This window comes from Urtica dioica, chromosome 8 (genome assembly GCF_054948205.1).
Source record: "Urtica dioica subsp. dioica isolate 48M chromosome 8, U.dioica_male_clone48M_v1_H2, whole genome shotgun sequence".
Classification (NCBI taxonomy): domain Eukaryota; kingdom Viridiplantae; phylum Streptophyta; class Magnoliopsida; order Rosales; family Urticaceae; genus Urtica; species Urtica dioica.
In genome coordinates, this window is record NC_142763.1 from 6,397,658 (window position 1) to 6,458,605 (window position 60,948).

Here is a 60,948-nt window from a genome sequence, read left to right on the forward strand (position 1 = left end):
CGGGTCTCAAGCTCCGGAACCATTCAAAGCCCGACCCCGTGAGGGTTAGGCTGAAGGCTTGGCATAGGGTCGCGTCCGGCTGCCCTTGCATCGTCATCCACGTCTCGTAGTGTTGGATGTGGAAGTTCGGGTCAGTCCGCCCATCATAGGGAGGGATGGACGACAATTTGAAGTTCCCCACGCAAGGCTGTGCGAGGATTTACGCGACGAATGGGAGAGTACGATTCCTCGATCCTTCCCTACGGCCTCTGCCTCCCCGACTCCCTCATCTCGATGATTTGGTTTTGGAGGCTCTGGATCATCGTGACCATGTCAAGCCTGTTAGCAGGGCTGACCGCCGGGGCCACGGGAGTTGCCGGCTGGCGCTCGTTGGACGCTTGGTCCACGATATTGGCCTGAGGTTGGCAGAGAGTTGCGACTGGGAGCGCGTCCCTCCGAGAGTTGAGCCTTTGGCGGAGATCCTCCCCTCGGGCGTTTCTCTGCGCCGTCAAGCGCTCTCTAAGGTCTGCGCTCGGCGCGTGGTGGGGCGAGTTCGCCCTTGGTCGGGCCGCGCGGCGAGCGCTTCGGCTATCGGCCCCATCATTGCCCAGAGTCGCTCTCTCCTCGGTGAGGGGCCGTGTCCGGCCTCCTCTCGAAACCGAAGGGGCGAGTCCCTGGGAATGTGACCGTGCCTGTCGTCGCGCCGGACGCGGCGGACCGGCCAAAGCACCACTGGGCCTCTCGGACCGCGAGTGGGCGAGGCTAGGAGTCGCCTCGTTGGTCCTTGACTCCCCCACATAGTCGGGATCGGAGTCGTTACGGGCGGATCGATCCTCGACATCGTAGCCGAGGAGATCGGCAATGAGGGAGCCGTCGACGCCGGGACGGTCCAGAAGCTCTGCGAGCCGCCGAGCCGTGTCCTCTCGGAGCGCGGCCTCGGGGTCGTTCGTCGGGTCTTGGGGCTGGCTCTCGTTATCACGAGGTTGCCCTTCAAGATGGTGAGCAAGGCTCCGGAGACCGTACCTTGAGCTTGTCGCTCGAGTGTCGGCGGAGGTCGCCGGAATGTGGCTCATCTCTTGAGAGTCGCAAGAGTAGTGAGAGTGCGGAATGGACGGGAGAGTGTGCTAAGGTCGGTGGTCCCTTCCTTCTAGCGTCAAAATGTTGTCGCCGTTTTTCGTACAACGATTTAGTAGCCACTGTTGGGGGATCGAGCGCGCATCGGACACGAACGATCGCTCCGACGCGCCTCTTATAATATGATTCCACCATATAACCATATTAATGCGGAAAAATAATTAATTACGCTGATCATAAGCTAATTAAATTATGGTTATAATTAACAAGATCTAGTTATGTTTAATTAATTTAATTCACGAGAGAATATAAGTCAAGCAACCGATATAGAGCGAAAACGAATACTTACAGTTTTTGGCTCACGAACTGAAAGCTTTCACAATCCGTCTTCGTCTTGAGTCGTCTTGATGAAGGACTCGAGGATGGCACCTTAGTCTTCCGAAACGTAATCTCCGAGGCGAATAAGAAAGATGAGTGGGCACAGTCTTTATCTCACTAGATCACGAAACTAGGTGTTTCGAGATCTCGCTCTTATTTAACTAAGAATGGAAACGAATTTTCCGAGGGGAAGAGAAGTGAAGTGCTCGGCCAAGGTAGGCTAGTGAGCACGAAATTTTCACCAAAAATTGCTTCAAATAATTGCTTATTTTTGCCTTCTCATGAACCCTTATTTATAGTAGTAAAAGGAGATATTCATGGAATCTTCCATAATATTTTATTTCCTTTTATTGTGTTCACACTAGAGGATTTAATCTAGGCCCTTGGATCTCAACAAGTGAATCCTACTTTTTCTCTCATCCATCAGATCAATATCTATGGGATATTTAAATAGAGAATAATTTATTTAGTGAGATAATAAAGGAGAATATATTATTCTCCTAAATTTTCTCCTAAATATTCTCCTAAATATTCTCCTAAATACTCTCCTTTAAATAAGGAGAAAATATAGGAAAATATCTTATATTATTCGCTCTCCTTTATTTAAACAACTAAAGAGAAAATATTGGTAAATACCAATATTATAAAAATCGGTTTTTAGGCACACGGCCAAGGGGATTTGCGCAAACCCTAGTGCCAAAACCCTAAATCCGACTTTCATATTTTGTGCAAGGCCCAATTGCTTAAAACCCAATTAATTATTTATTTACTTGGTCCAACAATAAACAAATAATTAATAATTGTTTATTTACTTGATCAAACAATAAATAAACAATTCTACCATAAATATTTATTTAATTCTGCGAATACCCGTTTTCCAGAATTAATGCTGTCAATCACAATTACAGCAAGTGAGATTAATAATGATAAACATTATTATAAGAAAGTTCTTATCCGCCTTTATCAGAGCCGAATCGGGGACTATGGACCTAGTAATAGGAGCTTAACAATTCAGATGAAAAAGACGAAATAGTCCTTTCTCTTTTGTCCATCGATTCGTCTAATCTTGGTCAAATACTTTACCTTGTAAGCCAAGACTGAACTCTCCTTTATACTAGAATTATATTTACTCATCGTGACGAGTGTCCACTGATATAGTCAGTTCGTGATCAAGATCCTCCAGGTTCAACCCGTGTCAAGAGAAGTCAATTTTTCCGTTATACTTCTCTTGATACATATTAACCCTAAGCATTGTTGCTTCCCCAGCGAAAGATTCTTTCGAACGTTACTTACTTCGAAAGTGCTAGCAATCTATCGGTTCTAGAATCAACCCTTAGGTGAGTGAACATTAACCTTCTTTCAGGAAGGCTGGATTCCATATCTGTAAATCACTTCCTACTCGAATCATGCTCTGAGAAAACTCCCAAGACATAAGCTGTGATTAGCATGAATAGCCTTTTAGCGAATGAGTCAAAGAGCCCAGTAACATAACCCAGTGTCCATGATCACTTCAGGATTTAGATCAAGTCTCATTGTGACCATCATAGTGACCTCGGTTAGGTGTCGTAACGGTCCTTAAACGACACATCTACACCAAGACATGTCCTTGGTTATTTATAGTTCATCCTTGTTTGTCGTGTTCATATTCAATATATACACAGGACTTTAAGGATTTACTATATTTAAATAACTAAGTATCTCACTATTTCCATAAATTACAGTGTTTACAACACATGTAGTTATTCTCGGAAATACGACATTGTCTAAGGTCTAATTATTAGTCCTTTTAAAGACAATGTCAATAGCCTCAACATTGAGCTCATACTTTATCTCAATAAGTATGTTTGAGACATAATGGAATGAGCATGTCGTTTCTAAATTTAATTTTAGAAACAGTTAGCTCAGTCAATTTACTTGTGTCATACTAAGGTCTAGAACTATAATAGTAATGACTTTATTCATGACACTTGTTTAGGAGCTATACTTATCGATCATTCTCAAAATATCGATTATAACAAACATCCATATACAATCATAACTAGTTTGTTAAGTACTTAGGATCTACCTTTCATATTTCAAAAGGTTTAGTAGTATAACTACTTCGATCCATGTCTTTATGTTATTGGAACTTCATCCTCAAAGGACAGTCCATCTTCAATTTTGAAGATCCCTAATGAAGTGGTTCGTGGTATCAGAAAGAAGAGTATCATTGATGATAATGTCTCTCCTTAAGGGCTCAATCCCTTACCTTATAGCTTATAAAGCTTAAACCATTTCATTAATCCTTTTATAGATCTCTCTATTCCTTTAAGCTAATAGCTTAACAGGTAGATCTATTAAACATGGGCTAATAACTTTCAGACAAGTTAGTATGATCGAGAGTGATATCTCAAGATCATGTCTTTCCAATTTAAGGAAAGTTAATTGTTGATGAGAGTGACAAGGATCCATTCTAGGATGCTCCCACTAGGTTATTGATTTTAACGACAAGATAATTCAAAATTATCATTCCTTTCAATTCATTGATTTATGTGGCAAGGTAATCATTGATTACTCTTCCACTTTAATTATTGAATAATAGCATATTCATTCCGGTTAAGGATGCCATCTTCAATGATGGGTTTAATCCTGTGAAGGATGTTGCTATTTATCGAACAACAAGTGGCTAGATTTCATTAAAGAAAGCTCCCACTCTTTTATTGAACAATAGTGACTAGAATCCAATGAAGGATGCTCCCACTCAATAATATTGGTTATTTAGTGGCTAGGTTCCATTTATGGATGCTCTCACTATGTCAATGAATAAGAGTAGCTAGGTTCCAGCTAAGGATGCTTCTACTCGATTATTGAATTATAGACTGACTAGGTTCCAATTAAGGATGCTCCCACTCAATCAATAAATCTAGAGTGACTAGGTTCCATTCAAGGATGCTCCCACTCAATCAATACGAATATTAGTGACCAGGTTCCAATTAAGGAAGCTCCCACTAATTTAATTCATCATCAACACTAACTCTTAGTTGTGTCTCCTTTATTACTTATTATTTGCACCAGTCATTGTCGAATAATGGTAATAATTATTAGACGCTTTCAAAGCTCTAAATAGTTCTTAAACAATAAAACATATTCATCATAAGAATTTAATGAAGCAATAAAAGCTAATTAAATTCTAACAGAGATAATAACTTAGAAAATATTTATATTTATTGTGCTTCTATATAGCATATGAACGGAAAAACGTGACCTTCATATTCTATATCTTTTTCATAAGGACATAAGCATTCATGCATATTCAAATATCATAAAAGCAATCAAGGCATTCAATAGAAGGAAATATTTAAAGACACAACCATGTGTTCATAAATAATGTAATAAAACATAAAGAAAGAAAGATTCATCCTTTCTGGAATAACCATAAAGGCTACAGTCCAGAAAATCTCGGATTATTAAATGACACATCCCATGTTCAAAAATAAATCCAAAAATGAAAGTAATGAAACTAGCGGGAAATTAGATCTTCAAACGGAGCATGAGCTTCTCTACAATTCGGGCTTGAATCCGACATTGTTCAGCAAGCTCGTCTACACACGTGTGCTCCATTAGATCTGCTCTGCAACAAGAAAAGAAGTATGCTCATGAATAATTATCCTCAAAACATGTTTAGGATATCTTTATTCATGAATTTTAAGGTACAATACCAGCATTCTTCTTATTTTTCTCAAGCTCGGCCAAGTACAAAGGACAATGCCTCTTCCAATGGCCTTCAGTGTTGCAGTGGTTGCATTTACCAATGCTTTCTCGCTTCTTTTCTTTTCATTTTCCACTTCTCTTGAAGTTCTTCCTTTCCTTCTTAGCGGGACCTTTCCCCTTTGAAGTATTCGGACGTGCCTTAGATGACTCAGCACCAGAAGTCAACTTCTTCTTGGTTTTAGGCGAAGAACTCTTGTCAGCATAGAGAGCTGACCCTTTGTTCTTCTCATGTCGAGTGATAGACTCGAAAGTCTGTAGTTCATTCAACAGCTGAGACAGTCCATACGTCAACTTGTTCATGATGTAGTTGGACGTAAACTGTATGAAGTCACTCGAAAGGGAATTCAGGATTATTCCCACCTGAGTAACCTCATCCATCTGTGCCCCATGGAGTTTAGCTTCGGTGAAGTAGTTAGTCATCTTCATGACATGATCCCTCACCGGAGTTCCCGCAGTCATCCTAGTGCTAGTGCACTTACGGGTGAGCTCAATGCGGGCTTGCTCGCTTTGCATCCTAAACATTTGTTGCAACGAGTCAAGGATCTCCACAGCGGTCTCCTTCCCTTCCATCTTAGTTCGCAACGCATCAGATATGCTTGCGAGCATGTAGGCCACCGCCTTGTTATTGGCAGTAGTCCACTTGTCATAGTCCTCCCTCAAGTTCTTGGAGGCACCATGAGCAGGAAGAAGAGGTCTGTCTTCAGTGAGGATAAAGCGAATGCTTTCACTCACAAGCACAATGTTGAGATTCGACTTCCACTTAGGGAAGTTATCTCCAGTCAGGACGTCTTTCGACAACAGGGCCATAATAGGGTTCGACATGATTACTAAAAACATAAAAAGCACATTTATTGGCAATATGAAAAGAAACAACCATCAATATAATTTAGGAAATAAAAACTATAATGCAAACATGCACGGGATAAAATACTAAACAAAAGAACCCAGTTTTTATATTCCAAGGTAATTCGACTAATAGCCACAGTCCGTTTCACTCTGGTGACGTAACGGAGTGCACCTAGTGAAAATGAGAACCATCTCAGATTAGTGAGCAATCATAGTACATGCACCTTCATAACTATGCTCACTAACTACCAATTTTATAGGAATCTTTGGCCACATGAGCAACCACCGGTTGGTTCATGCATGAGTCAACCCAACATTTCACTGAAAGAAATCTAGCTCATACGCACTAGCGTAACTAGTACACGCAGAGATCAACCCTCCCACCTATCGTCAGAGACACAACCTTGGTATTGGAATCAGAAAAGCCCTTCCGAATGGAACTGACCACCATGTTTAGAAAACCGCCGGTCACGAGGGGATCTTTCATCCTCACGGTGTTGTGTCAATGTTGGAGACCTACGACTCAATATACTTTCAGTATTTTAATTTTCCTAGCATTAACTTTAATCTAGGTGATCCACTCGAGTTAACTAAGTCATATTAAAAACTCGAGTGTTTCTAAGCTACCCTTAAAAACAGATGTTTCGATATAGCTTAGTGATTAGGAATTCGTGACATCTAGTCTTGATTATCCTAAAAGTATTCCATCACGGAAAAGCTCCCAGTAGAGAAGGTGAGACACTAGGTCTTCTTAAGTACCTCTCAGCTTAGCCTCTTATCGGCTTGGTGACAGAGCTCTCCGATCCGGTCAACTCATTCATTAATTAACTATCATAATCCAATTAGACAATTTTAATGAATGAAAGCCCATGACAACCATTAACATACGATACATGATCTAAGTTATAGCATACAAGCATGGCATAGTAATTAAATAAACAAGCAAGAGCATGCAAGAATGGTTTGATTCGGATTGATCGTTTCCTATTTGATTCTATAAAGTAAATCAAGATGAGCCCAATCATATTTTCCCATGGATTCAATTGGGCCCATTCTTATGTCCCTTAGAAAAATAAATCAATATCAAATTATTTAATTTTTCTAATTTTTTATCGACAAAATTAATTAAGTAAGAGCACATTCCAATGTCCCATTTAAAATAAATCGATATCATAATCATTTATTTTGTAATGTTTTAAATAAAAAATCATTAGGGCTCAGCCCATACAATTATTTGAATAAAACATTTAAAAAACTTAAATTTTTTTTTTTCGGTAAATTTTTTTTTTTTTAATGAGTGGGCCCGTGGGCCCACTAGGGTTTCCGGGCTGAGGCCCGGACGAATCCTCTAATCTTGACCTAGGTCAAGATTAGACTTGAGGCTGCACCGGACCGCCGCCGCCACGAGGGCGCGGCCCGGCACGAAGAGGACGGCCGAAACTTGTCACAAAATTTTGTGACAAGTTTTCTTGTGGCGTAGTCGTGGAGGCTTTCTTCGTCCGTCATGCTTCTTCGTTGTGTGTCCGTCTCTCGCCGATCGTCGTGATCAAGAACGTCGCACCATCGGATTACAACAATAATAATAATAATTACATAAAACCTATACCCTTTGAATTTCGGGTTTACAAATAATCTAGAAAAGCGAGAATCAAATATTTTACGATCAAATCACGAATCACAATCCACATATCATATATTGAATTGCACGAAATTCACATCCACATATAATTTCATTCAAACCATATTTAAATTAATTACAAGAATGAATCGATTAATTAATCATAACAACTAGCTCTGATACCACTTGTTGGGGGATCGAGCGCGCATCGGACACGAACGATCGCTCCGACGCGCCTCTTATAATATGATTCCACCATATAACCATATTAATGCGGAAAAATAATTAATTACGCTGATCATAAGCTAATTAAATTATGGTTATAATTAACAAGATCTAGTTATGTTTAATTAATTTAATTCACGAGAGCATACAAGTCAAGCAACCGATATAGAGCGAAAACGAATACTTACAGTTTTTGGCTCACGAACTGAAAGCTTTCACAATCCGTCTTCGTCTTGAGTCGTCTTGATGAAGGACTCGAGGATGGCACCTTAGTCTTCCGAAACGTAATCTCCGAGGCGAATAAGAAAGATGAGTGGGCACAGTCTTTATCTCACTAGATCACGAAACTAGGTGTTTCGAGATCTCGCTCTTATTTAACTAAGAATGGAAACGAATTTTCCGAGGGGAAGAGAAGTGAAGTGCTCGGCCAAGGTAGGCTAGAGAGCACGAAATTTTCACCAAAAATTGCTTCAAATAATTGCTTATTTTTGCCTTCTCATGAACCCCTATTTATAGTAGTAAAAGGAGATATTCATGGAATCTTCCAGAATATTTTATTTCATTTTATTGTGTTCACACTAGAGGATTTAATCTAGGCCCTTGGATCTTAACAAGTGAATCCTACTTTTTCTCTCATCCATCAGATCAATATCTATGGGATATTTAAATAGAGAATAATTTATTTAGTGAGATAATAAAGGAGAATATATTATTCTCCTAAATTTTCTCCTAAATATTCTCCTAAATACTCTCCTTTAAATAAGGAGAAAATATAGGAAAATATCTTATATTATTCTCTCTCCTTTATTTAAACAACTAAAGAGAAAATATTGGTAAATACCAATATTATAAAAATCGGTTTTTAGGCACACGGCCAAGGGGATTTGCGCAGACCCTAGTGCCAAAACCCTAAATCCGACTTTCATATTTTGTGCAAGGCCCAATTGCTTAAAACCCAATTAATTATTTATTTACTTGGTCCAACAATAAACAAATAATTAATAATTGTTTATTTACTTGATCAAACAATAAATAAACAATTCTACCATAAATATTTATTTAATTCTGCGAATACCCGTTTTCCAGAATTAATGATGTCAATCACAATTACAGCAAGTGAGATTAATAATGATAAACATTATTATAAGAAAGTTCTTATCCGCCTTTATCAGAGCCGAATCGGGGACTATGGACCTAGTAATAGGAGCTTAACAAATCCGATGAAAAAGACGAAATAGTCCTTTCTCTTTTGTCCATCGATTCGTCTAATCTTGGTCAAATACTCCACCTTGTAAGCCAAGACTGAACTCTCATTTATACTAGAATTATATTTACTCATCGTGACGAGTGTCCACTGATATAGTCAGTTCGTGATCAAGATCCTCCAGGTTCAACCCGTGTCAAGAGAAGTCAATTTTTCCGTTATACTTCTCTTGATACATATTAGCCCTAAGCATTGTTGCTTCCCCAGCGAAAGATTCTTTCAAACGTTACTTACTTCGAAAGTGCTAGCAATCTATCGGTTCTGGAATCAACCCTTAGGTGAGTGAACATTAACCTTCTTTCAGGAAGGCTGGATTCCATATCTGTAAATCACTTCCTACTCGAATCATGCTCTGAGAAAACTCCCAAGACATAAGTTGTGATTAGCATGAATAGCCTTTTAGCGAATGAGTCAAAGAGCCCAGTAACATAACCCAGTGTCCATGATCACTTCAGGATTTAGATCAAGTCTCACTGTGACCATCATAGTGACCTCGGTTAGTGTGTCGTAACGGTCCTTAAACGACACATCTACACCAAGACCTGTCCAAGTCGTAGACTTACCACAAGTGTAGAATGCTCCCACATAGTGATCAGCCTTCACCTATGTGTTCCACATATATGACTTTAGATATAGCTTTCCAGGCGTATATCAGTCATCGACCATGTTTTAGCACACCGCCCGAACTCAGGTGCCCAGCACGTGACTCAGTTTAATACGGAGGCTATGGAAGATAGTTGTTATTGATTCTAATTATTTAGAACTCAACCCACTAATCATATAATGCTAATAAAGTAATCTTATTATCGAATTTAGTAATCATTTATTCATTATCTTCAAGTGGGCAATATTCCTAACAGCCACAGGCGGTTAGACCCAAGGCCGGACCAAGTGGCCTCGCCTGGGCTTGAGCGTGTCGGACCTGGTTGCCCAGATCTTCCCTTGGCTGTCGATGGTGTCTGAGCTCGCCGGGGTACCTGGAAAGGATGAGAGAACTGTGAGCTAAGAAGGGAAAACAGAGGGGGTGCCCCTGTTTACCTCTCCGACGCTCAACATTAGTGGGATTGAGGTGGAGAATAGAGGGTTTAAGTGTTTAGGGGCCGAGACTTGAGAGAAACGAGCGAGAGGTGAGTTTGGTAGCATTTCAGTCCTCAAGAATGGATTACCTGGAAAAGGTGAGGGGCGCCTGTATTTATAGGCGACTAAGGGGCCATTGGTGGGCCCCTTGGCCGAGGATAACATGGGCTCGGCGTCATTGGCATGTCCCTCGGCAGAGGATAACATAGACTAGGCAGGGGATAGCATAGGAGGGCGTCATTGGCATGTCCCTTAGCAGAGGATAACATAGACTTGGCAGAGGATAGCATAGGATGGCGTCATTGGTGGGCCCCTTGGCCGAGGTCGATCTCGCGAGGCCGAGGTCGAGCTTCTGAGGCCGAGGTCGAGCTCGTGAGGCCGAGGTCGAGCTCGGTCTTGGGCCGAGGCTATTGGGCCGGCCCTTGGCCGAGCCGGCCCATGGGCCGATCAATGGTTGGGGCAAGTTTGATTGCTGCTTTGCCTTTGATTTGCCACGACTGGGGGTCGGGCCGATAACACTTTAGATTATGGAAATTTTCAGAAACGACATTCTACGTGAAATTACCAAAATACCATTGGGTATTAGGGTTTCGGTGAAAAACTAAAACTCTGAGAAAACTTCTGTAAAAATTCCAGTACGTATAAAACATAATTTTGATCACTTTTTGTAAAGGCACCACGGTCAAAATAATTTTTTAACTATTTATTAAAAATAAAAGAAGTGCAAAAATCTAACTTTAAAATTTTTGTAAAAAACTGTCTGCGCACCGTTTTTAAAATAATCAGAAAATATTATGTATTTCATAAAAATATTTTTCGATTAAAGGTTTAGATAGAAGACATTTAAACCTAAATTTTCCATAAAAATTAACGCAAAACCAAAATTTTTGAGTCCACAGTAAGCGTTTAAAGTCTGAAAATCATAAATAAGTCTCAAGTCTGCGCACTGTTTTAAAATAATCGGAAAATATTCTGTATTTCATAAAAATATTTTTCGATTTAAGATTTAGGTAGAATACACTTAAACCTGACTTTTTCAAAAAGAATCAACGCAAAACCATACATTTTGAAACCAGGGCAAGCGTTTTAAGAAATAGTTTTCAAGGGATCCGAACCAGATAGAAAAGAAAGCATACCTATTTAGAGCTACGAATTTTCAAACAAAAAGAGGGATGGGGGAGGGAGAGCAGAGAAGAAGCATGAAAAGAAAAGGATGAAATGTTTATATATGGCTTAATTAAACCCTAAAAGCTCAAACCCTAAAAGCTCATACCCTAATCCTATTTATATTCTTAATATATTAATTACTATTATTATTATTATAATAAAACATACACGCTCATATATATAACTTATATATATATATATAAAAACGTAAAATAACTTATATATATTATGTTATATAAAATAAAGTAATATGTATATATATACGTTAACTTTAATATGTATAAAGTAATATGTATATATACTTTAATATGCATAAAGTAATATGTTATATATATACGTTAACGTTAATATGTATAAAGTAATATGTATATATACTTTAATATTTATAAGATAATATGTTATATATATAGGTTAACTTTAATTTGCTATAATATATATATATATATGTAAAATATGTATATATACACACGTAACTTATTTATAATATATAACTTATATATATTATATAACGTATATATATTATATCCATATTTTGTTATCTAAAAAGTATATTAAATTCAAAAATACCCTAAAGCATACATAAAAGAAAAACTTCAAAAACTACCACATAAAAAAAAATCATTCAATACTACTTTATTAAAAAAACGTCACTCGAACACGAATATTTTAGTCTTTTAATTAAGCTTGAAAATTTGAGATTTCACATTACAAAATTTAGTTTATGACTTAAAAAAATCAATCATATGACAATACCAAACTATTTGAACAAAAATATTATGGGTCTATTAAGTAAATAACCACATTTACAATTTGACATTATTAAAAATAGTCAATGTTTCGTAAATCTTAGGTAAATAGTCACTTTTATATATTTACGTACGTAAATTTTAGGTAAGTAGTCACTTCTATTTATTAAGTCACGTCATCTTTATGGTTATTTATCTAAGATTTATGAAATGTTGGTTATATATCAATTCCAAATATTTTAGTTGGCTATTTAACTATTTTTTGAAATATTATTATGTTCATTTGAAGGACAAAGCCAGGGGGCTAATTTGAAAAAAAAAAAAAAATTCATGGGAGCTAATAATTTGTAAATATTTTGGGTAAAAAAATGTACATTTTCTTTAAAATGAGCTAAAAGTGCTAAAAAAATTGAGGAAGACTTGAGCTTTCCTTTGTTTACTGTAACTCTGTCCCTTTATGCACATATATATAAATATATACATATATATAAATATATATATATATATATATATTAATTTAGTTTTGAAGAATACTCTTCAATTTATGGATCACGCAAAATAAAACATATATAAATTTTGTAAGACAGAAGAAGACAACGTGTTTAATCCTAAATTTTAGAAGATTTAATGAAAGTAAACATAAATTATACGAAAATTTGGGCGGCCAGCTTAATAGTATAGAAAGAGTAAATTTTAACTCCAAAATCATATCTTTTTGGTTGAGATATTGCATCTTATGTTAACAAACAATTGATAGTATAAAATACAAATCCTATCCATACCCTATTAAGATTTTCAGACACCGGTTCTTTTCCGTTATTTTTTTAGAATAGCAATTTTCAATATGATCCTTAAAAGTTATAAATTAAAACAACAAGTGGTCATTATTTACCTACCCTCTTTTTCAAGCCTTTTTATTAGACTGAAAAGCAATAATAATTTGAAAGTGCCTTTCTGATGTAGCGGGGTAGTGGAAAGGATAAACATGTATATCTATCATTAGTACGTATATATTACTAACTACTAATAAAACTAATTTTGATTACAAAATATCTAGGATTTATAATATTAATATTTTCTATTAAAAACTGATAACTAATCTGCATCACTTTCCATCAAATCAAACTTAAAGGAAATTTACACGTTCTCTTAATAAGATCCGGTGGTGTATGGCAAGGATCCATACTCCATAGCTCAAATGAAAAACACTAAACACGTACGAGATTCTAGTGAATCGCAATCTAATCGATTCTGGTTTATCTTTTTCTATTATTGTCGGAGATCCTCTTTGGATTTAGTGTAGCTGGTGGTGGTAGGTAAATCATATTGTAACTTTTTTTCTATTTCAATTAAAGTAACTTTTCTTAATAAAAAATGGTGGTAGGTAAATTATAGATCAGTCTGTTTCTATATTAATACATAAGATCATCTACAACCTAAAATCTAAAAAACACAATTTTTTGTACTCTAAAATGCAGATCACATCAAACATGTATACATTTAATTCAAAATTTAATAAGTAATATCATACAAAAATACAAGATTTTTTTTATCCAGATGTGATTTCATGTTATTCATTTTATAGTTCGTTTGTAATCAATGTAATTATTACTTTTTATCAAATATCAAGATTAATTATTTATATCAAATTAGAATAAACTAAAATAATTATATATGTAATTTTGTGATAAATTCATATAATTACACACAAAATATATAATTATAACTAGTATGATGGTTGATTAAATTATTATTATATTATTAAAATCTCATTTCAAAATGGAATGGAATAAATAGTGAAACTTTATATTTGAAGTTTCACTATTCTCTCATTCTATAATAGAGTAAGAAATGAAAGAGAAAATGCTCAATTTGTCACCGATTTCATAATATTTTCTCACTTTCCACCAAAAGACTAATTTGACCCAAAATGTCACCATCTATGTCAACAATGTTGACATCTATTTTTGTCATTCACTATTAGATGTCAACATTGTTGACATATCGGTGGCATTCTGGGCCAAATTAATCTTTTGGTGGAAAATTGGAAAATGTTATGAAATTGGTGACAAATGGAGCAATTTCTCGAAATGAAATTGCATTGGAACAAAACAATTTCATTTTGTCATTTCTACTCCATTGAAGTGGGTTGAAAATTTCCTATAAAGAGTTTTTTTTTTCAAAAATAATATAAATAGTTAATCAGTGTCTCCATTTTTACGAATGTAATACTTAACCCTTTAATACTACTATCTTGAGTTCCAGCAAAAAAAACAAAAAAAAAATGAGCATTTTGATCTCTGAATTATTGATATTGTAGCATTTGGTCCTCTTTATAGAATTTTTTTTTTCAATGGAACAACTTATATACATTACAAATTAAAATTTCTTTTTAATTTTCTAAGGGAAACTAATTAAATTATATTTTGACCCCCAAAAACTTGTAAATTTGAACAATATTGGGCTTTTGGAAATTATATTTTAAAATTATAAACAAGTAATTATAATTTGTAGGTATGTTTTAAGTTGTTTACGTATAGAATTTTATTGAAATAAATTATTTTTAAAGGACCAATTACTATAAAATTAATAGTTTAGGATCGAAGTGCTCCATAAAAATATGAGAAATTGTCTCATTTGTCATCAATTTAATAACATTTTTTCACTTTTTACCAAAAGACTAATTTAGCCCAAAATACCACCATCTATGTCAACAATGTTGGCATCTATTTTTGTCATTCACTATTAGATGTCAACATTGTTGACATAGATGGTGGCATTTTGAGCCAAATTAGTCTTTTAATGAAAAATGAGAAAATGTTATGAAATTTGTGAAAAATGAGACAATTTCTCTAAAAAAATATTTGATACCAAATAGTTGCACATCCAAAAACTAAATCAATTGTAACGACTTCGTTGAGTCATAAAGGAGCAACTTGCAAGCTCTCTCTCTCTCTCTCTCTATACTGGTCACCAAATGACTTCAAATTAGAGATATGAGTTCACTTTTGATCGCCATCCCGAAGAAAAAGGAGGGAATTTGTAGAAATTTACCGCGAGTTGAGCTTTTTTTTTTTTTAATGTATACTTATTGCATATGGTAAATTTTATTTTATTGAGGACTTACTTTAGTCACCCATTTGAAACAATTTCCTTTTATCATAAGTTGTCAAAATATAAATATTTGAGGCAAATATAAACTTGAACAATTAAAAGCGGACAAAGTCGTCCTAAATTTTAAGGTAAATCGATTGCTTTTCCAACTTTAGAAGTTACTCGCTATTTAAAGAATTTGCTTTTCGAAATCAGTATTCTTGAACTTTAGTATTCACTATTTGGCCTTTGGGTGTTGTTTCGGTTGTGACTTCTGTTTACAACAAAAAGCCTGATTTTCAGGCCCATAATAATTCATAAACCTACGAGTCTACGACTGCTTTTTCGGTGTAATGCTAGTATTGTTGTAATTATCTGGTTTCGTTCTTTTATAGCATTACAAAATTTTGTTAATGACTATGTTTGGTTCAGCTTATTAAGCTTGATTTTTGTTTTTTCTAAAAGTTAAATCATATTTAAGTGTTTGATAAAATTGCTTTTTCTAAAAGCTAAAAAGTGTTTTTGAATATTTTAACTAAAAAAACAAAAGCTACAATTTGTAGCTTTTATACGTAACTTTAGTTTTTTATTTGTAATTTCTCTCTCTTAACTTTTTTTTCTCTTACACTAACTTTTAATTCTAATTATCTTTATATGCTTTTATCAAATAATTTTTTTGACGTCACCAAAATTTATAATTTATTTTTTACATTCTATAGACACCCACTTTGATATATTTTTTATATAACAAAAGATATCTTATTATTATTATTAATTACATTTTATATAAATAATTATCACTTATAAATATTAATATATATTTTACCAAACACTAAAGCAGCTTTTGTTAACAGCTACAACTATTTTACAATAGTTTACCAAACACTCATCTGTTTTTTAAAACAACAGTTTTTTCGTACAGCTATTATAAAATCACTTTTTTAAAAAGCAAAACTATGCCAAACACAGCCAATATTTTTTTAAGAGATTACCACACATATAATCCTTAAAATATCGCTCAAATATTTTGATTCCTTGAATGTTGATTATTGTTTGGCTCTAAATATATAGACATATGAAAACTCATATATGTCATATAGTCAATCTTTTGATAAATTTAAGTAAATAGACACGAAATTTTATTAATAAAATAAAAAATACATTAATAGTCGTAAATATTCGTTAATAATTATAAATAACTATTAGACTCAAATGAAATAAATGAAATGCTAAAAACGTCTAAACAATGCTACATCACTATAATAGCGCTATTTATTTAAAATTTATAAAAGGTCGACTATTTAGCAAATCTCTAAATTTTGGTGGCTTAATTATTCAATTAATTGATTATTCTTTGTATATTCTTTGCGTTTAGGAAATCAGGAATTTATTATTATAAGCTTCAGATTTATAGGATACGGCAGCATCTCTAATCTTACTCCATAATTTATTTTTGGTTATTTTAACTAAAAAAAAACTACTGTAAAGAGTCATATACACTTTCTACTTCAATTAACATTTATTATTTTAAAATTTTATCTATCCATCTTGCCTTTACCACACTCATAATTATAATTAAAGTAATATTAAAAAAAGATTAGCGAGAGCTCTCTATTACAAAAAGAATAGATAACACCCTATATTAGCGAGAGCTCTCAATTTTATTTTCAAGTTTAAAAAAAAAATAATAATAATAACTGCCATTTAAAAGCGTGTGTATTCTATTTTATTTTTAGCAAGTAATTTTTGAAGTGGGAAGTCTTGGAGAAGAAGTTGGAGATTGGCAATATCATCAAAGCCGATATCACGGATACAGCTGTCGATGGATTAAAAAAACGTTGCCTTTAATCTAACGGTCTAAATCTAACGCGATTAGCAGAAATCCCAACGGTATGATTTCTGATGTTATATATACGGACAGTCCGCCCAAACTCACCCGCGTTTCTCAATCTAGGGTTTTGTCATTCTTCATCAATTGTCCCTCTTTTCCCCGTCGCCGGAAACGCCGCCGCAAGGACAATCGTCACCGTCGACGAAGGCTCTGTTCTACACCGCGATTCTTCCATCTATCGGCTTTCTTTGGGGATTTCGGATTAATTCGGTACCCTCTCAGCCAGAGCCGGCCTGGGCTAAGGCGGGCTAGGCCCAGGCCTAGGGCCCCAAATGTGGATGGGCCCCAAAAAATTTACACTTTTTGCTTATTTTTAAGAAAATTTACATTTTTTATCCTAAAAATTTACACTTTTGGCCCATTTTTTAAAAAATTTACATTTTTACCCTGAAAATTTAAATTTTTATTAGTATTATAGGCCCCAAAATATTGAATCGCCTAGCCCCCGGTGAGTTTGGGCCGGCCCTGCTCTCAGCAACCAACTGTATGTTTTTGACTGATAAGGTTCGCATCATGGATACGCAATTGTTTTCTTTCTTGTCTTGTCAACATCGTAGAATAATTATCATACCAAGATCATAACTATTTATTTTCTCGTTCTCACAGCTTTCTCCTCTGGTGTACGGGAACGGCATGGACGGGCGGTCTAGGGTTTGCGACAACATCGATATGTAACCTTTCCTTTTTCTTTGAACATAAAGAATGATCCTTTTGATTTTGGAGCTCAGAGTATCAACAGTGAATTTTTTTTTTTCTTATTCTTATTTTGAAAATTATGGTATGGGCTTCAAAAACCTTTTTTCGCACTAAAACATACGAACGTTCATACACAAAGTAGAATACTACGGGCACAAAGATCGTTACGATGTGTCCCTAGAATTCCATGGTGTGTCTCTTGCTTTGTTGCTGTCCCGACCGCCCTTACGGAATCTATGCACACTGTTATCATCACCGTTGTGGCTATCTATGTATGCTCTTCTACATGTGTTGTGAGCAGAGCTTACGCTGTGGTGGTGATGATGCGGAAGAACATCATTGCAGAGACACCGTAGGGGCGGTCGGGTCTGCGACGCTAGTGACTCATTCTGGAATTGTTGGTTGATCTGTATTTAAGATTTGAGAAACCCCTTTCTTAAGTAAATTGTTCTCTTTTTTAACTAGTGTTGAGCATATTTTTTTCATAACAAGAATACCGAGAAACCAAGAACTGCGCTTGTCATGATCGCCTTAAGGGTCGCTGCACACTGTTATCATCACCATTGCCGTTGTGCTCTTTTACATGTGTTGTGAGGAGAGCAGATCGGAGGCGGTGGAGATGTGGAAGAGCAGAGTTTTGAAGACACCGTGGAGGTGTGATCGGGCAAGCGCAAGAATTTTTCAAAACTTTTTTAATCTTCAAAAACCTCCTTTAAATCTGAAAAAAGCTCTATTTTTTCAACAGTTTTTAAGAGGGCCTTGAACTTTTATCTATCCACCATTATTTTCAATCTTATTTAAAAAAAAATTATGGTCTATGGCTTTTAAAACCCGTCTGAGCCATTATGCATATAGAAACTCGTCTCTTGCAAAACTTGCCTGGTCTTGATCGCCTTGAGGGTCGGTGCACACTATTATCATTACCGTTGAGGCTCTTTTCTACATGTGTTGTGAGGAAAGTGGAAACAGAGGCGGTGATGATGCGGAAGGGCAGCGTTGTAGCGTAGCATAGGGGCGATCGAGCCAGCGCATCGATTTTTTAAAATCTTTTTATCAATAAAAACCTTTTTTAAACCTGAAAATGCTCTGTTAAAAAATTTTGCTCACTATTAATTGCACATTATCTTCAACTTGTTGCCCCCAAAATTAATGGGTTTTACAAAGCAAACTAAAGGTTCTTTTACCACGATCGCTCTCAAAAATTTGTTCATTAAACAATATGTATAATGTTTTCTTTACTTTCTTTAACCCGGTCTAACTTTGCCTATTCTTTTTTACTTTCTTGCTCTCTCTCTGTATAACCACCGCGGCCATGGGCTCATGATGATCTACACAAGTTGGCCAACTCACTTCCAAAGAAGGCTCTGTTCGACATCGTGATTCATCCATTTATCGCCTTCCTTTGGGGTTTTGGATTCATTTTGTACCCACTCAGCAACTATATGCATTTTGAGGCTTTGGCTGGTAAGCTTCGCAACATGAGTATGTAATCGATTTCTTTCTTGTCTTGCTAACTTCAAAGAATAATTATCATTCAATGATCATATGTATTTCCTTTTTCATTCTCACAGCTTTCTCCTGTTGAACCTATTTAGAGGCTTTTCGTTAGTTTTCCATATCTATCAGAATTTCCTTTTCCTTTTTTTCGGATGTGCGCTTTTATTTTAGAAGTTTTGGTCCGTCTGTATAGGGCTTCAAAAAACCTCTCCCTCTAAAGAATTCGAGCCGTTATGCATAAAAGTAACATTGCCACAGCTATAAAGGTCGTCACGATGTGTCCATTAAATCCCCATCAAATTCGCAATGGGTCTCCCGCGTAGCTGACCTGACTGTTTCCATGGTTTAGGGCCATCTCAATTTCAATACTCAAACTTGGTTTGGTGGGGTGTTTTTTTTTTTTTTTTTTTTTTTGGTGATGGATTTATTTGTACGTGTTGTTAATTATACAGATGATAGCAAGAAGCTTACTTCAGTGGCTTAAATATGAGACGGAGGCAAAAAGAGATTAACAGCAATGTTCCGGTGATGACTGCCTGGCTGCGAATCGAGAAGGAGATGGCCAAATGATTTTTGGGTTTTTTTTTATATCGTTTATTCATATAGTTAATGTGCTGTGTTATATTGTAATCTTAACCACTGGTTGATGATATGCAGAAAGGCAACTTCAAATGCACGTACAAGGTAAGAAGAGATTAGCAGCGTTCTGGTTGTGACTGCCCAGCAGCGAGTTGAGAACGAGATGGCCAGGTTTCAGTGTCGGTTTGTGTGTTTTTCTTTTAGTTTCAGTCCTTAGAGTCTGAATATTACGTTTGTGAGCTGCAGAGGTTGAAAACTAATTGCGACTAGTGAGTTTGGTTTATATTTTTTAATCTTTGGTTATACCTATAGTTGCTGTGTTGTCTTGTATTGTACTCGCTGGTCGATGATTGCATTTTTCTTCTCTATCCCGTGTGCATTGGATGCTCGAGATGGGTTCGTGATTTGATACAAAACCCTATAAAGTCAGTATCTAAATTGAACAACGTGGAACGTTCAGTGGTCTTCTGCTGTCCAACTAATTGCTCGGGGTAATCCCTTACCTTTGATACTTTAATCGTGAATACTTTACAGGACTGTTTTATATGCGAATATTGTGTGCGTGTGTTTTCCTTCATTTGCTTTTTTTTTCTTCTTCAGTAAAGGAAATTATTATTCATGGTAAAGGACAAAAGGTTTCTGAAAGAATGAAACATTTGTTTTCTGTTACAATAAAAGAGTTTACTCACAGCGGTCTAACAGGTTGAGAGCCATGCTTTCCGTGGGAGTCGCATCATGGATTGGGTATGTAGCTGTTTTATCTGTTTACTGTGAATTTTCTTCAGTTTCTTCATATTTTTATCTTGCCTTTTCTTGTATTGATGTAATCTCTTCTCTTCCAAATATTCTCCATTATATCATGTAATTGCTCCTATCTTGCTTCTCGAAGCATTTAGGATTTGACCTAAATGGAAATCAAAACTTCACTCTTTTTATGTTGTTTCATGTTATTTAGCTCTACTCCTTAGTTTGACCACGCTCTTGGAATTAGATCAATAGTCGTATACAAAATCTACATCAAATAATGTGAATGTGCATGAAAACAATGGAAATACATCAATATATAATGTGGTGTGCATGAAGGTTTATGTAACAACCTTATTGTTTTAATTGACATAGATTTGCTAGGAAAGTAAGAAGGGTTTTTTATTTGCTGATTTTTTGCAATGTAATTTTGATCTGTGTAGTTTTATTGTTTATTTCAATGGTTTCTTTCCCATTATCTCATAGCTTAACTATCGCTTACATCAAAATGTATGTGCACATGTTATGCTTCCCGTGTTGCTTTTTCATAGATTAATTTCTTGATTTTCAGCCACGTGAGCTCTGGTCTTTTTTCTTTTCTTTCTTTTTCCTTGTCTTCGTGTAACTGCTTTTTTCCTAGTCAATGGGGTTAGCCTTTATGTTCTTCTCTCAGACAATGTCAAGGAGTCCCCTTGTCAACATAAAAATTTATGGTAGGACGGTGTTGATCGCCCTCGCTGAGAGGTTAAGGGAAAAGGAGTTATGCTTCTGGTGATATTTTTCTTCTGGAATTGCTTTTCTGGTCAGGAGTAGATGGATTTTAACGAAGCCTAATTTAGAAAAGAAAAAAAAAAATTATATGAACTTTTTGATACTTTTCCGTTTTCCCCTGCTGATTTTGATACTCTAGAACGCTGATTTTTTTTATCACGAACTTTGTTTTGATTGTCTTTCTGGAGACACAGGACGTCTTTTGAGATATGGTAATTTTAGAATAGATGAGGCAGTGGTTGTAGGAGTACCATAGCTCGGTAGATTCAATCTGGTTTTCTATCTTCTGTTATTTTTCTTTTTCAATATCATGTTAACAGAAAGGTACTATGTTGATATGAGTTTTTTTTCTTTGGATAAATTACACTCATGCCCCCTGAATTCGGAGGTCGGTAACAACTCACCCCCTGAACTCGAAATTTCCACAAAAACTACTCTGATCTTTCAATTTTTTGGAATTGCGCCCCTTCCGTCTATTATTTGCCGTTACCATCCATGGCAAACCCACGTTTTCGACACGTGACCCATCAGCGAGGTCAAATTATGATAATACCCTTCAGTAACCAAATTATATATAGAAATCCCTAACCCTAAAATCAAAATCCCGAACTTGGATCTGATGTGATCTCTGCAAACTCAAATCGATGGCGTCTTCTTCGAAATGTGGAGGTATCGGCTTCGATGAAGGAGAGTCCGTCGATAAACGTCGGATTCCTCGCTGCTACTGTCGTGTATTGTGCGTCGAGCGAACGTCCTGGACATGTGACAACCTAGGAAGGAGGTTTTATGGCTGTTCAAGGTTTGAGGTACGTTGTTCTTTGTTTGTATTCGCTGCTGTTATTCCTCGCTGTTTGTTTGTATAAAGAGCAAATAATGTTGGGGGTTATTTACAGAAGAACAGGGACAGGGGTTGTGGTATGTTAGAGTGGATTGATCCACAAATGTGTAAAAAGGTCTTTGCAAATTATACCTGGATTATTGAAGAAAATTAACAAGCTAGAAGCACGGGAAACAGAAGATGTGTCGGAGACGAACATGAATAATGAAGTTGACATTGAGCTGAAGAAGCTGAGGGAAAAAATAGGGGATGAATCGCGCAAACTGAAGATGTATATGATGGTATTATGTATTGGTGTAGGTTTTATTTTGATGTTCAAATAAATCATGTTTGTACTTAACATTTTGTATGTGTGCAATTTGGACGAGTTTTATCAATGTAATATGTAATGTGGATAAGTTTTATCAATGAAATTTGGTTTGTTGTGGTGTTAGTATCCTTATCAGTGTTACTTAGTTCAAATAGTATTTAAATTGGACAAAATGAATGGCATTTAAACTGACTGTAGTTGTTAGTTTAAATGGACAAAAGTAATTACAATAGAAACATGAATGGACATCAAAACATTGAAATGGACAAAAGACCAACCTGGTCAGTTTTAGATTCCAAAATGGACAAAATATGTTCAGTTTACAACCACAGTTATGCTACCACATACATTTTTTCCTACCAATTTCACCCAAAATAGTACCACATACAGTTTTAGCTACTAATTTAATGCAAAAGAGTTCCACATATTTCATATCAACCACAGTTATACACAAACACATAAGCTAAAATAAATTTCTCGGGCGCAGTACATTCTTTCTTGTTGGAACCTTGTTCAGTCTCGGACTGCGCTGTAATTTCAAACATTACAAATGGTTAGATAAAGTAATGATGGTTGATACCGACTTAAAAAGTTAGCAACTAACCCTCAGTTGTGGTTGTGGATTGACTTGGCGCTGTCTACGTTGAGCCGGTCCCTGTTGAGGGGGAGGTTGTTGAGATTGACCCTGTTGAGTTGGTCCACGTTGAGCTGGAGCCTGTTGAGCTGGAGGTTGCTGTGATGGACCCTGTTGAGTTGGAGGTTGCTGTGATGGACCCTGTTGAGCTGCAGGCTGTTGAGCTGGAGCACGTTGAGTTGGAGCGCCTCTACTAGCCTGTTGTGCATCTCTAGCCGCTCGCTGTTCAGTTCTCTGCACGATTAGTTTAATGGATTAGATAGCAAGATATCATGACTTTAAATTTAGCACATTAAGCTTATCAATGCATCTTGCTGCCTTCTAAAACATGTTTTAAGGTTGTGTCCATGTTTTCCACATCCAGAACATCGTACTATGACGTATTTACGACTCATTCTGGTTCCACCACGTGGAACTACCTCATCATGCTCCACCCTCCTCAACTTTTTAGGTCTCCCTGGCTCGGCTCTATTCGGTGGCATTCTAATCGGTTCTAGCCCTGTTTTTGGCCATTGCTCGATAGGGTTCAGCGGACTGATCATGTATTTGTATGCACTCATGTAAGCGGCCTTCTTGTAGCAATCATCCACATACATTTCCGGTTGCTGATGTTTTTGCCAAATACATGCAATGGCATGAGCACATGGAATCCCTGAAAAGTCATACAAAATTAGACACGCCATACTAAATTATCTGAGTAATGAGTGAATTGAGTACCTGACAAGTCCCAATGATTGCGTGAACATGTTCTTCTATTTAAATCAACCGAGTACATACTCCCATACATGTTCTGGACTTGGAATAGCAATTCCCCACACCAATGAGCAATGTTCTCTCCAGACAGGTCCTTATTCTTTTCAAGAATCTTATAAATGCGCGGACCAATTTCTCCTGGCAATTTTTCTACAGCCACTCGCTGTTTGCTAAACCTCTGCAATAGGTACATTCTAATTCTCTCTAGCATGGATAGAATTGGTCTTTGCCTCGCTAGTAACACTGCCCTAGTACCATTAAAGGACTCACACAAGTTGTTCAGTAAGATGTCACACTTGACGGTTGTTCTGAAGTTGCTCCTAGCCCAGTGTACTGGATTCTTTTCGCACAACCAATTGTAAGCATCTTCATCCTCTGCCTTGATCATATCCATTTCTTGAGAGAATTTTTGTTGAGAATACGTCTTTGCTGCTGACATTACCTTTTGTTTCAAAAATTGTCCCTTGAAAACCTGCTCAGGAGGTTCAAATATAAGTAAGAAATAAGTAACATGGTTTCATTGTTAGACTTTGAGTGAGAGTATTTATAGCTACCGATCTAGAGAATGAAATAAACGACAACAAGTAGAAAGAGACGTAAACGACACGCAACAGATAAGACACGCTATCTATATAACAAAAGTCTCAAGGATTCCTCAGCTCGCTCGCTCCTCAGCTCGCTCGCTCCTCAGCGCAGCTCACTCCTCAGCGCAGCTCGCTCCTCAGCTCGCTCAATACTAACATTCATACATAGTGTGGTATATTATTGTAAGACATTACCTTCGTGAAATTGGATTGCAAGTGCCTTGCACAATGTCGGTGTTCTGCGCCTACAGAACCGGCTTCACACAGTCCATTCAGGGCTTCCTTTAACCCTTTCTGTTTGTCAGTGATAAATGTCCAGTGATGTCCATTGTGTATTTGCACATCGTCTTTCAAATAGTTTAAAAACCACGCCCACGAGGATTTGCATTCTGACTCCACCACTGCAAAAGCGACTGGAAACATGCTGTTATTGGCATCGATGCCAATGGTTGTCAACAGTTGACCTGTGTGATGTCCTTTGATGTGACATCCATCAAGCCCGAGCACAGGTCTACAACCCTCGTTGAAGCCAGATTTACAGCCGGAATAACAAATGTATAGCCTTTTAAATATAGGCCTACCTTGTTCGTCGGCTTCAGTCAGGAATTCGACAGTTGATCCTGGATTAGATCGCTTGATCTCTGCACCATAGTCCCACAAAGACGCATGCTGTTCTTCGTACGTGCCTTCAATCACTTTGGTCGCAAATTTTTTTGCTCTATAAGCCTTCATCTTTGAACAGTCTAATACAAAGTCCTTTTGTACTTTCTGCATGAAGTTGGTGGCTGACCAATTGTCATTGTCTTTGAAAGTATCCATGTACTTGTTAGACAACCATCGTGAAGTGGCGAACCTATTCTTGTTTGTTCTGGCGCAAGTGTGCTCAGGCACATAGGTCTTTATTGCAAATGTGGTCGTCTTACCTAGTTCTGATGCATAACAAAGCCAGTTACAGTTCGCATCTTTGCAAACTGCTCGCACTCTATTCGGGTCGTTGACCTTGAAGCGAACTTCCTTCCCTGATCTGATAGAGTATTCTCGGATGGCATCTTTGAATACACTTCCACTAGGGAATACTAGGCCCAATTTGAGCTGAGGACAACCCATGTCTGTGTCTTGTCTGAACTCTTGAAACTTTGGCAGAACCTTCTTCCAAACCGAACCACCCTTGTCTTCATCTTCGCTAGACGACTCATGGTGTAAGTTGATGTTCTCTTCGTCGTTGTAGTCACTATCTGCAGCCGACACTGGTTCATCATCACTGAAAGGTTTTTTTACCTTTGCCCTTTAAACAACGCTCTACAGTCGCCCCGTCCACGGCCACCTCATCTTCACTCTTCTCAAATCCACTGTCTTCCTCAACAACTTCAGCGTCCTCATCATCCTCTGCTTCTGCTTCACCATCTTCTTGAATTTCTGGCTAGCTGAAGGGTTGTTGACTGTCATCAACTTGGCTGAATGGCTGTTGACTCTCATCCACTTGGCTGAATGGTTGTTGACTCTCATCCACTTGACTGAATGACTGTTGACTCTCATCCACTTGGCTGAATGGCTGTTGACTCTCATCCACTTGGCTTTGTGGGTCTTGACCCTCATCGTGTTGACTGAGTGGCTCTTCAATAACAGCAGGTTGACTTTGTGGCTGTTGACTCCCATCCACTTGACTGAGTGGCTCTTCAATAACAGCAGGTTGACTTTGTGGCTGTTGACTCCCATCCACTTGACTGAGTGGCTCTTCACTACCATCAGGCTGACTTTATGGCACTTGAATTTCATCTACCTGGCTTTGTGATTGTTGACTCTCATCCAGGTTAAGTTCAGTCTCTTCAAATTCAGCTTGACATTCTTGAAATACAAGTTCAGGATCTTCAACTATAGTCTCACCCACTTCAACATCTGGAACGTCAACTGTTGGATTTGAGTCTTCTACCAGAAGAAGAGTATGCCCTTCTTCAACTCGGTGATCACAATACAGATGCAATAGAAATGTCCTCTCAAGTAGCTTTCCTACAACACTTAACAACGTACTATCTGAGTCAAGAAATAGAAACTCAGTAGCGTCAGCAGGTACCATGTAATACAGCCCTCCAACAAAGTATCCCAAGTCTTTCTTCAAAATCGCGTCCAACTCCAGTAACGACAACCGGTCAATGTCCATGTGGTCCACATAGTCCACTTTAGACTCCACATAAGACAGCCGGTCATTCACCAATTCCATCCTACCCCCATGGTGAACTTCGTACGTAAATTTTCCCGACCCAGTCACTGCAGCAACAAAACAAGAAAAAACGTGCCAAAAACAAAAACAATTACTCCACCATACAACTGGTCCCTACACTGGTATTTAAAGTCTGGAATCAAAATATCGAAACCCCCAAAACCAGACAACGACAACAAAAATGGTCCCTTTATTAAAAAAACAAAGCATAACAAATACCAGCAGTGGTCCCAACATTTCACTTTCATAAATACTTACCCACCAACACCCGACATCCTGGATTTATTTATATTTAATCTTGAAATAAAGATGCTCACCATATGGTGGTAAGCGCACCGATGCGTTACTTTGGGAATCGCATTTCTTGTTCTTGGACGGAGATTTACGAGCGGTCTTCTTCGTCGGAGATGATTTCTGCTTCTTCTTCGCCGGAGATTGATTTCGCGAGGGTTTCCGACCAGTTTTCACCATTTCGAAATAAATGTCCATTTTTTTCCGAAAATGATTCAACCCGCTTGAAATTAATCATTTAAATTATCTTTAATTCATATCCATTGGAGAATACCAAATACACCCCTCGCTGATGGGTCACGTGTCGAAAACGTGGGTTTGTCATGGATGGTAACGGCAAATAATAGACGGAAGGGGCGCAATTCAAAAAAATTGAAAGATCAGAGTAGTTTTTGTGGAAATTTCGAGTTCAGGGGGTGAGTTGTTACCGACCTCCGAGTTCGGGGGGTATTCTTGTAATTTATCATTTTTCTTTCTTTCCATCAATGTGTAGGTATCTCAATCTAGGGATGGCAACGGGTACGGGTAAAGCCGGGTACACCTATTCCGTTACCCGTACCCGCTATAATTTTTTACCCGTTACCCGGACCCGTTTACCCGGATTTTGAGACGGGCCGGGTAACGGGGATACCCGCCGGGTAAACGGGTTAAAAATATTGGACCCGTTACCCGTTTACCCGGTTTAAAAAAACGGTAGCTGGTCGGGTAGACCCGCTTACCCGTTTATAAAATAAAAATCCATCAACAATATAAAGTTTAAAAATAATAAAATTTAGGTGAAAAATATCAAAGTGCTACTACAATATAAAGAACATTAAAATTCAAAATAAATAAATAAAAAATACAAAAGAAGTCTTCATTGCAAATTGATCATCTTCATTGTAAATTTTGTCATCTTCATTGCAACATATAAAAATTTATTATCTTTTTAAATATTTAAAAGTTAACGGGTCGGGTCCCGGGTAACCGGGTACAGGATAACTATTCCGTTACCCGTACCCGGACCCGTTAAAACCTTACCGAGTATTACCCGTTTACCCAAAAAGAACGGGTATTACATAAATCGGGTAACGGGCCGAAACGCGGGTAACGGGTCAAATTGCCATCTCTATCCCAATCTGGGCGTGGAATAGAAGGGGAAAGGGAACGATGTCACTTGGGGCATTTAATAAGGTGTAATATAATTAGAGCGATTCTGTTAAACAGTAAATGTCACTTGTTTATTTATTTACTTAACTGAAATTTTCTGTTCTGCTTCGCTAAACTCAATGAAGAAAACGATGCTTCTGGTGAAGTCCCAAATAAGAATTATGAAGGTATTAAGATGGAGTAGGGTTACGAAGATGATGACGAGGAGCAACTTGGAGGTAATAGTGAAATTAAAGAAAAACATAGCCACGAGGCTGATAATGATGGATAAGATGACAAAAGTCCGAAGAATGCAAGCGAAATATATGAATCTGGGTCCTCAGTCAAAGACACAGATCTGACCTCCGGCGAACTACAAGCAAAAAATGATTTGGAGGTAAGAACCAAATTTAGTGTTTATGGGTGGTGAGGAATGTGTTGTTGAGCATCAGGCATTATTTGCACAATTTCTCTTTTACTTTTCTTTTTCTTTCTTTTTGTCTCTTGTTCTAGACCCTTTCTGTAAATATCCTTTGGAAGATTGAGGTCTAGGACTGTAGGGTCATCCGAGTTCAAATGGCATGAAGAAGATTTAGAAATCAGTACTCAGCTAAATTGTATTTTGTTTCTTGTTCTATACTCTCTGTGTCTTATTTTGTTAACTATGTTTTTTATTATAATGAACTGTCTTGCACATCCACTTAACGTCTACGTGTAATATATTTGTGCATTTGCTGTAGAATTGTCTAGGAAAGTTACTTAGGGTTTTGATATGCTCTTCTTTTTCATAATTTTTCGATGTAAAATTTTAATATCATCCCTTCTAATTAGTAGGTATATGATGGTACCTTTAAAGTTACCTTTTAATTTGTAGTTTGACAACTGATTGTGTTAAAAATCCCTTCTAATACATGTCTTGTTATTACTATTTTGAATGTTGCTTCTTTTTTTAATGCCAGCAGTTATAAGGCATCGACATTTTCACGTTTTTTCATGTTGCATGATTTCATTTTTGCGCATAACAATTTGATTTTCAGCCAACCTTTTTTCACGAGTTTATTCTTTGCAAATTCGACTCTGATTTTTAAGGTAGTGATTGGAGAAAATAAATTTTACTTTGATGTTCTTCTTATATCTTAAGCAGCCGAGAGTCATTTTTGACAGATTATCTATGTAAAGGAACAACATGTTCTGAGTACGTTTTTTATATTATTTATTTATTTATATTTATCGAAGCATATTCTGGATATTCTGAGTAAGCCATTTTCAAGATGTACCGCCCTGCATATCCTGCGCAAATTATCTTCTTTTGTCTTTCATGTTTATCACTCATAATGCAAAGAGCAGATCAAAGATGGGTGGGGAAAACGATTTCTTAGTGTCAGTAAGATAGATTCTCTCATTTCCTCTGCAACATGTACAGATACTTTTTTATTTTTTTAATAGAAACTAGATTTTATTATCAATAGTTAAAGGCAATTCCCGAGAACACTTGTATACACCAATGGCGAACCAGGTTAGGTCGTACATATACCGAGTCATAAATAGAGAGTAAGCGTTTCATTTTGCAACTCCGCGTCTTTTTTCTTCTTCTTTAGAACTTGCCTGAAATTCACCATTACTCTGGAAATCGTTGTCATTATGGTCTAGTTGTCTGCCAAGAAGGTCTTGTTTCTGTGTAGCTGCTGCTTTTCTCAGTCAATTGAGATAGCCGTCATATTTATGGTATGTGTTTGATTGGTTTGACCGTTTAACGATTTATGATCACTTTTTATTTCTTATATTTTTATTATTGGATATTTTAGGGCTAATATTATTGACGGACATTGTTGATCTTCCTCTCCTTAAGGGCAAAAGAGTTCTGCTTTTGGCGATAAATTTTCTCCCTTTTTGTGGATTGGTTTTTTGCTCGGTTATAGGTGGATCTCTGGACCTGGTCTGGTGTAGAATTATTTTGAAGGAAGGTGGAAAAAATACCTTAAACAGTCTCTTAATTGCTAGTCCGGTTTCCTTTATGTTGATTTTGATATTCTGGAGGAAACATTGGGCAACATTTTTGAGGTATGGTACTTTGTGAATGGATGAGGCAATTGTCATGGGAGTACCATTGCTCAGCAAATTCAAGCTTGTTTTCAATTTTCTTTTGACAGAAAGTACTAGTACTATGTAGATCTGATTTATATTCCCACTTTTTAACTTATTTCTTTCTTTTTTTCAATCCAAGCAGGTATCCCAATTTGTGCTTGGAAGTGCAAATAGTGCAAATCCTCCCCTATTCACTTCCACTTCCATGTGGCACGCATCAAAGGCGAAGAAAAGACCAATAATGGTTTGTGAAACTATTCCAAAGGTTCAGCCACAGAGTCTTATGCCTTGTAACTATTCCGAAGAAAAGAAGCAGAGATTTCTTTGATTGAAGAAAAGCATCAAGACCTAGCCAATGGCTTCCTTCATAATGCACTTGCTCCAAATTTGGATTCTGGGTCCTATTCCCTTGGCTTGCTGACACCATTCGTCGCCGCCACTGAGCCGTCTTTGAGGGACATTATATCCATCAAATTTCCTCGAGATGGCCATTTTTCAAGTTCACCGAGGTTCAAGTTGGCCAAGAGTCCGAGATACTTACCACCAATTATGCAGGTACTTTTGCTTTGCTGTTCTTTTTATAATTCAGGATTGTTTTATGTCTCTCTAATGTTTTAATCTACTTGTCTGCCTTGTAAGCAAACATTAACTAATCTAGAAGATCTAGTCCAAGGGTTTAGTTGTCCAAACACGTGATTCTTGGAATTGGGGGCAAAGGTTTCCATATCCTTAAAATTGTCTCTTCATTGAGCAATCAAACTGTTTCCTTCTGAGTTAGATAATATTGATTAGGAAAGAGTTACAAGGCTTTGTTAGTTCTAACAATAATTAGTACTATTCTTCTGTGGTTGTTGCTACCAGGACACTTTGCTTCACTTCACTATTCCTTCAGTTGGAGTGCGATGGTTTCTGTCTGAGACTTGTCAAAAAATAAAATCTTCACTATCCTTATGTAGGCAATTTCTCTTTCTAATCTTCCTTTTTTTCTACGTGTTCTAACTATTGCCTGCTATTTTCGAGCATCAAAATAAAACTTCCGTGGAAGAAGAATAAAATATAAAATTTTGGAGTAACAAAAAGCTCAAACTAAAAAGGAACTGAAAATCATTCTTCATACAAATTTTTGGTATGGAACTTGATTATAAGGGGTAATTAAAGGGGCTATTTTCTAATTTTGTAAGATAAAAAAAAAAATAAAAGACTTATAGTAAATAAATAAAATACGAGGGATTGAGTATCAAAATAAAATTTTGGGGGATAAAAAGAGAGTATTCAGGGCATTTTTCATGACTAATTTTTTTTTACCTACATGTCTCTATTATGTTGTTTTGTCTTGGTGCTTGGAGGCCCCCTTGTAAAATATTTGGAGAATACTAGAGAAGTAAGACCCGTGATAAAAAAATATGTATTAAAAAGAGAGAAGTATGGCCTGGTAACTGTTTCTCGAGTATTTGTCTAGGGAAATAGCTATTTTTTTAATACACAGATTTAACAGCTTTTGTGACTTATTCTTGTGTATCGAAGAACAATTGAGCAATTTTTATTATCACTTTCATGTAAATGGCCTCAGTTTTGGTACATAGTTTCCTAGTCTGGATCTAATTCTGGTTATGTGTTCCCTATATCATGACGATACAAGCATTTAACACTCGAAGTTCATAATCGTAGGATAGGGTAATGCAAGCTTTATGTCACTAACTTGCAAGTCATAGAATGTGTGGTGGATTTATCTCTCTGATTTTGTTTGAATTTCCTTGGTCTGGAATAGTTACCAAAAGGCTAGTTGCTTTTATTTGTTCGTTATAATTGCATATTTTGTGTTGTTTCTTTCAAATAACCCTTCATGTTTATTTTTATTTTATTTATTCGCTCTTTACGTTTGCCACAATAAGATTATCTCATTTTTGTGAGTAAAATATTCACGCTTTACGTTTCCCATCCATTCTTGTACATTGCCGATGCTCTCTTTAAAGGTTCGCACAGCATTTTAGTCAATTTTCCATTGTTGACTTTCTAAGGGTTCGACATAGTCTTCTCCATATTAAGGGTATAGAAACTTGATAGAATGTTCTCTTTGTGGACGAGGGACTCTTCTATATTCTTTGGAGGGTCTGATGCTTTTTATTTAGATTTTGATCCCTACGGTTTTTTATATTGCTCTTCTTCTTTCAATTAATTTTTCTTTATTACTTCAGAATTTCCGTTTTCATATTCATTTTTATCTCTTGTTTCGTGTTGTTTTGTTTTGTTAAAACTACATGAAAATATCTTATTTCGGAGAAATTTCTCCTTGATCCACTCTCCTGCACTTGCATTTAAAAAATTGTTGATTTTTGTGATATTGTTATTCATACAAATGCTGAAAACTGTTGACAGTTTGCAAACTTATGATATATAAATGCAAGCAAGATCATAAGTCTTATGATCTTGCTTGGCCTCCAAGGTTTCATATCTTCTTCCTTAGTATGTGTATTCATGCTTTCACACCTTTTCGTCGTGATTTGATTTGTTCCTTTTGATTTTGGTTCCGTTTACTACCACTAATTTTTGTATTCTTCCTCTAATTCCTAACGTTTGTTTCAGTTTGGTAACGTTCCTCACTAGAATCAATTGTACACTAGAAATAAATGCGATGACATAAATGTTGATTGTTTATTATATGTGAAAATGCCGTGTTGAGATTTTGTTATTCTAGCTTTGAGTGAAAATGTTGCAAGGTATCATTTCATATGATGTCGTACTATTAAGTATTAACATTGGTTCATTTACGAGTCTTCTCTTCGAGGTTTTAGATTTTTGGCCTATGACAATAGTGTTGCAATATATGATTTATCTGTTAGAATTATAATCCTGCGTATCTTTTAATATGCTCTTTTGATTCTATAAGGATTAATGCCTTATTTACACATATTCTCAGGCTGTCGAGAAGCTACAATTTGTGACCCATTTGTAATGTGAGTACTTTGAAGTCAGCTAAATTCATTAGTGATGTGGGCGGCTATACCGTTCTTTGATAGCCATTCTAAAATTGTCTTTTTATCATGGAAATAAGTATATTATATTTATATCACATCTCAAATGTTCTTTTATTTTATTACATAGTAGTATGTTTTGCACGTTGCTGCGAAATAATTAATATAATTTAGTTTGAAAAATAAAATATATTGAGAGGGGTCCAAAAATATTTCAGTTTGAAAAAAAAAATATTTAAAGTTTTTTGAAGGTTTTTTTTTTTTTTTTTTTTTTTTTTTTTATATTTCTGATTAAAAAAAATGGTACAAATGAATATTGTTTTTGTTTAGAGTGTCCAATCTCTTATTTTAAAAATAAAAAAATCATTTTTCTATTTTATATATATAATATGATATTTCAAATGAATATATATATATTAAACTTATATTACATCTCAAATGTTCTTTTATTTTAATACATGTATTTCAAATGAAACTGTTTCAATTACTGTAATCATGGACACAGTTATTCGAGTATACAAAATTTTGAAAATAGCAACTTCTGAAATTTCTAGATATTAGCTATGTTCATATTTTGAAGGATTTTGACATTTCTTTATTTTTAGTTTGCCTTTTCTTTCAATTATTTTAAATAACAAAAGTATTTAAGTTTTAAAAAAGGTCTAATGGATGGGTAAAAAAGAGTGTTTGAAAACGACTTATCTACCGAGTTCAATTGGTTAAGTTATTATTAGGGTTTAAACTTTAAAGTTTAGACTAAAAAACGGCTACTATAATTCAAAGTTTCAATTAAAGATGCTAGTGTTTTTTTTTTGTTTTTTATTAAGGGAGATCTCAATAAGTCGCGTTGAACTATAAAATTGCATGAATAATAGCTAATCTTTAGTGTTTTTAATTAATTAGTCTAAATTAAACATAGGGGAAATGGCGGTAAAATTACTCCATGTTTAGATGAAACACTATTTATATACTTATTTTTATTTTTCTTGGACAAAAATACTCAAAGTTTCAAAGTTAGTTACACGTAATTACTTTGCTGTTAAAATTTCTGTTAGAACTAAACAGTCCGAGTAGTAACGGACCCACTATAACGCAACATGTGGCATTTTTGTCAAATAATAAAAAAAAAACTTTGATTATAAAAGTAGTATTTTGATCAAACATATTTGACATTTTTTTTTGTTCAATTGATTTTAGGGAAATGGTGACAAAAATACTCAATGTTTAGATAAAAACATTACTTATATACTCATTCTTTTTTCTTTGGCAAAAATACTCAAAGTTTCAAATTTAGTTACGCGTAAATACTTTGCCATTAAAATTTATGTTTGAACTTAACGGTCCGAGTAGTAATGGAACAACTATAACGTAATATGTGGTATTTTTACCAAAGAAAAAAAAACGTTGAATATATAAGTAGTATTTTGACCAAACATTGAGTATTATTGTCATCATTTTTCACTTTTATCCTTTAAATCACACGCTTGTATTTTAAAGGCAATGTAGATCTCTAGTCCATCCAAAACTTGTATTGCAAACTAGCAACTGTTTGATTAATTTATGGTAATTAGCCATTCAAGTTTATTACCACACGTCAATGTACAAAACTACTCTTTTTATTTTTTCGCTCAGTTGCATGAGTTGTATTTGAAGAAAGAATAATAAGATATTTCATAATAAATGTAAATAATGACTACTGTGATAATAGGCAACAAATTTGAGCACATGCAACCAAACCGAAGACCATATTCAAACAAGAAACAAATAAACAAACAAAAAACTCATTCATGCAAAAGCACTCACAAAAAAACCTAACCTCAAACAACAATCGTCAAATGAAAACAACCAATTATTACCAATAATTAACAGATATTAACTGTGCAGCAACCTAAAAACCAATAAACCCATTAAGTTATTAACATATATTAATGATTATTATCGACGTTTGTGTCTCCGCCGGCCAAATAGGGAATAGGGAGAATGAAATGGACATTTTTGTGTCGACCTTTTTGAGAGAGAGAGAGAGAGAGAGAGAGAGAGAGAGAGAGAGAGAGTTTCCTACAAATGAGGAAACAAATCAGCAACAAAACTACTTATTCAGTTTCCATGGCAATAACGGCAACGATTTTTTTTCTTTAGAAAATTATGAAAATAGTCAACTTAAACGTTTGACACTGCTAAATAGCCAACTTAAACGTTTGACATTGCTAAATAGCCAACGTTTGGTAAATCTTATGCCGTAAATAATGACGTGACCTAATATGTGGAGGTGTCTATTTATCTAAAATTTACGTCTGTAAATATATAAAAATGGCTACTTACCTAAGATGTACCAAACGTTGGCGCTATTTAACAATATCAAACTTTTAAATTTGCTATTTTTCTAATGGATTTTTTTTTTAATTTCAAATACAAAAACGTGAAAATAAATGAAGATTAAAGTTAAATTTTCAACCTGTTATAAATACTGCCAGGTCAGCAAAATGACTATTTATCAAACTAAAATAAAATATTAGCTATATTAAAATAATGACATTTCAACAGGCTTTTTTTTTTAAAACGTGGCCGGCACCACGGGTAAAACTTCATTAAAAACCCTCACATATGGCGGAGGAATACCGTGGTTACATCACAAAGATTGATCTTTAATAACATCTCGTAACGCGCATGGTGGGACAAGCCCCAACCATCGCGAATTCGAGTTAAAACCAAGAGCATAACGAGCCATATTATGGGCAGCAACGATACATGAACGGGGAAGGAAAGAAATAGAAAAAGTAGAGAAAGCATTACGTCTAACATTTATGTCCTCCAAAATCGTTCCAAGCTCCGTAGGGGGGATGTTGTCATTCTTCACGGCAAGGACCACTTCTCTACAATCGGATTGTACCACCACATTCTCTAAGCCGAGTTCCATCGCCAAACGCAAGCCACCGGAGATGGCAAAGGCCTCCGCAAGAGTGGGAGAAAGGCTGGAGTTCTTCACACCAATTTTTGAGGCAATAACCCATCCCCGGTGGTCCCGGATAACACACCCGGTGCCTGTCTTTCCAGCCCTCGTATCGACCGCAGCGTCGACGGTAATAGCCATCATCCCGGGGTTTGGGGGCTGCCAAACCGAGGCTGGCTGACCATCCTCCGAAGGACGAGAGGCCAAATACACGTTGGCCCGTCGATAAGAATCAAGGAAACCACCCGCCCAATCCACAAGGTCTTCCGGACTCCATTTAGCACACCCCTTCGAGACTCTATTCCTGTGGTTCCAAATCTCCCAAACTAGCACCACAAAAAAATCAATATTACTAACCTCAATGTTTTCCATGGCGGCAATGAAGAGGGAAACGGCATCGTTCCCATGGAAATTTTTTACCAAACCACCGAAACAAGTAAGGTCCCAAACTTTGCGGACCTAACGACAGCCCCAAACCGCGTGGACAACCGTTTCCGGGCCCCCGAAACACAAGGGGCAGCGGTTTTCGGAGATGACTTTACGTTGAACAAGAGCCGTATTCACCAGAATCCACCCATTGCAATAGTTGTTAACAATTCTCGTGTTTTAAGTAGTTAGGATTTTCTTTAATTTTGAATATTTGATTATTTCATTCCAATACTCGTATCCAACCATCTTTATCAGCACGAAGCCTCAAATTTATTTGGAAATCGTAAGTCAAGTGTTTTCATAGTATGTCTTGGCTTTCATACCCATAAATCGCACTTGTGGGTTCTTACAGTATTCGATGAATTGTTGTTTTAGATTGTTGATGATAGTGTTTTGCAAAAATTTTGACTCCGAACATATATGAATAAAAGTTTGTTCGCTTTGGACATTTCTCATTTGTGTTTCTCTTTCTTGAGCATGTATTTCCGCTTAATTTTACGGGGTTTATTTGGCCATTTATGTTTCATTTTTGTCATTGTTAGATTTCAACTCAAAACCAATTAGTGTAAAGTGGAGAGGTCCAACCGATATATAAACACATGTTCATTCACATATACATTCAATGTAGGATTATCTCACTTTAATACTCCCCTTACGCATAGTGTGATCAGACCGAGTAGCAATTTCCTTCACGCTTCGTGTGAGCCGGGTCAAATTCAAATTTTGTGAATGGCCAAGGCTCTGATACCATGTTAAATTTCAACTCAAAACCAATTGGTATCAATAGAGAGGTCCAACCAATATATAAACACATGTTCATTCATACACACACAAACAATGTGAGATTATCTCACTCACTTCAATAGTAATCTCTTGTGTTTTTTATAATTTGAATTTATGATACCCAAGCCAGCAAGCCTCATAATTTATCGACCATGTTAACACTTACAAACCACTACAAAGTAGAAGACACTCATAAACCAGAATACGTTTTTTTTTATAATTATAGAATTTTAGACATCGTCAATTAATATATTGAAGTCCATTATTATTTGTAAACAAACATAATTCAAAGACACTTATAACTAGAGTTTTGAAAAGATCTAGGCACGGAAAACTAATATATAATGTTTTTAATTTGAGAACATTAAGAGTTAGTGGAATTTGAATCGGGCTATTTTTATAATTTGACATTTACTGCATACTTGTGTAATTTTTAATACATAACAAGCAATAAATAATTAGTAGAAGGTATTATGGTCTATGAATATTTTGTTATAATCATTGATGGCTAATTCCTAAATGAAAGGTTAGCTATTATAATCTTATATTTTAAATGGGGCTAACTAAACAATGGGAGGGATATGACTTTTCTCAAAATCCATCATTAAATCCATTTGGTTTGGTTTGTATTAGTATCCCATAATACATGTTACAAATATATAGAAAATTCGGAATTTAGTCATTGGATTCTGGAAAAGACATTGAAGAATGTACCGGAGCAATTTACTAGACGAAAAGTTAATATTTGCGCTGAAAATAAAAATTTATGATCATTTACGATGAAACTTTAGCACAAATCCGGTCAAATTTTGAAATGTATTGGAGAACGAACTGCTATTAACTTTTTGAGAAATTGTGCACTACGTGGTATTATTTGTATTAAGATGCTATGCATTTGTATATAATAAAAAAAAATCAATGATATTTTTTGTGTTTAATCAAAATGTACGATTTATTTCTTCAATTTTTATAAATATCAGACAATTCTTTCCATTTTAATAGAAATGACACATATATTTTTCTAAAAATATGTTATATCGCAAATACCACTCTTTGTTTATGTTTTACAAAAATAATAATAATTGAACTTCCCAAATTTTTTTTAATAAAATAAATATTTATTTACTATTTTATTAAAAAAAATAAAAACCCGTCTTTATAATAAAAAATCATTAACTTTTTATAAAGAATGATTTTGATTTATTATTTTATATAAAAATAAAATAAAAATTCATTAAGAGAATATTCGAAGCATTTCGATTAAACACTGAAGATACTGTTGATATTTTACTATTACTCATTCATACAAATATATAACATCTTAATACAAAGAATAACACAATTTTTTCCTTCATTCATTTGCAGTAATGGATTCACTTATTCATTTCGCAGTATTTCGATTAACCACTATGGGATACGTGATATTTTTCCTTCATTCATTTGCAGTAATGGATCCGCTTATTATAAAATGTCTATAAAATAGGATGTAAATGTTCTCTTAGGAACTTAGATTGATGACACTAACTCATTCCTGCAGGGTCAGGAAAAGGTACAAATTCAATCCTCACAAAAAAATAATTGAGTACACCTTATAAACTGAAATGTGTTTGCCATGTAATTAAAATAAAAGATAGTAAAAACATATTTTCGTGTTTTTATATGAAATAAAAAATACTATATCCAAAGTTGAATAGAAATCTATATATATATATATATAGTTTGAAACAATTGAAATCTATATAATTAAAACTTAGTTTAGTTTATATTAAAAAAACAATTCGTTTAAATTACATTTAAAGTGAGTTGACACCAAACAAATATTACCGGGGGGGGGGGGAAGTTATAGTTAGAGTGTTAGACAAGTTGCATAAGGCTCTTTTGGGAAAATAATAAAATCGCTTCTACAATATATGATATACTCACTTTTTTTTTTTTAGCGAGTCACGTAGTTCTCTCTTCTTACCTTGTAGATTACTACTATACTTTTTTTTTTTCTTTCGAGAGAGTACTACTATACTCTTAATATGCATTTTATAATGTACTTGATAAAGGCTATATTCTAATTTATTTTAGTATTATTAGTCAAGCGAACGAAAGGTCACCGTTGTAGCCTATATCTCCAACTTTTCTCTTTATTATTCTAAAGTTATTATCTTATTATTACTTCCCTTTCATTTCTGAAGTCTGAACTCTGAACTCTGAAACCAGTTCTCTTCTCTCAACACAAAACATTAGCCAACACTAGTCAACGATGGGCCTAGAAAAATCTCTTTCGAGTCTCCTTCTTCTCTCAATATTACTGATTATCACCACCACGCTGGTATGTAACTATCGAATCATGATCAACGTATATATCTATGTATAGTAATTTTCACGGCTGACCTTTCTATCTATCTTTTTTTTTTTTTCTTTCTCAGGTGGTTGGATCAAGGAAGATCGCAGAGAACACCAAACCTCCGTCGCACCAAAACGACAACTCAGAGATGATCTTCTTCACCGTAAATGGCCTGAAAGTCGGAAACAAAATCCCAATCTACTTCCAGAAGAAAAGCCCTAAGAGAACCCCTCGTTTACTGCCCAGAGACGAAGCCGATTCGATCCCTTTCTCGTCCGAAACCCTAAACGAAACCCTAGCCTTCTTCGGCTTCCCGCGAGCCTCGAGACAAGCCATGGCGATGCGTCACACGCTCGGCACGTGCGAGGCCGAGCCGATCGCGGGAGAGACCAAGCTCTGCGCCACGTCATTCGAGTCCATGCTGGATTTCGTCAGGTCCGTTTTTGGGCCGGGCCGGCGAGTCAACGCGGCGAGGACGACTTTTATTTCGGGTTCTGGGCCCAACGGGCTTCGGAATTATACGGTCTTGGTGGGCCCGGAAGAGGTTTGGGCCCCGAAAATGGTGGCGTGTCACTCGATGCCGTATCCGTACGGGGTTTACTATTGCCACGCCCAGGAGAGCGAGAGTCGGGTGTACCGTGTTCCCCTCGGTGACGGGGACGGTGACGTGGCCGTCAAGGCTGTGGCGGTGTGCCACGTGGACACGTCCCATTGGAACAGAGACCACGCGTCGTTTCGGGTGCTGGGGATTGAGCCGGGTTCGTCGCCGGTGTGCCACTTCTTTCCTGAGGATAATCTCGTTTGGGTTCCGGAGAGAAATAGTGAAATGAAAATCTAAGAAAAGGAAAAAAAAAAATATATAAATAAACCCTAATGTAAGGAAAAAGCTTGTTATCTATTTTTCTTTGTTTGTTTGTTTTTTTTTTTTAAGTTTATCAAACTTAAGATCATTAAATCAAAAGCTGGAAATGGAATCAATGGTGTGTATTAAATTTGCAATATATACATATATATATATATATATATATATATGGGAATTTTACCAGAGTTATTTTTTATTTTTTATTTTTTTTGGGAAAAAATGTTAAAATTTTCTTGTAGTCTTTTGATTTTTTATTTTATTTTTTATTATTACTATAAGCTTTTTCATACTAGTGGACTGGACGCACTGGTCTAACCAGCTTTAGTTCAAATTTCGGTTTGAATTTAAGCTAGTGGCGTATTTTTCTTAGCCTTCAGATATTTGCATGTGTGTTTTGGAGCCAACGAGCCGTGCAATAATCGTCTAGACAGATTTTTTTTTTTTTTTTTTTTTTTTGAGGGAAAAGGTCTCCGACCTTAGATATCATTAGGCATTTCCGCCAACACTCGCTCTTGTAACTCAAGAGGAGGCAAAGAGGTCCATATTACATCCAATTCAAAAGAAAGCGCCTTCTTGGCAAGATTGTGAGCTAAAACATTACAAGTGCGGGGAATGAAAACCACCTCACACCAACAAAAAGCGCGAATCAAGTTAAAGATATCCGCTAAAACAAGGCCCACATCGGTCGTCGGAGTTGATCTCGCTTTAATGAGTTTCACCACGTGCTCGCAATCCGATTGAACCAACACCCTAGTGAATCCCCGACTCCAAGCTTCTTCTAACCCTCGCCGGATCGCCACCGCTTCCGAGATTAAAGGGCTATAGTACCGGTGGAGAGGGGCACTATAGGAGAGAAGGACAATTCCACAAGAGTTCCGGAAAATACCTCCCACTCCGCAAGTCCCGCCGTTTCTTCCCACCGCCGCATCTACACTTATGGCCGTGATATCCGGGGGAGGAGGAGGCCACCTGGACATTTTGGAAGGAGCCACCCGAACCATACCCGGAGGATCCCACACCCGTCGAAAGTCGCCGAGCAGCCCGACGGCGTCGTTGATGAGGTCGGGAGGAGAACCCACCGGGGAAGAGTGTATCATTTTGTTCCGACGATTCCACACACCCCAAAGAACCACGGTAAAGAGCTCGAATTCCTGTAATGGTAAAAGGGAGGTGAGGTGAATAAGAAGGTCGAGAGTCTCCCCGCCAAAATTGTTTTTGACCATCTTCCACCATCCGAGGCCTTTCCAAACATTGATGCTCTCTCGACACTCCCATAAGGCGTGAAAAGTAGACTCCTTCCCTCTCGGGCACCGGGGACAAACCGGGTCGATCTTCATGCCCCGTATCGCGAGGTTCCCGAAAGTTGGAATCCAATCCTTAGCCACTCGCCAAAGGAACATACGGATCTTCGGTGGCACTCGAAGTTTCCAAACGAAGTTCCACCAATCCTCCAACTCTCGAGGAGAAGAGGAGCCCGCAACACAACGGCCACTACTCGCTACCCGGTAACCGCTCCGCACCGAGTACTCTCCGTCACGGCTGAAATGCCAAATAATACGATCCGACGTGGACGAACGAGCCTCCGGGATACGCAAAACCGCTTCCACATCATCTTCACAAAGCACATTCCGAAGCCGGGTAATATTCCAAAAGCCAAGGCCATCCTTAAGCTCCGAGACCTTCGTGTCGTCGGGGATTCGGGAAGGGTCCCGAACTAAGAAGCCCCCATCTCGAGGAATCCATCGGTCTCTCTTGGCATCCACCATATCTCCCGTCCCGATCCTCCACCTTGAACCCCCTAGGATAACTTTCCGTCCCCAAAGGATACCATTCCAAATGCTAGACGCTTTATAAGTCCACTTCGATTCGAGAACGCAAGAGTCGGGGAAGTAGCTCCCTTTGAGGACCCGAGACGCAAGGGAGTCGGGAAAACGTAGAACACGCCACACGGTCTTTGCAAGGAGCGCTTGGTTGAACCACTCAAGATTCCGGAACCCCAAACCACCCTCGGCCTTGCGCAAACAAAGTTTCTCCCAAGTCCCCCAATGGGTTTTCCTCTTTTCATCATCGCTTCCCCACCAAAGAGCCAAAAAGAGGCAGAGTGAGAACATGGGAAGGGTTGACTTTTTTCTTTTTTTTATATATAGTGGACAGAAAAGGAATAGATGTCATTTCACCCACTAATATGTCCAGAAGCATTTGGACTCATCCAAATATCCAAATACCACTTGTTCTCTATGTGATAAACTATATACATCATCTAAAATTTGAATGTCAAACTTTCATATCGGTCAAAAGCAAACACTGTTTGTTAATATGCATATGTGTGCATATTGTATATAACCTTCCCGAAGAGTTGACTTTTGAAACCCTTCATATTAAACATACACTAAATAAATAAAATTTAAAGACTGAATGTTTATATTTAAGCATATGATGCGCATAATGTCGACCTGTATCCTCTGGTTGTTTCTGTTATTATTTTTTTTTATATATAATAAAGATAAAAATCCTCTGATTTGCCTTTTAAATTCTGTAGCTTTAACTTTCAAGTTTCAATTTGAAACTTCTGAAACTGGTATAATGTCGGTACTTAATTTAATTTGATTAATCTTTGAATAGCTCTTGTTCCTTAAAGGCTGTCATACCAAAATTTATTACGAAAAAGAAAATTAAATTCCCATATAAACTGCACCCGTACGTTTATGATTTGTAATTGGTAAATAATTCTGATAGAAAACTTGGGTCTTTCCACTATACGATAATAAAGTGTTAATATTGAAATCAAGGAAGAAACGAGTTCAACGAATTACATGAAGATGCTAATTTAATGAACATCATATATGTAAGTGTACATGATTTTAATACAAGAAGCTAATCGTTTTTTTTTTCCAGAAAAGCTTACTCTTCATAATTTTTTATCTTTAATTTACAAGAATCGGACAAATTAACAATTCAAGTGAGATTGTAGAGATTAGTGAGAATCGATAGTAATTATTTCGCTCGTATATATATATAAATATAAAAAATAAAAAGCCTACCGACATCAACTAAAATTGAAAGAAAAAAAATATATGAAAATCCAAGTCTATATATAATTAGAAGTACGGCTAAAATCCACGAAAATACAACAAGGGATAAATATCAAACATATATTGTGCAAATCATAAACAATCTTCTAGGGCTGATTTATTTATTAAAAAAAACATATATTATTACACTGATTAATTTAATTAACACCAGTCATGGTACACTGATGTAAAATCAGCTGTAGCTAGGGCTTCTTAGAATCATGGCCAGAGTGGTATATGATAGCGCTTTGCCGGTCATCGAAGTCCTCGACGAAACGGTCCCGTTTCATCATCTGACCGTTGATCCCCTGATCAGAGGGATTGATCGGAAGGTCTTGATCATCTTGGAAAAGATCTTTGATTGAGTCCGGTATCGGTTGGCCATCCATCACAGTTTTCCAGTAATCTCCGACGTCTTTTCTCGCGAGGCTCGTACCACTTCCAATCTGATTAAGTTTCACAAGAAGAAGATAAAAAGTTAACATGTATTGTAAAATTATACAAACTATATATAATAAAAAAAAGTTAGTTCTTTTTTTTATTTTTTTCCTTCAACCTATTTTGCTTACCAAGAGAATAGAGAAGAGAAGGATGAATGTGTAGATGGATTTCATGTCTTTTGGAAAACTATAATTAATGAAACAAAAGGCTTTTTTTTTTTTTTTTAATGTTAGGAACTTAGGATCTACTTCTGAAAACTCTCCGACTGATATAGTTCCTTTTTATAGGCAAAGTGTCATTGTGTACTCGTCTGTTCTCTCTCTCTCTCTCTCTCTCTCTCTCTCTCTCTCTCTCTCTCTCTCTCTCTCTCTCTCTCTCTCTCTCTATTTATATAACTATTTATTAATATATTTTGGTAAAAATCGACTTTTGATTTGTTGCAAAAGTTCACAGCATGGTTAGACAAAGTAAGTACAATACCACCACCACACGTTAATTGGTTTTTATCATAATCAAAGTCATATTTTATCAGAACATTTATATATTCTTTTGTTTCGACTTTTGACTGATTTTTTTTTAAAAGATTTCAATTTTGACTGGAAAATTTTACCTTGCATTTTATTGGGAGTCCTATATTTATTTCTTTTTGTTGTCCTAATCAAAGTAATATTTTATCAGAACGTGTATATATTCTTTTGTTTCGACTTTTGACTGATTTTTTTTTTAATAGATTTGAATTTTGACTGGAAAATTTTACCTTGCATTTTATTGGGAGTCCTATATTTATTTTCATCCTAATTGATATTTAGTATCTTTTAGAAGGATTTATCCACAAAGAATAATTATTCTTAATTTGGAATCCAAACTTTACTATAAAACCGTAAAATAAGTTCTTACTAACATAATTTGATGGAATTATTTGGTATCAAATTTATCTATAATTTTTTTTTAAAAGAAACATGATCAAAATAGATAGAATTAAGAGAGACAAAGAGAGAAAAGTGGAAAATTGTATGCAAGCGAGTTAGAGAAAATGACATCTCGTGCATATGTAGATTTCCTTGATTGAATTCCGATTTTCCGCATAACTTTTTGTACAAGCTGAAATCCAACCAAGCATTCTTATTTAGACAATGAAATCTAAGTTTTAGTTATATATTTCCCTATATATTTTCATCAAATTGTTTCACTAAATTGTTTCATCAAATGGTAACTCCTAAATGTGCGATGCTTGTCCGGGTTGAAGATTCAAATCCCCTAAAGGCCTAAACTATTAAAATCTTTCTTGTTGACATTTGATTTTTTTTTTTCTGGTTAAATTAATGTTTAGTTTTAAAATATTTTACTTGAAAGACATTTTACATGTTTTGTTGATTAAATCAACGGCATATCATGTGGTCACTTCACAAGACAACCGTAAGATCTTTACGCTTCTAAGATGAGATTGTCTATTAAAAGTGATCCAATATGTCTTATGGTTATTTGGGTATTATTATAATATGTTTTTTATTTTAAATTTGTAAACACTATGAACTATTTATGTGTTGAGTTGAATGAGCTTCTATTTATTTGATGGGTTGAAATAAGAAACTAAATATAAGGTAATGTAAAGTTGCCTATTCATATGGCTGGTCTACGAGTCACACTCTTGGTACTTTTGATGTCTTGTTGTTATAGTGAAACAATAGATCAGAAGAAGAAAAGAAAAAAAAAAGTTCCCTAAGATATGTTGATATCTAATATACTGTAATGCGGAATTGACTCTGTTAGAGCAAAACAGCGGATTAAACCAACGATCTAAACGATTATCCAAATAAACCAGTTTCGCGATCGAAACTTCCTACGCAAGCAATCAAGAACTCAGCGAGAAAAAATAGATAGACAAGCAGAAAGAAGAGAACAAGGGACACAAGCAATTATCCTGGTTCGGATCAAAGTGATCCTACATCCAGCTCGGGCGTGAGAGGCCCTGAAACGATCCACTAAGAGAAATCACCAACTCCGGTTACAACGATCGAGCTCAAAACAATCTCAGAACGATCTTCACTCTCAATCGCTCAATGTTCTCAAACGTTCTCTCTTTTCTTCTCTCAGTAATACAACTCTCAATTTAGCAAAAGTAATGAAACAGTTACAATGACTCAAAAGTCCTTAAATACAAACTAATAGACGAACCACTCGACGTTTGCTTCACTGCTACGCTATCCACCGTGTGGACTCTTGCAACGCTGACGTGGACCAATGATAAGACACTATTAGTTCACAAATCTCCACCTTGTCTTGTCATACTGCTCAGCTTCGGATCTTCCTCTCTCACGCCCTTTCTTCAAGTCTTCAGGCTTTGACCAATCTCAGCAAGTCCAACGTAGATTTGAACTTGCTGACTGGTACTGGTTTTGTAAAGATATCTGCAGGATTCACCTTAGTTCCTATCTTCTTGACTCTGACTTGATCACTGTTGATGATCTCCTTGATGAAATGTAGCCTCACATCAATATGCTTGGTCCTCTCATGGTGCACACTGTTTTTAGACAGATGGATAGCACTTTGAGAGTCACAATGTACTGATGTCTCATCATTCACCCAGCCAAGCTCTTTTACAAAACCTTTCAGCCACATTGCTTCCTTGATAACCTCAGTAAGAGCTATGTACTCAGCTTCTGTGGTTGAAAGAGCCACCACATGTTGCAAGGAAGCTTTTCAACTTACAGTGTTGCCCCTACTGTAAAGACATATCCAGAAAATGACCTTCTCTTATCAAGGTCACTTGCATAGTCTGAGTCACAGTATCCAGTGACTGTGAAACTTTGATCCTCTGAACCCTTGAACACCATTTTCAAATCCAGACTTCCCTTGATGTACCTGACAAGCCATTTAGCTGCATCCCAGTGTTGCTTTCCAGGCTTGCTCATGAATCTACTGATTAGACTCACACCTTGAGCAATATCTGGTCGAGTACTGATCATAGCATACATGCAGCTTCCAACACAGCTTGAATAAGGGACATTCTTAATGTACCTTGATTCTGAAGCTTCTTCTTCATCTGTGACTGATCTGAGTTTGAAATGTGCTCCAATAGGTACTGACACACTCTTGGCTTCACTGAGACCAAACAAGTCCACAAGCTTCCTGAGATAGTTGCTCTGTGAAAGAGTTAGCCATCTCTCCTTCCTGTTCCTTGTGATGTCCATACCTAGAATTCTTGAAGCTGGTCCAAGATCCTTCATCTCAAACTCTGCATTGAGCTGAGCCTTCATTTTCATAACTTCAGATCTATTCTTGCAAGCTATCAACATGTCATCTACAAAGATCAGTAGATACATGTACTCTTTAGTCTTTAGCTTGGTGAAGTACACACAGTTGTCATGTTTGCTTCTTGAGAACCCTTGCTTGTTCATGAAGTCATCAAATCTCAGGTACCATTGTCTTGGTGACTGCTTGAGGCCATATAGAGATTTCTTCAGCAAACATACCTTATCTCCTCTTGTGAACCCTTCAGGCTGGCTCATATAAACCTCTTCATCAAGCTTACCATGCAGAAAAGCTGTTTTTACATCCAGTTGCTCTTGTTGCGATATTTCTCGCCCACGCAAGCGTACGTGTGTCGCCCAAGTAATATAGAATGTAAATTCGAGTATCGTACCCACAGAGACTAGTCACTCTAGCGATTTTCTAAAACTTGATGCTAATTAATTCCAAGTAAAGTTGAGAAGATGGTTGTAACAAAAGAAATAATAATAAAACTAAAGCAGAAAGTTAAATATGAGTTTTGCAAGAAGAGAAGGTAGGGGTCACAATTTCACCGGAACTAACTAGGTCGGGGGTTTCGGGTTTGAATCAACAAAATCTACTCCTATGGATGCTAATCTCACTCTATCAAAATTATTCACTAGCCTCTCTCGAGTGTTCTAGCAAACCTATGTAATTGACGGATTATTATCCTCTCGGCATCTAATCCTATTAAAACAATTACACGCAATGAAACAAGAGCTCAAACGATTACATAAATTGCCTAGAGTTTATAACCTAGGATCAACTATGATGACATGAACAAAAGCACGATTATTTACTCTCTCTCGAGTAGCTAAGCAATCCTAGATAACAATTCTAATGGTGATCAAGAACTAGAAAACATAATGAACAATTCATAACAAGCAATCCATAATAATGAAGCAAACAATGATTATCTAACCCTAACGAACCCCCCAACCATTATCAATCCCGGCTACATCGCAACCCCATAAGAAACTTAGCCTCTAATGGAATTCATAATCAACGCTAAACACAACAGAATAATTAAAAGCACTAAAATAAAGATTGAAGCCAAAACAGAATTCATATTAAATAAAATTGATGTTCAACAATAATTTAAAGCAATGAAATAAATAAAAGAAAGGGAAGAAAGAAGAACGATTGAATTCGGAGAAGGAGAACTCGTCGGGTTGTCAATTCCGTTGAAGAACGCCTGTTTCCTCTCTGAAAAGCTCTCAAGAACAACTAAAACAATAAAAGAGAAACTAAAAACAAAAAGGGAGATTGGGTTTTTAGAGCTTAGAGTTACATATATAGGTTTTGGGGTGATTTTCGGAGCATATTGGGCCTTTTGAATGGGTTGATTCGCTCAAAAACGTCAAAAACGGAAAGTAAGTCCGTCAAAATCCGAAGAGGGGCGCGGCGCGCGGTCTAAGGGGCGCGGCGCGCGGCTCCAAATTTCATCTTTGCGCGGAGCGCGCGTAAGACTCTGTGATTTTCGAGTTTGCGATTCCCGGTATGCGCGGCGCGCTACTGATGAGGCGCGGCGCGCCTTTTTGAATTTCGCCATCGCGCGGCGCGCGGGTGTGACTGCGCGGCGCGCGGCTCCAATTTTCTTGCTTGTGATTTTTGACTCTATTTCGACCGTTTTATCTCCAAATCCCGTCCTTTTTCCACGAAATTGATTGTAGACGCTCTATTGCTCTTTTGAACCTGAAACTACTCAAAAACATACTAAAAACCATTAAAATACTTGAGGACTCGTCGGTTTTCAGTTCGGGAAATAGGAGTTTTACGCGTGATAAACGCACCTATCAAATCCCCCCAAACTCAAACCGTTGCTTGTCCTCAAGCAACACAAAAGACTAAACAAAATAAACACACCAAAGAAGTTACACTAAAAACGAATGGTGATTACAAAGTTAGCAACAGTATCAAGTGTTAGTTAAATGCCTCAACCTACAAAAATTTCCGAATCCAAGTCAATCATCATATGAAACCAAAAAATAATTGGATTGACTAAATGGCCTTTTTGCAACACATTCTCGATCAAAATCCCCCGTGTGTGAAATATGTCCCGAAAGAGAGAGGGGTCAACTCAAATATGTTCGTTCACATCTTCTAATGTCAAATGCTCAAATAATAATGCGATGAATGAAAATCGAACACCATAATGCTTTTCGCCGCTCAATCTCCACTAATGCAAGACACTTACCGAGGAAATCAATAGGGCTTTGTCGGCTTGTAATGTTAGGCTAGGGTCAACGGTAGGATATGGTCAAAATGTGGCTAAAACGTCAACCTAGCGACTCAAACTCACCAAACTCACCAACTTTCACATGAGATAATACTTACTCACCCATTCCCACGTTCATGGCACAAAATTTCACCTTTCGAGAACGTTTTCTTTCCTAAGCCTTTACTTCCCAATGTTTTCCCCCAAACTTTGACTATGCAACGTCTAGTCTATAAAACTAATGTCACAGAACACCACGCCAAAAACTAATACAATTAAATAATAAAACGCAGAAATTAAACACTCTTTTTTTTGTAGTTTTTTTTTTCTTTTTCTTTTTTTTTTCTTTTTCTCTTTTTTTTTCTCTTTTTTTTTTTCTTTTTGATACAAAACAATAAAAATAAACACAAACAATCACCGGCGTGGTGTCTAATGAACTATAAAACACGTAGAGACTAGTCGAAAAACATGTCACAAAATCGAAAGAATTCACTCAAGAGTCGCTAAGTTAACGGGGTTCTTTGTGGGATTTCAAACATTATTGGCTAGGCTTTTTCTGACTAAGTATCGAGAAAGGATCAATCGTTCGGCTTTTTCTGAGAGGGTGCTCAAGGGAGTATTACGGGTTGGCTTTTTGGCTTAGAGTGGCTAACAAAATGAAGGCCTAAATCACTTTTCCTCGGTTCGTATCAAGTCATTTCGCCTCGAAGAGGGCTAGAGCGGTTCTTAGTGTTCGTGAGCTACAAGACATTTAAAGATGTGATCGAACCTCTAAGGACTACTCAAACCCCGGGATGGACGTGTGTGCATAAATGGGAAAAATCAACCGAAACTGCGTTACTCAAACCACTAGTCAATCACAATGAAGCACAAAAAATTTTAAAATTGACTCAAACTCGGATTTCTTCGAAAATTCATGGTATCATTGGCAAGTAGCGAGAGAAAACACTTTAATACTATCACTTATAAGCAATCACCAAACAAAATTAAGAAAAATAAAAATTAAATAAAGACAACCTAATCTAACAGAAATCCCCCACAAAGTAGTTCACCCCCCCAAACTCAATCTCTACATTGTCCTCAATGTAGATCCATAAAAACACGGGAGTCAGAGAACTTACCTCGCGGGGGTGGTAGAACTCCCCTACTCATCGCCGCCGCGCTCGGGCGGCGGTGGATGTTCTTCTACGCGCTCTTTCTTCCTCCATACCTCTTTGAACGGTTTCGGCCAACGTCCTCGCCATGGCTTCGTGAATAGAGATTTCGGCTTCGTACCCTTGCTCGCACTCTTTGTTGATTTTTCCGGGGGAGCACGTGGCGGAGGTGTGGGTGGTGGAGCGGCGACTTCGTACGTCTCGATGACGTAGATCTCTTCTTTTTCCTTCTTGCGCTTTCGGGTTTCGCAGGTCCCGAATGTCTCCTCCTCGTTCTTCACGCGTGTCTTCAGCTCGCCTCTTTGCACGTCTATGCAAACACCGCAAGTGGCTAAGAACGCCCTTCCGAAGAGGATGGGGATATCGCGATCCTCGTCCATGTCGATGACGTAGAAATCGGCCGGAAAAGTGAATTTTCCGACCTTAACGAGGAGGTCTTCCACGAAACCGCGCGGGTGCCTTACGGTCCGATCCGCCAGTTGGAGAGTGGTGCGCGTGGGCTTTAGTTCACCCACCCCGAGTTTGGTGAAGACGGCCGATGGCATAAGGTTGATGCCCGAACCAAGATCGCACAACGCGTTCTCGATGAAGATGTCTCCAATGGTGCACGGCAATGTGAACTTCCCCGGATCTTCTAATTTTGGCGGGAGCTCTTGTTTTAGAAGCGCGCTACATTCGGTGGAAAGTGCCACCGTGAGCCTTTGCGGGAACGGTAGTGGCGGCTCATATGTATGGACCGGCGGCGGCTTAGGAGCTTTGGTGACCGGGGCAGCCTCTTCTTCTTCTTTCTTCGGGCTCTCGGTGGCTGCAACGTGTTGATGAGAAATGGCGTTGCAGTGCTCCCTTAGATTCACTTCGGGGGCGCTTGGAAGCGTGCCTTGGGGTCGTGTGTGGATGGCGTTGGCGAGCTGCCCCACCTGCGTCTCGAGGTTTCGGATCTGCGCCGATTGGTTCGAGAGGGCTGTCTTCGTTTCATGCATGAAGTCGGTGGTGGTGTTCACGAAGGCAGTCGTCGACGTGGCCAGATTGGCTACGAGCTCCTCCAGATTAGTCTCGTTCTTGTAAGCTCGCAATGGAGGTGCTTGATACGGCGGTGGTCGGGGCTGATTCGGCGGCGGTCGAGGCTGAGCTTGCGGTGCGGGTTGCATCTGCATGTTATTCTGAGGACCGCGCCATCCTCCATTCTGATAGGTGCTCAACGGGCCTTGATTGTTGGGGGGCCGATTGTTGATGAAGCTTGCTTGATGGCCCTTGTTCCCTTGCGCGCACTCATCGCTAGAATGAGGGCCGGCACAGCAGAAGCACGGCTCGGGAGTAGGGGCGTGGATCGCATGAACGGTAGCTTGCTGCCCGTGGAGCGTTTTGGTGAGGTCGGCCACTTGTGCTGCGAGGGCTTTTATCATTTCCATCTCGGGCGTGACCGGCTCGCGCTTCTGAATTCTTCGCTCGGAAAGGCATTGGTCGTTGTTGTACGCGACCTCCTCAAGGATGGCATGAGCTTCATCCTCGGTCTTTTGGAAGAACGACCCCCCTGCGGCGGTGTTGACGAGGGTGCGCGATGAAGGAGAAAGGCCGCCGTAGAAGATTTGCACCATCATCCACCCTTGGATGCCATGATTGGGGCACTTCCTCTCTAACTCCTTGAAGCGCCCCCAAGCTTCAAACAACGACTCACCATCGAACTGGGAGAACGAATGGATTTCGTTACGCCTCTTATGCATCTTCTCGAATGGGAAGAACTTCGAGATGAACTTTATGCGCAAGTCCGCCCACGAGGTGATGGAGCCCGGCGGGAGGGAGTTGAGCCACGTCTTGGCTCGGTCCCGCAGTGAGAACGGGAAGAGGCGGAGGCGGATGGCTTCGTCGGACACGTTGTGGAGCTTGAACGTGTTGCTGATCTCGACGAAGTTGGTGAGATGGTCTTGCGGGTCTTCGGCCGGTGATCCAGCGAATTGATTCGCTTGGACCATGTGTATTATGCCGGTCTTGATCTCGAAATTCTGGTTACCCGCAAGAACCGGCAGAACAATGGCCGATTGTGTGGCATCTGTCGGCGGCAGCCCGTATTGGAATAGGGTCTTGGGCTCCTCGGCATTGTTCCTGTTCTCTTCCATTGCTCGTTCCTTTGATTCTTTTCGATTTTTCCTGCAAAATTTTTCGATCTCGGAGTTTATTGGAACGAGAGCAGATGACCCGTCTTTTCGCATACACCTTCAAAAGAAAGAAAGTGACACGAAAAGTTAGAAAACAAAAATAAAGAAATTAAATAGCAAGAGCAAGTAAATTCAATCGCTATTGTAAACTAGTCCCCGGCAACGGCGCCAAAAACTTGTTGCGATATTTCTCGCCCACACAAGCGTACGTGTGTCGCCCAAGTAATATAGAATGTAAATTCGAGTATCGTACCCACAGAGACTAGTCACTCTAGCGATTTTCTAAAACTTGATGCTAATTAATTCCAAGTAAAGTTGAGAAGATGGTTGTAACAAAAGAAATAATAATAAAACTAAAGCAGAAAGTTAAATATGAGTTTTGCAAGAAGAGAAGGTAGGAGTCACGATTTCACCGGAACTAACTAGGTCGGGGGTTTCGGGTTTGAATCAACAAAATCTACTCCTATGGATGCTAATCTCACTCTATCAAAATTATTCACTAGACTCTCTCAAGTGTTCTAGCAAACCTATGTAATTGACGGATTATTATCCTCTCGGCATCTAATCCTATTAAAACAATTACACGCAATGAAACAAGAGCTCAAACGATTACATAAATTGCCTAGAGTTTATAACCTAGGATCAACTATGATGACATGAACAAAAGCACGATTATTTACTCTCTCTCGAGTAGCTAAACAATCCTAGATAACAATTCTAATGGTGATCAAGCACTAGAAAACATAATGAACAATTCATAACAAGCAATCCATAATAATGAAGCAAACAATGATTATCTAACCCTAACGAACCCCCCAACCATTATCAATCCCGGCTACATCGCAACCCCATAAGAAACTTAGCCTCTAATGGAATTCATAATCAACGCTAAACACAACAGAATAATTAAAAGCACTAAAATAAAGATTGAAGCCAAAACAGAATTCATATTAAATAAAATTGATGTTCAACAATAATTTAAAGCAATGAAATAAATAAAAGAAAGGGAAGAAAGAAGAACGATTGAATTCGGAGAAGGAGAACTCGTCGGGTTGTCAATTCCGTTGAAGAACGCCTGTTTCCTCTCTCAAAAGCTCTCAAGAACAACTAAAACAATAAAAGAGAAACTAAAAACAAAAAGGGAGATTGGGTTTTTAGAGCTTAGAGTTACATATATAGGTTTTGGGGTGATTTTCAGAGCATATTGGGCCTTTTGAATGGGTTGATTCGCTCAAAATCGTCAAAAACGGAAAGTAAGTCCGTCAAAATCCGAAGAGGGGCGCGGCGCGCGGCTCCAAATTTCATCTTTGCGCGGAGCGCGCGTAAGACTCTGTGATTTTCGAGTTTGCGATTCCCGGTATGCGCGGCGCGCTACTGATGAGGCGCGGCGCGCCTTTTTGAATTTCGCCATCGCGCGGCGCGCGGGTGTGGCTGCGCGGCGCGCGGCTCCAATTTTCTTGCTTGTGATTTTTGACTCTATTTCAACCGTTTTATCTCCAAATCCCGTCCTTTTTCCACGAAATTGATTGTAGACGCTCTATTGCTCTTTTGAACCTGAAACTACTCAAAAACATACTAAAAACCATTAAAATACTTGAGGACTCGTCGGTTTTCGGTTCGGGAAATATGAGTTTTACGCGTGATAAACGCACCTATCAGCTCTAGCTCAAGATCAGTGGCTGATAGGATAAGCCTAATTGAAGTATGTTTTACCACAGGTGAGAAAACCTCATGGTAGTCTATACCTTCAACTTGGGAGTACCCTTTTGCCACTAGTCTTGCCTTGTATCTGGCTTTCTCAATTCCAGGAATTTCTGGCTTCAGCTTGTAGACCCATTTGCACCCCACAATTCTCTTGTTCACAGGTCTATCAACTAAGATCCATGTCTGATTCTTGCTCAAAGAGTTCATCTCCTCTGACATGGCCTTGTGCCATTCATTCCATTCTCTGCAGTTATGTGCTTCTTTGTAGCTTGAGGGTTCTTTTTCAATGGCTTCAGCAGTGTTGAGAGCAAAAGCTATGAGATCTGCCTCAGCAAACCTTGGTGGTGGAAAGGTCTTTCTTCTGACTCTATCCCTGGCCAACTGATAATCACTGAGTTCTTCAGGATTTTCAACTTGGTCTTCATCCTGACCATCCTCAGGGTCTTGAGTCTCTTGATCCTGGGGGATGTTGCCTCTCTGATCTTGTCTCTGTGGTTCTCCACCTTGATCTATGTTCTCATGTAGGTCATTAATGGTAGTTTGTACCTGTTCTTGACCTGCAATATACTGATCAAGTGGTGCACTTGTCTGTGGATCAGGGTTAGTTTTATAAAAAAAACTTTTTCATTAAAAACAACATCCCTGCTGATCACTATCTTCTTTTCATCAACAAGCCAAACTCTATATCCCTTAACACCATCAGGATATCCTAAGAAAATTCCCTTTCTTGACCTAGGATTCAATTTACCTTGGCTGATATGAACATAAGCCACACATCCAAAAGGTCTTAGATGATTGTAACTGGGTTTGTGTTCAGACCATACCTCTTCTGGCACCTTGAATTCTAGAGAGGAGTTTGGTGATCTGTTGATCAGGTAACATGCTGTTGAAGCTGCTTCAGCCTAGAACCTCTGACTCAACCCTGATTCTGAGAGCATACATCTCACCTTATCCATGATTGTTCTGTTAAATCTCTCAGCTACCCCATTCTGTTGAGGGGTGTATGTACATGTGTGTTTCCTAGCTATACCATTTCTCACACAAAAGTCATCAAACTCACTATTGCAAAATTCAAGCCCATTATCTATTCTAAGCCTTTTGACCTTTTTGCTTGTCTGGCTCTCTATAAGAGTTTTCCAGGCAACAAACTTATCAAAAGCTTCATCCTTTGTTTTCAGAAAATAAATCCAAACTTTCCTAGAAAAGTCATCTACAAAGGAGATAAAGTATTGACATTTTGAAATAGACTGAGTTACCTGAGGAGAACCCCATAAATCTGAATGGATGTAATCCAGAGTACCTTTTGTGTTGTGAGTTGCCTTTGTGAAACTCAGCCTGTGTGCCTTACCTATAACACACGTTTCACAGAAAGTCAACTCTTTGATCTTCTTGATACTGATGAGGCCCTGCTTGCACAGCTCTTGTAACCCTCTTTGGCTCATGTGACCAAGTCTCTTGTGCCAAAGTTCAGTCTCCTCTGAGGTTGATTGGACTGAGTCTGATTCACCTAGAACTGTGCTGCCTTCAAGGACATATAGGCCATTCTCTAGCCTGCCCTTAAGAGCCATCAGAATTCCCTTGAAGATCTTCAAGACTCCACCTTGAGCCTTATAGGAGTAACCTGCAGAATCAAACACTCCAAGAGATAGTAAGTTTCTTTTGAGATCTGGAATGTACCTCACATCTTTGATGATTTTGCAGGAGCCATCATCTTGCTGAATCTTGATACAGCCAATGCCATGAACATCACAGGATTGGTTGTTTCCCATGAGTACTTTTCCAGTCTTCTTTGACACAAAGTCAAACAGCCAGTCTCTCCTGGGTGTCATGTGGAAAGTGCACCCAGTGTCCAAGATCCACTGCTCCATTGGATCTTCTTCAGTGACTGCTAGCACTTCTGCTTCATGCAATCCACTTGAGAGATTTGCTGAGTCTTCTTTTGGCTTTGCTTGATTTGGATCCTTTTGATCCTTTTTTCCTGTCAGGGCAGTTTCTTCTCCAGTGCCCTTCTTTGTTGCAATGCCAACAGACATTCTTGTCCTTTGATCTTGACTTGGACCTGGACTTGCCACTCTTCCCTTTCTCCTTCTTTTCTGATCTTCCTCTCACATTCAGACCTTCACTCTTTGAGGGCTTGAGTTGTGACTTCAGATCCTGTTCCTTTGAGTAAGCTGCAGAGACAACTGTTGTCGGTCGATTTCGAAAAACCCGAGACGCCAAGAAGACACGTCATTCAAAGGGCCGATGGTCAGGCCGGAGGTCCTAAAGAGCGGCGAGCCTTCTCTCACGAGTCGACTGACAAGTCCTCGTGCCAAATCCTCATGCCCCTCGAGTCGAGCCCCGAGTCGTTCCTCGAGTCGAGCCTTGGGTTGTTCCTCGAGTCGAGCCTCGAGTCGGTCTCCTCGAGTCGAGCTTCACTCCTCGAGTCGAGCCTCGAGTCGCTCCTCGAATCGAGTCACTCTCGCCAAGTAGAAACCTTCATATTTCATGTGGCAAGAATGGTATTCGAAGGCCCGCAAGAGCCCGACGAGGCGGGCCATGCGCCGCGCGCGCAGCCGCGCCGGCCAACCAAGCACACAGCAGCCCGCGCGCCGCGCCAGGCAGACCGCGCGCCGCGCGATGACACGCCCGCGCCGCGCATCCCGCGCCGCACATCCAGCGCCGCGCATCGCGCGCCGCGCCTGGTGACCCGCGCGCCGCGCCCCCTGCGCCGCGCATTGTGCGCCGCACTTTGTGCGCCGTGCGCCTCCACTTGATGGCGCGCGCGTTCCTAGTCCCACATGGACGAAAAAGGAGCCTCCTAAGGCCCCCAAACACCTATAAATACCCTCTCTCATTGAGGGGAAATGCCATCCCATTCATTCTCAAGGAACTTGAGACTTCTCTCTGCTTCTCTGGATGCCATCCTTGGCCTGAAGCAGATTCTCCACGATTTCTCGTTCTCAGAGATTCTGAAGCGCTTTCCGGGGACTCCCGAGTGCCGCCTCTCTTGATCGAACGATTAATCTTGAGCCCACGAGCGCTCTAACGGTTTTCGACTGAAAATCGCCTACGCGTCTAGCACCCTAGACGCGTCCACCATTTCTGACAAGAAATCGCCTACGCGTCCGGCATTTCCAACTAGGAATCACCTACGCGTCCGGAATCTCCGCCACAACAAGACACTCTTGACTTAGAGTCTTCCACGTCTCCAAAAGAGAGAAAATACACATTCTCTCTCGCATACGCGATCTCCGAAGTTCTGAGACGTCGCCGAGGACTCCTCCGTGCCTCGTCTCCTTCGTTGAGCACGCCTCTCCACCAAGGTTCCGCACCTCATACTGCGTCCTACACGCTTGAACTACGTTCTGACCTGATCCCACACACGGGTACGTAGGCAGCCGACAACCAAGGCACGGTCACTCCTCCTCCTCACCCCCTACCTCTCCCGAGAGGCGGGTTGATCGGAGAAAACCCTAGCTCGAGACTATCAGGTTCCCACTCTTGGCCCGAGTGCGATCACTTGGTCCGGCCTTGGATCGAACCGCCCGAGGTTTTAAATAGTTGTTCATTTTCGTGCGACAACAACAACCTCATCCAAAGACAATTTATCCCTACCATATTTCAAAGTATCATGTAATTGTTCATACGCTTTAGGGAGAGAGTTGAGGAGAAATATAGCCTGATCTTCTTCCTCTATCTTGACGTTCAGGCTCTCCAAGTTTGAGATCAGTTGTGTGAACTCATCGATATTGTCATCGATTTACTTTTGCTCATCCATCTTGAAGCTATAAAACTTCTGTTTCAGATAGATCCTGGTAGGGAGAGACTTTGTAATGTACAAACTCTTGAGTTTTTCCCACATGTCAAATGCGGTCTTCTCCTTCACCACCTTCCTGAGAATCTGATCGCTTAGACTCAAGATTATCGCATTCTTGGCCTTTTTGAGAATTTCTTCCTTCTTGTCAGATTTGAGAGACTCTGACATTTTTTCTGCTTCCTTCAACGCTTCGTCGAGCCCTAGATTTCCGAGATGTGCTTCCATTTTGATTTGCCATAATCCGAAGTCGTTCTTCCCATCGAACTTATCGAAATCTGTCTTGAAACTTGCCATTGTCGGATCTTGATCAGGGATTCGATTCAGGCTAGGGTTTCAAGATCTTGATCGTCGATGAGATACGCGTTGATCAACATGTTTCTACACAAGAAAAGGCTCTGATACCAATTTGTTAGAGCAAAACAGCGGATTAAACCAACGATCTAAACGATTATCCAAATAAACCAGTTTCGCGATCGAAACTTCCTACGCAAGCAATCAAGAACTCAGCGAGAAAAAACAGATAGACAAGCAGAAAGAAGAGAACAAGGGACACAAGCGATTATCCTGGTTCGGATCAAAGTGATCCTACATCCAGCTCGGGCGTGAGAGGCCCTGAAACGATCCACTAAGAGAAATCACCAACTCCGGTTACAACGATCGAGCTCAAAACAATATCAGAACGATCTTCACTCTCAATCGCTCAATGTTCTCAAACGCTCTCTATTTTCTTCTCTCAGTAATACAACTCTCAATTTAGCAAAAGTAATGAAACAGTTACAATGACTCAAAGGTCCTTAAATACAAACTAATAGACGAACCACTCGACGCTTGCTTCACTGCTACGCTATCCACCGTGTGGACTCTTGCAACGCTGACGTGGACCAATGATAAGACACTATTAGTTCACAGACTCATTAAGTATGTTTCTTCTATTTTGTTTATAATTTATTAAATGTTCAACGTGATGATTTGTTCTTGTATTTTGGAGATGGTTTTCACCCTAGAATTTCTGGATCTAACAAATGTTTCATGTAAAACTACAGTTAAAACTTTTCTATTGACTTTTAGAAATAGCTATTCGTTATATAGAATTTGCAGATTGGTGTTTGGTGTGTCTCAACCAACCAAAATAATAATTCAATATTCTCTCCTTGGTGACTTTTAATTAACTTGTTTACGTTATGAGCTTTATTCGGCTGCAACTTGCAAAAAGACAATCGTTATATTATGCTAATATATATTTGTTTAGTATTTACAACAACTTCTTTTAACTTTTCTATTTTCTGTAGCCATATATAACTATGAATATAATAGTTAAACATTAACCCAGTTCGACGACAACCAAACAATGGGCAAGGAAATTTTTTTCCCTTTGCCGTAAAGCAACATAATAAATATTTATTCAAGAGGACGACACTAGGAAAACCGTAAAGGTGTCGCTTACTACTGATCATGGAAACAAAAAATAAAGATTAAAATATATCGTGGGCTTCTCATCAAATGGTATTCTATATTAGTTAGATCATGCATCATATATTAATAGGTTTGCCTTTTCTTAATTATGGTCTCCCAATAATTTAGACAAAATAATTCGTGTATACACAATCTGTCACGAATCGCAAAGTCAGCAGTGAAATAACTCTAGGACTTCCTTCGTGTTAGAAGTAGAACATTGTATATATCATACTATATAGTCAAGTTATTTCGACAAGTAACTTAAGTGGACATGTGGTTTTGTTTTTGTTCCACTTGACACCTTTATATACTAAACAGGACTGTACATACATATACATATATAAACAAAAACAAAAAACAAAAAAAAAGTCTATCTATCTGACACGTATTCTGGTATATATAGATCATTTTCTTGCTTCAAAAGAATTTAAAAAAATGCTAAGTAAAACTTCTTGGAGGAGTCAAAACTTTGGAGGATAAATTATTATCTTTTATTAAATTAAATTGTATTATGTTACTTTAATGGACGGACTGTGTGCCTTAGTTTAATTAATGAAGCAACAGAAAATTGTTATATTTTTTACATAGTGGGTTCAAAATATACATTTGACCCGGCTTTTCATAAATTTCAATGCCCGTCCAGAGAACAACAGTGAATTAATATATGAAATGGATTCATTCCCAAAAGTAAGATCATACGGAAGATTTTTTTTTTTTTTCCATTAGCGGCTTTATTCCACTTTTATGTCAAATATTATCTTCAAATACATTTTTTTTTTGTAATATATATCGTTAAATACAGTTTTTCATGATATGTGTTTTTATAAAAATGGGAAAACATTGTGCTAATGGTGAATAGAAAAAAAACAAGATTTCTATTTAGTTCATATATATTTTTTTAATAATCTCGTACGAAATCTACACTCGAAAGTATATGTATTGATTTTACTCGACTCCATAAGTTTTTTAGCTAAGTCAAATTTGATTTTTTTTTTTCTTTTAATTATAGTTATAAATAGAATAATTAGTTTATTAAATTTTTTTAAATTTATCCTACTACATTATTTAATTTTTTTTAAAAAAAAATTATACAAAATATTAATAACTAAATCATGA

At 37.8% G+C, this 60,948-nt stretch overlaps 3 protein-coding genes, 2 long non-coding RNA genes and 1 other non-coding gene across 10 annotated transcripts; 4 read left to right on the plus strand and 2 right to left on the minus strand.

The window, feature by feature from the left end:
- The first annotated feature begins 19,112 nt into the window (after window positions 1-19,112).
- On the plus strand, window positions 19,113-20,628 carry LOC149387643 (uncharacterized). 2 transcript variants are annotated; one of them, XR_016300949.1, is made up of 4 exons: window positions 19,113-19,286; window positions 19,495-19,644; window positions 19,754-20,371; window positions 20,583-20,628. It is a non-coding gene; the product is annotated as an uncharacterized LOC149387643 (long non-coding RNA). The 2 variants fall into 2 exon arrangements; XR_016300950.1 differs by lacking the exon at window positions 19,495-19,644 and having other exon boundaries at window positions 19,113-19,268.
- A 7,504-nt stretch (window positions 20,629-28,132) lies between these two features.
- Window positions 28,133-33,269, plus strand: LOC149387644 (uncharacterized). Of its 4 annotated transcripts, none has more exons than XR_016300587.1 (6): window positions 28,133-28,196; window positions 28,298-29,702; window positions 29,802-29,876; window positions 29,957-30,212; window positions 30,379-30,791; window positions 33,154-33,269. It is a non-coding gene; the product is annotated as an uncharacterized LOC149387644 (long non-coding RNA). The 4 variants fall into 4 exon arrangements; XR_016300586.1 differs by having other exon boundaries at window positions 28,298-28,548; window positions 28,665-29,876; XR_016300584.1 differs by having other exon boundaries at window positions 28,298-29,876.
- Window positions 33,270-35,837: 2,568 nt separating this feature from the next.
- LOC149387645 (uncharacterized) lies at window positions 35,838-36,530 on the minus strand. The gene has a single exon (XM_089622208.1). It carries the CDS (start codon window positions 36,528-36,530, stop codon window positions 35,838-35,840), a length of 693 nt encoding a protein of 230 aa, XP_089478334.1.
- A 2,909-nt stretch (window positions 36,531-39,439) lies between these two features.
- Window positions 39,440-40,719, plus strand: LOC149387646 (BURP domain protein USPL1-like). The gene is made up of 2 exons (XM_089623753.1): window positions 39,440-39,690; window positions 39,788-40,719. The coding sequence occupies exons 1-2, from the start codon at window positions 39,622-39,624 to the stop codon at window positions 40,541-40,543; spliced, it is 825 nt and encodes a 274-aa protein (XP_089479879.1). The 5' UTR covers window positions 39,440-39,621; the 3' UTR covers window positions 40,544-40,719.
- A 2,853-nt stretch (window positions 40,720-43,572) lies between these two features.
- On the minus strand, window positions 43,573-44,429 carry LOC149387647 (uncharacterized). The gene is made up of 2 exons (XM_089624264.1): window positions 44,208-44,429; window positions 43,573-44,084 (listed from the first exon to the last, which is right to left on the minus strand). The coding sequence occupies exons 1-2, from the start codon at window positions 44,250-44,252 to the stop codon at window positions 43,842-43,844; spliced, it is 288 nt and encodes a 95-aa protein (XP_089480390.1). The 5' UTR covers window positions 44,253-44,429; the 3' UTR covers window positions 43,573-43,841.
- A 7,900-nt stretch (window positions 44,430-52,329) lies between these two features.
- Window positions 52,330-52,433, plus strand: LOC149387648 (small nucleolar RNA R71). The gene has a single exon (XR_016301119.1). It is a non-coding gene; the product is annotated as a small nucleolar RNA R71 (small nucleolar RNA).
- The last annotated feature ends 8,515 nt before the right edge of the window (window positions 52,434-60,948 follow it).

What these genes read in the sequence shown, in the direction of transcription:
- LOC149387645 (XM_089622208.1), bottom strand. Translation starts at nt 36,530, where the DNA reads ATGGAAAACATTGAGGTTAGTAATATTGATTTTTTTGTGGTGCTAGTT.
- LOC149387646 (XM_089623753.1), top strand. Translation starts at nt 39,622, where the DNA reads ATGGGCCTAGAAAAATCTCTTTCGAGTCTCCTTCTTCTCTCAATATTA. An exon ending in TGATTATCACCACCACGCTG is followed by an intron (nt 39,691 to 39,787) that starts GTATGTAACTAT and finishes TTTCTTTCTCAG; the next exon opens with GTGGTTGGATCAAGGAAGAT.
- LOC149387647 (XM_089624264.1), bottom strand. Translation starts at nt 44,252, where the DNA reads ATGAAATCCATCTACACATTCATCCTTCTCTTCTCTATTCTCTTG. An exon ending in TTCTCTTCTCTATTCTCTTG is followed by an intron (nt 44,085 to 44,207) that starts GTAAGCAAAATA and finishes AAACTTAATCAG; the next exon opens with ATTGGAAGTGGTACGAGCCT.